Source organism: Enoplosus armatus, chromosome 16, assembly GCF_043641665.1.
Source record: "Enoplosus armatus isolate fEnoArm2 chromosome 16, fEnoArm2.hap1, whole genome shotgun sequence".
NCBI lineage: Eukaryota > Metazoa > Chordata > Actinopteri > Centrarchiformes > Enoplosidae > Enoplosus > Enoplosus armatus.
Genome location: NC_092195.1, coordinates 9,131,346 through 9,202,174, shown reverse-complemented (window position 1 = coordinate 9,202,174; position 70,829 = coordinate 9,131,346). Strand labels below are relative to the sequence as shown.

Below are 70,829 nucleotides of genomic sequence, written 5' to 3'. Positions count from 1 at the left end.
AAACTCAAAAGTACATAAGGGAAAACAGTAATCAATCTCCTGGTCCCATAAGAGTGTCCCTCTGCCTTTTCCTCAGACAATCGTGCCAAAAAAAGCAGCCCTCTGAGCTTTTCTCCAGTAGAAGCGCTCCTAGTAATAGTTGAAGGAAAAACTGTGAAAAGGCTTAAAACCACTCCAGAACGTATCAGCAAATAGGAGCTTAATTTAAAAAGTAAAACAACATTGCTTTAAATTTAAAAAGACACTGGCCATGTTACTGACCATACAGTGATACTGTCTGAGAGAAATGTAGTGTGTATTCACCTTATTCTATATTTTAGTACATTATTTTCCACCACATGGGTATGCACCTTTAGGAAACAAACGTCTGGTTTCCAACAAGGGTTATTTTTAGATTTGAAGAGGCTTACCTAAAAATAATCTGAACACTGGCTCTATTTTCTCCCTCTTTTCTCTCTTTTGCTTCCTTGTCAGTGATCTTTTAAGGCTCCTGAGTGGCTGGCTAGCCTGCCAGTATTGTGGGGCTCCATCCAATAGCAGGTCTGTCCTTAGTATGTCTCTGAATCTGAGTCATTCAGTTCATCGTCCCCAGTGACAGAGGACAGCGGGCGCTCCGGCCTGCAGTAGGAGGCATGGTCAGGCCTCAGAGGGGGTGGCGTGTCAAAGGCCACACCTTTAGAGATGTGGTTGGAGGTGGGGTGGTGGTTGATGACTGTCTGAGTGAGAGAAAGAGCAGGCAAAGCTGCTATGGTGACCATAGGGGAGGTGGGCATCATGGAGTTGAGGATGAGCGCCAGGCAGTCGGCCACGTCACGGCTGGGAGCGCAGGCCAGAGCCGGAGTGTAACCTAGGAGTAAGTTAAGAGAGTAAAAAAAGAGGCCACGCTTTGCTCTGGAAGTACATGTGAACAGTGAGGTGTGTGCTACAGCAGAAAAATGAAAGCTGACCGTTCTCGTCCACTGCTAACACACTGGCTCCTTTCCCCAGCAGCTCCTGGACCACCACTGTCAATCCCCTCCTGGCTGCTACGTGCAGGGGCCTGCAGGAAGGTGGAGGGAGATAACACTGTTAAAATGTGTCCAGTCTCAACTTAGATTACCCCGCTGCACAGCACCCTGGGAATGCTACGTACGTCTGGAGAGCAGCATTGGTGCAGTTGATGAGGTTCCTGTCGCTGATCTTCTCCAGAATCAACAAGGCACTCGTCTCAGTACCCTGAGAGGAAGAAAGAGCAACAAAGTGACGAACAATCACTTTAGTCAGACATCCAGACGTGTGTGGTGACATGTTAATTAATAATTCACCATTGCCAGTGAATAAAAAAGCACTTCCTGTCTCTGATGAATGGTTATTACCTTGCTGCAAGCCAGATGTAATGCTGTGTTCCTATTGGTATCCTGTTGTGACAAGTCTGCTTTAGCACTGCTCACCAACACCTCTGCAACACATGAATGGAGACGATTACATGTCAAAGGTTTAGAAATTGAAAGCCAAAGGTGTATCTATGTGTCAGTGGGTGTACTGACCCACGGTATTGGTCTGTCCGTTGAGAGCTGCCATCATCAGTGGTGTCCTGCACACGTGTGTGTCGACTACGTTTGCCTGAGCTCCGTGGCTCAGCAGAAGGGAAACACACTCCACGTGGTCGGAAAAAGCTGCAGCGTGGAGGGGGGTCCTGCGTCGACACACACAGTTAACAATAAACTAGCAGAGCTTTTGCTCACCCCAAACAACTTCCATAAAAAGGTGGTGTAATTCGAGTCTGTTTGCATCTCTCACCTGCCCTTGGAGTCAGTGCTGTTGATGATAGCTGTGCCCAGGGAGTCAATTAACATCTCAGCCACTCCCTCGTTATCGTTCATACTGAAACACACAACACACACAGTCACATACCCTCAAACCAGCGTCCATCTACATACATCTACGTTGGTACAAACAGATACATTGTCTTACACAGCGCAGTGCAGTGGACTGAAAGAGTTGCCCTTAATCTTCTTGAACACCTCTTGGTCTAACAACACCTCCACACAAGCATCATATCCTAAACAGAGAGAGGACAAAGGGAGGAACAGATGTGAATACTACTTTCATACAGAACAGACATGTTTCTCGAGTGTGTCCTGCTGTGTCCCCGTACCATTGTAGCAGGCCCAGTGCAGCGGCGTGTAGCCCTGGTTGTCAGTGAGGTGTGTGTGAGTGTGTGAGGTGGTGGTGGCCTGCAGCAGGGCACCCAGGACACCCACGCGGCCGCAAGCGGATGCCAGGTGAAGTGGGGAGCGGCCCCGGATGTCCCTGACACACACACTGGCCCCCCGCTGGAGGAGGGCCTCCACACACTCCTCCTGGCCTGTCACCGCCTGTGTGAAAAATTACAAAGTGCAAAATGATGAATATATTATAAATAAAATATTATAAATTCAGTTGTAATGTTAGTGGGTGTGTGTGAATGTCTCACCCCTCCATGTAGTGCCGTCCTACCCCAGCGGTCCTGATTCTCTACACTGGCTCCTTGACTGAGTAGAGAGAACACACACTCTGTGTGTCCATTCAGCACTGCCAACATCAGAGGAGTCCTGTAAACAGTGTGGAAATATGTTTTAACACAGTTATTGGATTTATTTTCTGGTGAAACTAGTTAAAGTAATCTCCTCAAACAAAAGAGTATCATAATAAGCTGAGTGAAAGCCTCCAGCCTAAGCCATTTTGTCTATGCACACACACTCACTGTCCATTGGTGTCTTGTGAGTCCACATTAATGTGTTGGTCGTTGTGGCTCATGAGCAGGCGCAGGCACTCTTGGTGGCCATTCATAGCTACGGCAGACAGACACACACACATGCTAGGGCATGAGTTATTTTTCTAAAGCAACATGTTTTCCATTTTAAAAGCCAGAAAATAAATAATTATCATTCAAGTGATGTGATAGTTGTATGTGTCTGTGTGTGTACCTGCAGCATGTATGGCTGTCTTTTTGTGTGTGTAGTCACGGGTCATGGGTGAGGAGCCATGGTGCAGCAGCAGGGAGACACACTCCTGATGACCCCTGGAGCAGGCCAGGCTGAGGGGGGTCCGGCCCTCTGGGCTGCAAACGTCCACTTCCAGAAGGGACGACAAGAGGACCTCTAAAGCTCCACAGTGTCCATGGTAAGCCTAAATCAGTGGAAGACACACACCAACAGACAGACTTCCTTTATGTCTAATACTAATAGACATGGAAGAGACTGTGAAATCTGAGAGACTGTGTGAGCGAGACACACTGACAAATCCCTTAACTCACCGCCAGGTGGAGTGGACTGACGGGGGCCTGGCACTCTGAGTCACTCAGCATGTCTGTTCCTGATGTGTCCATTAACTGAAATAAAGAGATGGTTCACATATTTCTCATTTCAGATCCACGTTTGTGCACACGGCAAGTCACTGCCTCATTAGAGTTGCACAGACATTTAAGCCAGTCACATTGCTCCATGTGCTCCAAATATATTCAAAGACAATAAGAAGCAGCTGCACAGGAGATTAAGAGTGCTCTGCAAAGGTGTGCGCCCCGAGGAGTTTTAGGTTAAAAAGTACAATGTTGACCTGCCAATTGTTATCAAACTAATAACAAGAGAGGTTTCACAGTAGCTTCATCTGCTCACCAGATGATCTAACCACCATGTTCCCCATCTGTCCAACAGAGGGAGCAACGTACAAAAGAATCATTGTAAGCGCATGTTTGAAAAGTCTTTCTTACCACATCAAGAGGTGTCTCACTTGCCATCTGAAAGAAACGCAGACAAAGGCTGTTTATGATACCATGACAAGTGAACTGTGCTGTTCGAAAACCTTTTAGCACACAGAAGACATTCAATTTACATGATTTTTCAGATTTTCTAACCTTCTATAGGACATACACAGGTAGCTGTACGCACCAGTTCCAAGCAGAGCGTGCGTCCATAGGCTGAGGCATAGTGCACTGCACTGTAACCCTGTTTGTCTCTCACTCCTGGATCAGCATCGTTCCTCAACAGGTACTCCACACACCTGACAAAGGCAAAAGAGATTAGACAAACACATTTTTTTGAGGATTCTTTGATACACTTTGATACTTCACTATAAACTGTAACAATTAAACACAGAGCAAAACTTACTTTCCATCAGTGTCCGCTGCAGCCGCGTAGTGCAGGGGGCTGCATCCTCTCTGGTCCAGCTCATTGACGCTTGCCCCGGAGCCCACCAAGGCAAACACACACTGGTAGTTACAGTTGGCTGATGCATAGTGTAGTGGGGTCCTGGGACGGCCGGAGAGTCAACATCAGCTATTATTTATCTCAGTGAGGACTTACTGTCCCTCTACTCCCCAAAATGTGATCAACAGTCTACCTCTGTCTTCAGACCTTATTTTGTTTCTATTCATAGCATCCTAAGAATTAAACTACATGCTTGGCTCACCTTCCAAAGTTGTCTTTCCTGTTAAAGTCCGCTCCTATGTTTAACAGCAGGTTCAGACACTCCAGGTTCCTGGTCAGAGAGACAGCTTTAACAGTGATGTTTTGTTGAAATATCAATCTACTGTAATCAAGTGCACGGATAACATTTCAGTGCACGTTTCAATAAGGAACAAGGAAAAGCGTAAAAAGAGGCTCAGAAATGAAACAATAGTAAGGCAGTAAGCAGGAATGATGACTCACCCTCCAGCAGCAGCAGCATGTAGACAGGTCCTTCCAAAGTCGTCAGGGGTGTCTATGTCAAACCCTACGCAAATATGCAATCGGCATCAATTAGGATGTCAACTAGGTGATTCTAGTGACAGGAATGGTGTCAGCATGAATGTACCTGAGGACAGCAGCTTCCTGCAGCAATCTGAGAAGCCGCTGAGAGCTGCCAGGTGCAGAGGGAACATCCCATGAATGCCTCTCCTGAGACGATTGAAGGCAGAGAAGGCAAGTCGTCACAGGACATGGAGGGTACGGTGTGGGAGCATGGGTGCATTTTTAATGACAGAAAAAAAAGAGGCTGAAAGAATGTTTGATCTTGAGTTTAACCATCTAGTCAAATTGTTCCCTTTTCATGTGTGCTTGTTATTACTGAAGCATAGATTATATTCAGTGGGAAGATATACAGATGGTTAAATGTCAGTTGTTACTAACTTGGCGGTGTTGGCTCCATGTTTGATGAGTGCTGTGATGATGAGCTCATGGCCATAGCGGGCAGCAATGTGAATGGCAGTGCTTCTGCTCTTGTCCTCACAATCAATCTCAGCTTCTACACACACACACACGAATAAAGGGTATATGTATGTACTTCCATTAAAACACAAAGCGGAGAAAAATATATGTGCCGCATATATACCACAATTACAATCACTACCAGGACATGCAAACTAATGTATAATAATAATAATAATAATTCAGGGATGAAGCAGACAGCAGACTGTACAGGCTTCTCACCATTTTGAATGAGCGCCTGAGAGCAGGAGAACCTTCCATGGGTCGCTGCCATGTGGAGGGGAGTCTTACCATCCTTACTCTGGACAGATGGAGGGAGAGACAAAGATGATTTATGAGTATTAAGTCTATACATCAGTGTTGCAGTGCATGCAGACTACATTGTGAGTCTAATACTGTCGTGTTAGAAAGCTTAGATTGAACAGAAGCTATCTTAGACCCCCTTGTGGATCACACGTGCACCCACACGCATATTCCCTGAGCAGCTTGCAGCCTCAGGGAGCCCCCCCCTCCCCCTCATCTTCCATATGGCCTTGCATCTTGAGGCTGTGGGGACCTAATATCAGTTTCCATCACTGCTACCAAAGTGTTAACAACACTGTCAATTCAATATTCACTAGATATTGGGCAGCATACACATTGCTAAGAGATGAGGACAAAGGCTCCTTTTCGTTATGTTAAAATGTGTTCTTTCGATAATATGTACAGGTGATGTATATACACTCACTTCAGCTGCATCAATATAAAACAAACATTGTTTCTCAGCTAAATGTGCGTGTTTCAGTATTTGTATGAACGTGTATCTGATCTGCATATGGACACACCCGCATGTTGATGTGAGCTCCGTGGGCCAACAGCAGCTCCTGGCACAGCGCCCCCTGGCGTGAAGATGAGGCAAAGTGCAGAGCAGAGAAACCCCTCTCGTTCACCTGAAGCGAAGTATCAAATAACACAATTAAAAAACACACACAATTACCACGCACATACCATCTTGCACAGAGAGACGCGCAAACACCTGGTTGACGTTGGCCCCTGCATCGATGAGCTCGCTGACCACCACATCCTGTCCATTGTAACAGGCCAAATGAAGTGGAGTGTTGCCATAGGCGTTCACCTCGTTCACCTATGCCAGTAGGGAAGAAATGTTATGAATGTATGGTTTTTCAGGAACACATTTTATTGACACAAGAATATTATTTTGATACCATTTAAAATAGCTTGTATATTTAAAGTTAAAGATTTAGCTAGGTCGAAGGGTCATGGCTCATTATATTCACATTGAGGACATTGCTGTTGCATGTATGTGTATGTGTTTGTACTAACGTGGACCCCCAGGCTCAGCAGGTAGTGCACTGTGCTGCTCATGCCACTGGAGGCGGCTGCATGGAGTGGGGTGTAGGCTTTCTTGTCCTTACAGTCGACCTCTGCTCCGCTGGCCACCAACAACTTCACCACCTCCAGGTGACCTGAAACAGAGGCGGTATGGGAAGAAATGACAGGAGTCCAAGACATGTTAATTTCACCATGTACAACAAGGGGATTTAGCCTTTACAGTAAGCAGTGTGCATGACTAGGGAGAGACAGAGGCCTCATCTAGTCTCATAAAAAGTGTGTTTGCATTTGAAGCGCACATTATAACAGTCTCACCCATGTAGGCTCCCCAGTGAATGGCTCTCCTGTCCTTCTTGTCAAATGCATTAATGTTGGCTCCTCTGGACAGCAGCAACTTCACCATCTATCACACAAAAGCAAATTAACTGTATGCTGGTATGTACGAGTGTCTCTGTGTGCGTCTAAAAGAGACTGACCTCTACATGTCCACTGAAGGCAGCGTGGTGCAGGGCGGTGCGTCCGGCCCGGTCAGACACGTTGACGTTGCTAAGCAGCGGGACCAAAGCCTCGGCGCAGCGTACAGCCTTGTTGCTAGCAGCAACATGGAGTGGCGTCTGCCAGTTCTTGTCCCGGGCATTAACATCTGCACTGTGCTTCAGCAACACTGCCACAGCATCCTGGATGGAGAGTGAGAATAGGTCAGAGTGCGCAGACAGAGGGTCTATTTTCTAACATGCCTCCGTGTAACAAACTACACGCCAGTGTGAGCAGGTGGCTGTGTGTGGGTGGTTATAAAAGTCTTTGCTATTCTTAGGGGGCTGACAATAGCACTGAGAAGGAGAATCAACGCAAGGGGCTGTGTTAGTGTGGGCATGTTTCCCAGGACCAAGCAGAATAGGTAAAGAGATTTTGAAGGTTTATGAAACACCAACACAGTGCACAGGCCAGATTTTTCAAGTCTGTAAACATTATCCCAGCAGCAATAATTTTCTCCATCTCATGCCAGTGAGCTAACTACAAGATATTCTATCTGGTATGTGTGTTGCTGCACTAACCTGTGTTTTCTGTCTCACTGCAATGCATTGCTATTGTCAGTGGGAAAGCCCCCCCGTAGTGGGGTTGAATTTGTCTTATCAAACAGGGAACTTCTCCAAGGTATGAAAAGCTGTAATAACGTCATTGTGAGACATGTGGACATGTCATTGCTTGTGACAAAGAAGAACATAGACACATGATTGCAGTGGAGTCACCACAGTATACACATTAGCATGTGTGTAATGTGTTACCTCACTACAAGAGGCGACAGCTCGGTGAAGAGGAGTCAACCACTTGTTATCTTTGGCATTAACTCTGGCTCCTTGGACGAGAGGGAGAGAGAGAGAGAGAGAGAGAGAGAGAGAGAGAGAGAGAGAGAAATGTCAACAATGACAGACACAGCAAAGGCAAATATGGTGGAAACCTGCAAAAATGTCTGAACATTGAAAGATACATTTAAAATCTACTTTCCCGTAAGTCATGTAAAATTTTTTACATGACTTATGGGCAGGGGGTGTTGTGAGCCAATAGTGCCTGGAAGATATAAAACTCCCATGATCCTCTTTGGCACAGCTTGAGGGTTAAAATAGCCCTGAAGCTGCACCTGTTGCTTGCTCTTCACATGATTGAGAAACAGTGAACACACGCACTTCCACACTACGCTTCTGTTTCTGCATTGGCCCTACCTCCTGACATGCTCAGCTGACTTCACAGAAAGTCAAGCCGACACCCTATCAGATGGTTGATAAATCACCGGTCACCAAGAGAGGGTGACAGTCACAGGGCAGTGGGCAGACACACAGAAACTACAGACGGAACGGGAAGCAACATGTGAGGATGAGAGAGATGACAAACAGGCATTGGCAGGATGGAAAGAGGGCGGGCTAAACTGATGGTAAACAAAGTAGTGTGAAGGTCAACATGAATTTTCATGTCAAAATCTTCATGTCATTTTTTATAATTTACTGTTTAGTTTATGTGAATTAATAATACATGTTTACAAATTTAGGAGAGCTAATGGTAGTGGTTGCACAGATGAAAAACAGCACCAGATGGATGCATACAGAGATGTCTGCTAACAGCCAGTGTGGATGGATTAGTAAACTTTCAAGTAGAATTGATACTAGAGGTGGACGGATATTAGGTGGAAATTAAATGGAATGGATGTCCCAATAGATTGACAGATTGTAGCAAAGATGGGCTGTAGTGTTTACCTGAGAGGATGAGCAGTTCAATTATCTCAGCGTCTCCCAGATAGGCTGCAGCATGCAGAGGCGTCCGCTTCTCGTTGTCCTGACAGGAGATCCCAAAACACAGAAAATGAATACATTTAAGCACGTGTATTATTCCTCTTTTTTATACAAACACACATCATGACGGGCTGACATGCCCAAAATCAAATCAATAGACCTCACACTGTTGCAGACCACAAGTAACATGAGACTAGAGCCACCGGGAGAAAAATGTCCATCATGTGTTCACTTGTATTCTTCACTCCGCTCCATCACTTCAACACACCCTGCTACCGCCCCCCCACCTCTCTCTCTTTCAGTATAGAGGCGAGCAATCAACAGAGTGGGGCTATAAACAAATGTCATGTGACTGCAATAGGCCTGGGCCAATGTTGCTGACTCCAGAAGACTCAGTGTGATGACCCCAGCATTATACACAGCACAGAGAGAAAAACAAAGAATAGGAAAACAGAACGTGGTGTAAACTGAGGAAATATATTTAAAAAGACAACGGACAGAGAGCGCTATCAAGTGAAGGTTATGAACTTAAATCATCGGCGAAGGGAGTGTTATGTACAGTTCATGTGTCCTGCCCTGGCTGACAGCTATATAAGACAGGGAAGCTGCCAGAAGGCACTCTCAGTCAGTCAGTCAGTCGATCGATAGGAACCCAGATCAATTGTAGCCTGCTGGCTGACTGCTGCTCTCCCTGGTGTTTTATATATGCCATGGTGTGTGTGTGTGAATCTACAGTGTCAAAGACTAATACACAAGGGTGCGATCAGAACACCAACATGTATTGGGAGAAAATCAGGGGAAAATAGCAAGAAGAGTGACTTACCTGAATGTTGACATCCTCTTTCTTGAATATGAGGGCGCGAACTTCATCTGGGTCCACGTTGAAGATGGCTCTTAACAGAGACGGCTACAAAAGACAGAAGAGACAAAAGAAGAAAAAAAAGATGTTGAAATGCTGATATACACTGCTACATACTCGATTTGTAAGGCAGTCATTTTCTATGCTGACAACTGTGTTATCATTGAGAGTTATGAGAGTTACTAATGGAAGAGTCTCTCACACAGACACTATAATCCTGAGCTGGGAGAGAGCCAAAGGTCACAAATGGCTGTATATCATCAATTTGTTTATGACAGTAGCAGCTGCAGTATACATCTCATAAATACACGCGTGCATGCACGTTATGTAAATGTTTGAGTCTGTGAGGGGTTAATGCTGTGCTCTTTTGCCACGTGGTGCGAGGCCAGCTGATAAGAATGTAAATAGCGATGTAAAAGATAAGTGGAAAGGGATGAAAAAATGACTAGTTTATCCACAAATACTAAAGCGTCTCAACTATTTATTAGGACAATTTAAACAAGTTATTCAAGGCATGCATGTTCTTAAGATGAGATGACAAATTTCCCCAGAAGGAAGAAGCTGCAAATGAACGGCAGATACAAAAACACACTGGGCACACCTCTATGATATTATCTCTCACTTTCGTTTCATTTATGTACGTCTATGTGCGTGAATGTAAACAGCTGGCATGAGCATGAGAGCATGGTGCCTGATACTGAGTGGGATTTGTGAACAGTGAGTCCATTCATATTAAATGTTAAGGGAAGTAACACTAATTTAAGCACACAATTCAATTCTGGATACTGGGTTCAAAATACATTTATGGTTCTTTTATGGTCTTTGTGACTTCAATTTTACGTTGGATAACAAATACAACCTTGATGTTAGAAATCAAAGTGAAACTAATTAGGCTAATGTAAGTATGTAAACATTTGTTACACAGCTGATACTTGGTATCACAATACATTCCTGAACAATAAACCGCACAGCCATGATACAAAAGTATGTTAAGTCTGTGGGAGTACTGTGGGTCTCATTGATAATATTCTGTCACATGCACCCCTCACGTTCCCCCCAGCAAGGGCTGCCAAGTTAAACCATTCACTGCTACATAAGTACTATGATGTGGGTCTCTCTGTTTTCCCCATCCCTCTCTCATTTCGTCCCAACTAAAAATAAGTGGGGCTGTCAGGCATGTCGGCATCTGTCTCATGGCTTTTACACTGATGGCCACTGCAACTATGTCAGAGATCGGAAAAGGTAGACACGGAATAAGAGCACAAACCCTGTCATCAGAGCCGGCACATCTTCTCCGGCTTTCCCCTCCTCTGTGTACACTTCAAAGAGCAGCTTTCATAGGATGAAAAGGCTTACCACCAAGTTTCAGTGGTAGGCTTGCCCTTTATACAGCCAGCTCTGGAGACTACAAAGGCCCAGACTTTACTGATAATCTATACAAACCAGCAGTCATCTCATATAGCAGGGTTATATTGGTGAGTATATTTAGCACTGGATGACGAGCGTTGGCAGTGCATTGTATTTTCATGCAATGGGACGTGTAACTATGTACTTCAGCAAGGGTTTAAACTTCAGGCCAGGTATAAGAAATGCATTTCTCTGTTTAAAACCCCAGTGAATGCAGTCATTCACACAAAATACTGTATATAAACCCTAAAGGTGGCAAAACCTCAGCAAATTCTAATCCATTAATGAAAAACCAAACAGAAGGACCCAATCTCACCTTGTCCTCCTGAGTGGCAGCCCTTCGAGAGGAACGATGGGATCTGCGGTCTGGGGACGATTTGGGCTGAGGAGGTGGGGGTGAAGAGGAGGGCTCATCCTCCTCCACCTCCTCCAGCACCACGATACACACACGGCTAGCCCGCTCTGACCGCATCAGGAACAAACACTCACACACACCAACACAATCACTCACACACCCTCTCTCACACACACACACATAAATACACAGTGTTCCCTCTTACATACGTGCGCAATTCATTCCCACAAACAGCGTGATTTCCTTGTAAGCAAACACTGCACATCTTCATGTAAAATCCAATGTGAAATCCAGCGCTGTCCTCTATCTGTCAGTGTTGCTTTGCTGCATGTCCCCTCTCCTCCGCTCTCCTCTCCCTAACCCAAACTCGCACTCTCTGTGAGCAGCAGCAGCAGAGACAGCAGGGAATTCCTCTGCGTAATGGTGGCGGTAAGCGGCATGCGGCAGAATGAGCTTGGGCTGCCTAGCAGCACACAGGAAGCTACATATCCTCGCTACTGTGCTGCAGCCAGGAACACACACATACACACACGTCAGATGAAAACACACACAGAGACCTTGTGATTAGCGTGGACGGGGGCAGTAGCAGCCAATGTATGTGTGGGCATGCGTCGCTCGTTTCAGGCATACTGCTGAAGCCAGCTCTTTCAAAAGGAGACAGAGAGAGGGAGAGGAGGGGGAGGGGGAGAGGCAGGCAGACAGAGAGAGAGAGAGAGAGAGAGAGAGAGAGAGAGAGAGAGAGAGAGAGAGAGAGAGAGAGAGAGAAAGTGAAAGGAAAGGGGAGGGGAGTCAGGATAGAAGGGAAGAGAGAGGGAGAATAATTGTAGGCAGGTATCTAATGTAGAGCACTACAAAACACAAAGAAACTTGAAGATGAATGGAGCAAAGGACAAAGAGGGGCTCAGGAGAGCAAAGGGTGCAAACGGGTTACAGAAAGTTAACTGAGAAACAAAATGACTTAAAAAACAGAATGTAAACAACCAGAGATAAAGAGGGAGCAATGATTCAAATGAAGGCAAGGGAAGCGAGAAACACTGGACTGAAGGACACTTAAGGTCCTATTTTAATGCTTGATCATTATCAAGTCACAAGTGACAACAAACGTGTAAGTGGGATGATGATGTTACAGAATGATGGTACAGCACTATTGATTGTTTACTGAAAGCCCTGCTATCTTCAGCAACCAATGCCATGTTGTTTGTCCAGCGCTTCAACACTGTCAGGATATCTGAATGTTTACAACGGTATTGTGATTTTCTGATCCTTGTTCAATGGATTCCGTGTTAATCCACTCGACAAAGTTCTGATCTTTGGTATTGTACAATAAAGTAATGGTGTGAAGCGCTGAAGGTCTCCTCATATTCTATTATATGGCTAAAAAAATTTTAAAAACCTGTAGCCCGCACAGCATGTTAAAAACAAAACCATATGCACTACACACACTACAAGGTTGTGTTGTTTTTAGAGTTTGCTAAATAAGATTTTAGTGGTCTGCATCCTCAAATATAGAAGTGGCCTTCCTTCTAAATGTGAGAATAAAAGAAAATGGATACCAGATTGGTGTGTGTACGTGTGTATATTCCAGTATCCTCTTTGGTGTATCGGTGGCATAGCTTCAAAAGTCCCCATCTCCTCATTATAAAACTGGAACAAACTGGCTTTGCCAGAGAATGTGAGGGTAGCTAACAAGACCAGTCTGTGCGTGCATGTCTGTGTGTGTGTGCCTCAGTCTCCTTCATATTCAACACAGATCCTAAAAAGAGCAATCTTGCCAAGCCACACAACCCCATTAACTCGGAGGGAGGGACTGAGCGAGGGAGGGCAAATGAGAGGGAGAGATTCAGTTGGATGGAGTCTTTCTGCAGGCCTAGATTTTGAGTGTAATGGACTTACCATTTATAAACTTAATATGAAACACAATCTTTCTGCTCCTACAGCAACTGCGTTCACATTACAAATTTGCCTCAAAAGTTACAAATAAAGAATGATGTTTGGGAAGCAAAGTATATAAACAAACAACCAGTGTTTTGTCTATCCCACTTGCTAGCACTGGGGATGCTCTCAGGAACGTAGCCCAAAGATGTTTACAGAGCAGACTCGAGTCTTTCTGTGAACTGTATGTGTATTCATGCGTGTTTAAAGATGCAATCAGGACTCAGGAAGTATAGTCGAGCAAGGCAAGCATGTGGAATAGGCAGGGAAACTTTTCATTCAGTACAGAGTGATCAACAGCAAAAGATGAGCATTCCTAAACACAAGCAACATGACAGTCTGACTGAAAATGTATTTTGTGATGAGTTGGACATGTACTGGGGCAGGCAGAGCTCAAATGTCTGCTCCGTTAATGCTGAGCTGGTGCTCCTACTGCAATGGGACACGAGGAAAACATAGAGGTGAACCTAATTTCACGGCAACAAGAAGAGGATGCAGGCCACAATATCTTCACAAATAAAATACAACATTCAAGCTTTACTTCATGAGAGAGACCCAACGTGACACTGTGCATGTGTAAGTGAAAGTATGCAGCTTGCACTGACCTCTGCTGTGACCCTGCCACAGGATGCAATATGCGTAATGTAATCCCAGTCCAGAAACACAAAGGCCAGCGTGTGGGGGTGTGTGTGGGGGTGTGTCCCAGCACACACACACACACAAACAGCAGCAATGAAGATGCTAACATCTAGATATTTCAGAGATCAAGAGAGGGTGATCTGGAACAAATCTTTGCTGTCCTGAGATTACACATACATGTCGACATGCTAGCCATTAAATGCTCTAGCTTAATGGCAAACTGAGGATGAGTTCTTAACATTACATGGATCTGAACTGATAAAAGTAAAGTTTTAATGCACCAAAATACACCCTGATATGAAATCAACATTGATATTCATGCCAGACTGTGATGAAACAGCTTCATCTTCATGTAGACTCTTTTGTGGAAGTTGCTACTTCCATTACATATTACATTGTAGTCTATTTATTTACTTCTTACCTTTAATTTACATTTTAAATTGATTTTGGTGATGTCTGATGACCAAGTGTTGGCTTGGCGGTGTGTATCAATGGCCGGGAACTCACTGACTCTGTCTACTAGCAGAGCCGCAGTCATGATGATTCATTTAATGGATAAGCCTGACAGTATGAGGGGAAATGGGGACCTAAAGCAATTGTTCTGGATGTGTACTGTACACATTTCACTAGTGAACAAACAAGCTGTTTCATAGAGGCTCTTTGGCTACTAGCCATTAACAGCATATTGCTGATGTATGCATCATGGACACATCTGAAAAGGCAAGTAAACACATCCAAAACTACAATATGCTCTCTTGTATGCTTGACCTTCTGTTTTCATTGAGTGTGTTCTCTTAAATGCCTCTACCACCTCTCTCTTCAGGCAGGACCTTAGCCTGGTTAGGACACTCTGCCTGCTCCAAAGCTACAGGATGCCCTCTAGAGGACAAATAGAAGCTTTTGCCAAAAGTGACACTCATTCCTGTCTCCAGTTCTGTCCTCTTAGTGTGACTATTTTTGTCTCTTTGTCCAGCTCTCAGTCAGCAAGCACTACAGAGAACAATGGAGAATAGAGAGGGGGATCTAATCACACACACTCTTCCGTTTGTAGCGTTCCTGCTGACTGCCCGGAAGACTGGTCAGACCAGGACAGGCCACGGAGCGGCACAATCATTGACCCACTTTGACTGAAGTTCAAATTTTTACCAAACTCCACAGAGTTACAAAATGACATCGTACTATAATCATTTACCCCCAAACACATATTAGGATGTCTATTTCTAAGCACTTGTCTACCATAATTACTTGAATGAAAATAATTGTTATTATATTGTTATTATTATATTTATCAGCAGCTTTAAATTGTTAAGTTTTTTCTGACTAACACTCATAAAACATCTGCATTCAATTTACAATGATATGAAAAGGAGAGGAGAAAGCAAAGTATCATGCTTAAAAAGCTGTATTCAAGAAACATTTGGTATTTTCATACTGATTATGATTAAGCTTTCTGTTGATTGATACATTGAAGCAAACTGAAATGTTTTCCTAATCCATTACTTCCCTCTGCCTGTCAAGCACATACTGTGACGAACAAACAAACTATCTGGACTGAAATATTTTGTGCATTTTCTTTAATTTGTCAGGCAACATATAAACACATCTTAATGTGATTGGCTATACTTAACAAATGGTGGAATTAAAAAAAAAAAACAAGTGACTAAAACAACATGTTTAAATCCACTACTTATTACGCATGTGTCTAATACCCACTACACTGCCATTAGTTCGCATAAGTATTCATATCAACTGATTTAACCTTGTGGAAAGTGTCCAATTCATGACCACAGCTGGAGACTTTGGAGCCAGCACCACCTGCTATTTTAGTCTGACAGCCTTTCTTATCTCCAGCAACAGGTGACTGCCCACAGCTACCCCGGAGAAAATGTGCAGGGAGCTGAACCAGACAACTGACAAAGCAAACTCCCTGAGTAAATTATCGGCCTGCAGTCAGTTCATTCAGAAATATGCAATCCAATTCAGGATAATACGTTTCACTAACTTTACGTTAATAACCTTACAGTGGGGTGGCATAATACGTGTCCTGCATGAGTTTGAGTAGCTAACTAACATTAGCAGAGCGAGGGAGTTAGCCACCATGTTAACCTCGCAGCTATCCAGCTGTGTTCACCAGTCCATCAGCAGCAGAAGAAGCAATAAACAGCAACAGTCAAAAACACCGAAGAAAACGGACAAACGACCGTGTTACCGTTGATTTGACATGAAACCGACCGTTTTAACTGAACCAAGTTAACGTAAGGCAACAGGTGACGTGACGTTGGCAAGGTTCTTACGTTAACTGTTTTGTTAACTGGTTACCGCTAGCTAGTTAGCTAACATGTCAGTTGACTTAACGGTAAGAACGATGGCAAACCAAAGCAACATTAATTTAGCCATTAGACCGTTAATTTTAAAATGTCATTCACCAGCCTGGATTAGCTAAGGCACCATAAATAAACCTAGCCGTTTAATGTTAGTAAAGTTAAGCTATCACTAACATAAACAATCAATGTGTCACGGTGTTGACCAACGTTACATAGAAACACTATTAGCAAACTAGCGTTAATCAGTTTTTCAAAAAGTGACACCAATGACTTAACTTTAGGTTAAATAAAAGCTAACGCTAGATAGCTAGATAACATTACCTGGTCTTGTATCTTCAACACAGCCATATTCCCCGTGTAAAACCTAAAGGAGGCAGTAACTCGCCCGGGAGTTACTGTAAAATAACCGGGGGAAACTGAATGAGGACAGACTCTCCGGAGCGAAGTCAAACGGTGCAACTTCCCCCCTCTTCCTTCCTGCCATGGACAAACTCACCGCATCATGGGACAGACATGACAAACGGGAGAGTTAAAGAGTTAATGCAGTCAACAAACAGCACACAAGCATAATCCCAGAAAGCATTATCGACAATTCACACCCACTGATTGGCTGGAGGGACAGTCCATTCAATAGCAATAATATGTCCCCAACAGTTTCATTGACATTTAGCCATTATGCCTGTAATACTCTTATGTGGACTTAAAATGTATGTTGTACTTAACTGTAACTTCATTTTATTTCCCATAGCCCACAGTACAACTGTCCTTTACATATTCCACAGAAATAAACAGTGAGACATATTTCAGCTCCATGACTGATATGTCCACTGTAATTATTCACATTTTTGTGGCATTTGTAGAGTTTCCAGTACATGTTTATTATGTTATGGATAGGGAAACGTGCAGTGCAAAAACAGGCACATCTCTAGTGTGACATTTACTTTTATATTGTCATAATGATAAAGGTTTGTCATATAAGCCCAAGAACACTTAGGATACCTGGATTTGATAATCACAGTGTGATCTATTTGATGTTGTTGTGACTGTATCCACCTAAAATCCTCTCTCTTCCAAACTGATGATTTATGAAAAAATATACACAGGAAATGAATCTGATTAAGGTCTTTTTATTGGAAGTCTACAAAGTTTAATTGAATACAATGATATACAATAAACATCAACATGCTGCCCAGATGTTATTCCTCCCATAAATACACCAGTGGACTGTTATTTCCCACTTAGTAGATTTAACTGTAGTGGATCAGAATCCAATAATCAAAGCAGTTTTTGATGCATTTATGACATCTGTAGGATTTCGCCCATCTGTGGTTTGTAAGCTGATAACATGATATTTAGACCCTTTGGTCTGTGAAATCTCCTATGTTGTTTCAGACGGGAACTATTGGAAAACTGTTTGCCACATATACTACATTTGTTTCTCTTTGTGTGGCTTTGAATGTGCTGCACCAAACTCTCTGTGGACTCTAAATGTTTCCCACAAATTCCACAAATATGGATTTTATCCACAGTGTGTGTTTGCGCGTGTGTCCTCAGTGTGTACATGTAATGGAAAGTCTTTCCACATGCTTTACAACAATGAGGACCTGTGGGACTCCGACTGACAGATAATTGTGCTGATTTCAAACGCAAGGGGGGTAAAGATCTTTTCACATACTTTGCCCTCTTTGAATTGAATGCCTTTAAACTAAAACAAGGTGTATGGTTCTTCTTCTGCTCCTCAATCTTGCTGCTGCCTCCATTCTCTGCAACAGCACTGTCTTTAGTGATGTGCTGCGATTCCCCATCTGGCTGCCATATTTCACCAACCATGCTATCAGGTGGAGTTTGCGGATGTTGAGTTGAAGATATAAGAAGAGGATTCCCCTTGCCGCTTTTCACACTGTTGATTTCGCTGGGATGTTGAATATAAACGATGTTGAATGTAGAGTCTTGGGCATGATCTGCCTCCAGACCGATTTTCTCGCATTTGATCCGCACTTGCTCTGAGTTCTGCAACTCAGGACGACTCCTTGGCGTCCACATTTCTTCTTCCTCTTCTTTCATTTGAAGCAGCAGTGAGGCCTGTTTGTCCTCCTGTTCAACACTGCCGAGCTCTTGCTGACCCCAGGGTTCGGGACTCAGGGGAACCTCCTCCTCAAAGGCAGCAACAGAGGGCTGATCAATCTCTAAAGGGGGAGGACAGAGCAATGTATTTTATTATATTTATAGACTACCAAATATCTGCTAATTTGCAGCCAATACTCAAAAATACATCCTTGTGGCAAGGACAGCTCAGAATATGCTTTCAGTAACAATAAGTAAAGAGAAAAAGGGAAGAAAACGCTTATTATATGATTATTCTATGTCCCAGAGTTCCTAAGAGTAAGTAGAAAAATGATTAGTCAAGTCTTTTTTATATTCAAAATAAACAAGGAAATGTCCAAATTAAAAAACAGCCCAATCTTGTAGTCGAAAGGGATGCATCATTCTGACTCTCCAGTAACACTGATTGTACCATTGTCAGCCATGTATTTCAAATCAGAGAAGATGCTACTGCTGCAGTATTGTGTAGAAGATAAATGCATAGTTAAGCATTTGTTTTTTTGTATTTGTGCAATGAATATTAACAGTTACAGTGTTCACAGCATCATTCTAAAATTGGAAAGGCTAATAATTCGTCATTTGTGAACAACTGAGAGGCATCAGACATGTTGTGAACTAACCTGCATCTTGGCTTTGCTGCAGTATTGCATAACCTGTAAAGTAAAAAGACACAGTAGTCAACTTTTATTGGCACTATCACACAGCAATTCTCTAAAGCAGAACTGAAAATGTGCTTTTAAAACAAAACAAAGGAATGGTACATACCATGTTGTTTAGATATGTGCCCCTCAAAGTTACATTTCCGATAAATGATCTTTCTGCAATATGGACAGTGCCAATGACTTCTGCCCTGGATCCTGTCTTTGCACGTACATGGTACAACAAATTTTTCTGAAAAGAGAAAAGATAACCTAATAACTACTAACAAACACCTACTACAGAGTCGACTACAAGAACATTGTTTTAGCTCACTTCCATGCTATGAAAATGAGCTAGGATTGCTATGGTAATCCATATCAATGAATAAAGCATATTTTGATTTCGATGTTGATAAAACTTACCAGTGCCGTCCTCAGTAAAATGGACAGCAAATAGATAATGCTTCCTCATCAAATGTGCCTCAGTGGCTTGAATTCTCTTCAAGCAGTAGGGACAGCTGCCATTGGATGCAGACTTTAGAAAGTCGGTGCGTGAGGTGAAGACACACTGCAAGTCTGGAAAATAAATGAAAATCTAAATTAGTTAGTTTATTAAATATCATACCATTTCGTAGAGTAACTAGAGATATGAGACACTTCAACACAGGCCTCGTAAAGAGTGACAAATAACATTTTACTGAACTTCAGAGAGGAGCTTAATGAACTGATTTTACTGAAGACGAGATTATATTGTTAGATTAAGTCCTACCACTGGAATGGCAGGGGGCCTTGCGGGCAGGACTTGAATCTGATGCACCTGGGCCAGCGGCAGCAGGGGTGTCCTGTTTTTTGGTGGCATGACCATCTGCAGAGAAAAGAGAAGAACAAAACAGGTTGGAACGAAGGGCTGAGAGTGTGAATGTGTTGAGAGAAATAACAAAAAATAAAATGAACATGGTTACATTATATTTAAAACCGTTGCCATTTTCTGTTGGCATTGCCATCATTCAAAATGATTGCCATTTTTCCTCATGATAAACAATGAGAATGATGATGGTGTTACAGAAAACGGGAACAATGGCCAATGTTTGGGAATACCAACGTTGGTTCTGACACTGGAGCACTAATGAACAGCGTGACCATGATATAAAGCCATGGTCCTGGCAGTCAATTTGTTATTGTAATTGTCTTCTGGAAAAAGGGCCAATTAACGTTGAAGTGAGACGTTTTACTCAGTGACATATGTCAAACGTGTCATCATTAAATCTGGCAGGAGGGACATTTATTTTATTTTAGTTTTACATAGCCCAAATGGCAGGAGGCATCATACTGATATGACATTTACAACTACGCTATTAGTCTAGAATGATTTTCCATTGACACATTTAAAAGGTGGACAGAATGACAAACACTAATGGCAGTAAGCAGCGTCTTAATACCCTGAATTAAATCAACTGCAACAGATCCCACCTGTCCCCAGTTTGTCCATTACTATTTTGTAAATACCACACTATGTAGTAAGCATAACTTTAACATTATCATTTCTGTTAACTGGGCTTCTTTTTTCTTCTTTCAGCACAGAAAAAATATAACGTTAGATATACATGTCCTAGTATCTTCAGTGTTGTGAGGAAGTAATGTTATGGAATGTTATGAAGCACCGGCGTTTGAAAAAGCTAACAGCTAGCTAGCTAAGTTGCACTTGAAACAGACAACCTGGAGTTAGTGCCACATTGTTTGAACGTTAACGACTCCAGAGACATAATTAGAAGACGTGATATTATTTAGCTGTGATATTTCTCACTAGCGGGGTGAAAGAAGACGACTACATCCGTGTCGTTCAGATGGACCAACCTTCTGTCTGTGGTAACGTTAACTTGGTTTTGAGAATAATGTCCAACAGAGAACGATGGCGGTCGTTTTCTTCCTTCAAACGGGAAACCTGCTCCTCGTAATCCGTTATCGTTTTTTCAATAGCACCTAATATTTCAGAGGCAGTAGCGTGTAGCCTCTCGGAAACAAACACTTTCAGTTCTTCGATTTGACTCATCTTTCCACCATTTGTACACATCTCCTCCACCCGGAACGATAGACATGGGGACCATGGAAGTGAGCTAGTCGGAATGAAAAAGGAATTTCCGCTTATTCCTTTCAAAGTAAACGCCCTTTGATGAACATTACAGATTACTTTTTTATTATAATTATATCACATTCTGGGAAGCCCTGGTGAGTGGTCTATCACCCGGTAACACATTGCGTTCAGAAAACAAAATAGATTCACTCACATTTTCATATTTTTTATTTAAAAATGTTTGTAAGTGTCCAAGTTTCATTAGAAAACACCATGAGATGATTTGAGGTTGACATAGAAAAACCCGTCAGATTAAACATTCTCAACATACCTACTACTACACCACTTCAATGGCTACAACCTTTTGCAGGGATTATTGCTAAACTGGTTACTGAAAATGAATGTTGACATCCCATCCCTTGTGAGAACCAATACAATATACAGTACCATTCATCTAAAACAGAAAATCTTTTGAGGTTGTAAACTCTGTAAACTGTCATCTAGATCTGATCCCAAATCTGGCCAGTTTAGGTTGGTTTTCTCTATTGAGGCTATGATGCATTGTTAGATTTTAACTGAAATATGTAGGCTACCAAAATAATAATAAAAATTTAAAAAAGTAGTCACAGTGCACACATGTCCTTAATCTGTTTTGGCACGTTCCTGTTTTCCTGAGGGGATCTGAGAGTACCATCTTCTGCATGACAAGGCGGTGGGGTCACAGGTATATCCGTACTGACAGCAGTGCCGACCATCTGCACAACAATTGCCCTGAAATGTAACAAGTCTGATGTTAGAAGAAAGACAGTATTGACTAGTAAATTACTGCAATAAAGGTGATAAGCAGGTTAATGTCTAGGTTTACGGTCAGAACAAGGACATTCAATCCTATGTCAGGTACATTAGATTATGGTGTTTAGAATGTGGACAGACACATTTTCAAAATTATGTAATTTAATTGTTCTGTGCATTAAACCCTCTATCCTCTTTATCCAAGCACATTTACGAAATTGTTTTCCGTCAGATCACTGCACCATTAATATATGATGGCTTTAATACTTGATGCACAGTCCATACCAGTGGGTAGGGACAGCAGCTCCACTGGCCTGTGGATCCTTTGCAGCAAGTTGAGCCTTGTGAGCAGTAAAACTTGTCATCACAGCGAATGACTCCAGCCTCACTGATGCCGCCACTGGCTTCTGTTAGAGCTGTCATTGGTGGCTGCAAAAGGTAAACACAAACTCACCATTATACCCTGGCTATTATGATTATTATCTAATCATAAATTCTTATTAATTCATATATTAGGTAACTAGTGCTCTATGTTTTTTTTTAATAATAGATCTTTAAAGCCCCTAAAAACCTGATTTCTAATGATAAGTTTTCTTTATAACATTAAATATTCATAACAAACTAAGCGACAAAAACTGATTTTTTTTGGCCACTTGGGGGCAGCAGAAACACCAACCCACAAAACTGACACATCACACATCAGATTTGATTGACAGTTGCCTGCCAACATAAGCAAACAAAGCCACTGTCATCACATTTTGATTCAGATGATGCTAAAATCCTGATTGGTGCACAGAAGGATGTGACATCATCTTTTTCCAACTGGGCCCCACCCACAAACCAGTGAAAAAAAACAAAATGCAGAAAACTCTCATGAGAAATGACAAAATGTGTTCTAACTTTGTCAGAAAATTGTGCCTTCATGTCGGATCCGATCACTTACAACAAGTAGCTAATTGAGAAAATTTATTTTCAGAGCCTTTAAAACTTCAATGGTCATTCAGATAACTAATCCCAGAATTTATACACCTCGTATAGAAAGGCACATTTACTGTCATATGTCCTACCTCTTGCAAGCTGCTTTTGTCTTCTGAAGTTGAAATGAGCGAGGCAGGGACTGAAGACAGAGCTTGTTTGGGGGTGAAGGGATATCTCAGGCCTTGCCTCACACAGTGCGTATAAGTGAGGTCACAGTCGTAGCCATATGGACAACAGTGGTAGCCATCCAGACAACACTTGCCCTATGACGCACACATTGTATGTAACAATCAATTCAAAATCGCGGCAAAACTTTTAGATTATAGATTAAAACATTGAATTGCGAGTGCATAATGATAAAAGAGAAGTCTGTTTTTAAATTGAAACGCTTTGATGACAATTCAAATTGATTTGATTTGATTTAATCGCAATAGCAGGTAAAAGGAATTTAATCACAGTCATGTGTCTTATTGCACAAGAGTATCTAGGTCAACTCACAGGAGAGTACGGGCAACAGAACCAGGCGCCTTTTGGGTGTCTGCAGCAGGTAGTGCCATCGGGACAGGTGTAATAGTTGTCACAATAGACAACTGAACTCTTTTTTTGGTCTGGCAGAATGTTGTTTTCGAGCTCCTGGAGGGGAGATACAGGTAGAACAGGTGTGCTTGGTTCCTCTGCAGCCTCCTTCTTCACCATGGGTATGTTCATCCACGGCTGGTTTTCTCTCTCACACATCTGGGTAACCTGGTCACAACGAAATCCTGAAGGGCAGCAGTGGGCCAAGTCAGAGCAACACACTGCCTAAAGACACATGAATACAGACACACAGAGGTTAAGGAAGACATATTCACACCAGTTTTCCAGACCAAAATATTAGTCTTAATAACCACAGGTCAAGTTATGTTGAGTGTTGACACATGTGACTTACTTTTGGATATGGACAGCAGCTATATCCATGCTTAGTCATACAGCAAGTGGCGAAATCAGAGCAGACATTACCGTCAGGGCATGTGATGGAGCAGGACGCAAACCCCCACACAAACAACCACAGAGTTATCCTCAACATCTGCACCAGAGAGGATGAAAGAAGGAAGGAAGTTTGTTTGAATTGGTTAAATGTTATACATTACACATAAAGGTGCGGACTTTCAGTTCGCAAGTCAGGTTTGTGACTTAAATGTGAAACGTTTACTGTAACTTTGTTCTTGCTGTTGCTGTAAATTTTAGTTTAATTTTAGCTTGTACGAAGATCCTCCTTTGACTCATAACAACCTCCCTGAACAGTAATATTAAATAGCAGTTACACCAAGAAATTATTTGATACAGGTTCATATTTCTTTTTTTTATAACTTACCTTCTTCAAGTGAAGCTTGAACAACTTCCTGTAATAAGTCTCACCCTTCCTCCGAACTGAAGCACAGATGGTCTTTATATGGCAGGTCAGACCCTCCCACTGAACAGAATCTGGAAGCTGAACTGTCTATCACACCGCTGTGTCCTGTGACTGTCAGATTAGGACTGTAAGTGTTTCTGGAACTAGTTCACACTTGTTGGCCATTCTTGGCTATAAAAGGAGGGTTTGGCTAATCATTGTATGGAGGCTGCAAACACACACACCTCAAAGATTAAACAAGACTTTACACGCTCACATGAACCTTTGATACCATTGTTTCAATCACAAGATCTGCCTGTAAAACCTCATTCAAAAATACTGATGCTACATGGAGGGGATTTTCTTCTTCAAAGTAAGAAGTGAGCAGGATGTTTCAAACTTTATTCTAATGTGACTTTTAAAGCAGGCAAGTTTTTAAGAACTGAACTACTGTTTTAAGTTTAATAGACACAGAGGTGGAATGGAACTAAGTAAATTTACTCAAGTACTGTACTTAATTCAATTTAGAGGTATGTGTACTTTCCTTGATTAATTCCATTTTCTGCTACTTTCTACTTCAATACATTTTAGAGGGAAATACTGTGCATTTTACTTTGCAGATGAAAGATTTTACAAGTAGCTGAAACTGGCTCCGTCTCAATCAGCTACAACATTAAAACGCTGCTTACGTTTATGCATAAGAAATTATAATACTTGGGCCATTCTACCTGAGCGCCTTTACTTTTTGATACTTTTAAGTACATTTTGATGATGGCAACTCAAGATTTGAATACAAGCCTTCAATTTGCAAGTATCTTTGTATTGCAGTATTACTAAGTAAAGTGATACAAGTTCTTTGTCCACCAATTAACATTTTTCCTTTTTTTTTTGGAAACCATTGGCAATAGTAGTTCACTCTCAAGTCAGAAATACTTTAACCTTAACAGTTAAGAGGGAAAGACTATGGGACATGTCATATCATGTAAGTAGGGCAGTTACTGATTGATCACCATGAGACAAAGCAACTGGGTCTGTAGCCCTCACCCACTGATGAAACTATACAAACTTCTTGCACATTTTATTATCGTTTGTTCCTGTAAACGAGTACAACACGCTGCTTCGTAAGGGCAGAATGTACGGTGTGAACCTATGAAAACAAACTGCAAAAGCTGAAGTGGTGCTGAGGTTTCCGTCATACCTGCGTTTTGTTACAGTACAGCTTACCTCAGTTTGAGTTTTAAGGAAGCAAGACAGTGCAGAACTAGTTTTATAACGGTAATAAAAAGTGGACCGAGTAACAATAAAAAAACGATAGACCATATGAATGTCTGAATTAAACACACACACACACCAAAAACAAACACGAGTCTCACAATAAAAGGTTGTTACTAAGTAACAGCAATAAAGGCTAAAACAATACTTTATTAATGAATTCCCATTGTTTATAAATTTACACTGCAGTGTAACAATTCATCTGACAGAACGATTATCCCTTGTATAAATGTTGACTGTGCAGCTTACATTTCTTATCATAAGTCCAACTTCAATATGAGGCTGGCGAGACATCAGGTCTACATGCACGACGCAGGCACTAGCGTAACAGCCTCATCTAGCAGCTAGAAATGCAAGATGTCAGGTATGAACTCCAAGAGGGCCAGCACACTGACGGTGAAAGTAAGTACCAGTCACACTGAAATCTCCAAGATGAGGTGGGGGGGAAAAAAAATGTGGGATTCACTTCAGTCCTGTTGTTGAGTGTAACTCAAAGAACAATCATCTACTAAAAAATCATAGTGATAAAATCCAACCAAAGATATGTACCAGTAGTTGCCACTTAGAGGGACAGGTGCCTCCCTCAATTTCACTTCACTCACAGAAACCCAGCGTTTCAAGTCTGTAGGTCTCTTCTTCAAGCGTGATGACCGAAGCTGGATGGGAGACATTTTTTAGAAGTCAAAAGGCAAAAATAACACTACTAGTGAGCTGTCAGGAGGGTGAATGAACCGTACAGCTACGGTTGTTAGTCGAGCTCCGAGTCTGACTGAGATGCTGCCTTCTTTTTCTTTTTTCTGCCGTGTTTCTTGTGCTTCTTTTTCCTCTTCTTCTTGGATTTGTCCTGTGAAGGTAAAACATTTGACGTTTGGCACTGCAAGTCTTTTCTCTTCAATTAAGCATTAATCCCACAGCTGGATTACAATATGGATTTGTTTGAGGGTGTAGCTATACAGATAAGGTTTATATACAAGTGAATTTCTGGCAGACATATGGCTGCTCCCCCAATATATCTGTGCATATGTTGCATTGGGATCTGTATTTTTATCATGTACTTCAACTATATGAAAGATATTTTAACTCGCAATTCAACCATACCAATGTAAAGTTCTTACATTCCTGATATTATTCTTTGCTTTAGTCATCCGACAAAAATCTGCCTCCCTAGCTGCACGAGATCAAGCCAAAGTCTTTGTGAACTGTAACTAAAAGGAAAGTAAATTGCTCACTGTGATTTTCTCCTTTTCCTCGCTACTTCTCTTTTTCTTCTTGGCTTCAGCCTATTGGAGGGAAAAGTTGAAATGAGACCATGGAAAGAGGAAAGTCTTGAGCTCCACCCAATTCTAAAAAGCCCTTTTCATGCAACAATCTTGTTTCACAATTGTGGAGTTTCTACGAGTATCTGCAATAACCCGAACCAAACTGAATTAATAAGGTCATCTGTTTCTAGATCAAATTGTTTTCTTCTAAACTGTTGAGGAAAACTGGTTAGCATGCCCAATTTATGAAGAGTTGCTGTGGCAACCTTTCTCATTTCACTTAAGGTTTTGCCGGGTTTTTTTCCTCAGACTGAAGTGGTTATTATACTCCTCATAAGCAATCTTTTTCCAAGAAGACATTGACGAGACAAAAGTGATATTAACAAAACCTTCGTATCATACAGGGAAGAAAAAAAAAGGACATTAAAACCAAATTTGAAATCTCCAGATTATTGTTGATGAAAAAAGACACATAAAAAGAGAGGCCCATGTGATGACAACCAACTGACATACATGACAATTCTTATACAATCATTTTCATCCTTGCCTCATTGCTGGATACTCCATTCATCTCTTCCCTGTAGCTGTGGTAACAGCGCAGGAACTACGCAACAGTGTACATTTTCAGTGCTCAGCTAATGTGACAGGACAGCATGCATGCAGTCCGCCTCGAATAACGTTTAGAGCGGCATGACTTGCAACCTTCCATCTCTTCAGGACCTGTACTCCTCCAGGACCCTGAGGAGAGCAGGGAAGATCGCTGCCGACCCCTCCCACCCCGGACACCATCTGTTCGACCCCCTCCCCTCTGGCAGGAGGCTGCGGTCCATCAGGACCAAAACCTCCCGCCACAAAAACAGTTTCTTCCCCTCTGCAGTCAACCTGACAAACTCTCACTGACCCCCCCCCAGAACACAAACACAAGCTATACGTTATATTAACGTACATCACCCCTGTCCCCACTGCGTTACATTAACGCACCCACCCCCTACTGGACACTTTATCTGGACACTTTACTTTATTCTGGTCACTGCACTGTTGTTATTTATCTTATCTAATTTTTTTTTTTTTATTTTTTTTTTTATTCTTATTCTTATTTTAGCTTTTATATTCTACTTATTTGTTATCAAAACAATAGCACCTTCAGACCACAGCAAATTCCTTGTAATGTATGTTACTTGGCAATAAACAGTTTCTGATTCTGATTCTGATTCTGATTTGCAGTAGCTGTTCATCAGAATGGGCCAACCTGGGGTCACGACCCTCCTCTGATTTAGGTTGAATGGAGGTCAAACACTGCCAGGTAAACAGGAGTTTTTCCTTCGAGACAGACTTAAATTGTATTGTCTTTTAAATATAATTTATCAGACTCCCCATAAAAAGTGACAGACAGGAAGCTTGCACATCTGGATGAGTGAGTGTAAGCGAGCGTACGGGGAGAAGTGAAACTTCACTTTAATTGGCAATTGTGTAATGTAACTGTGCTTAAGTCGATGGTTTAGCAGTTAAGTTTACGGGAGTCTCGTGATGAATCTGTGACCACAGTCTCACATGAATGAGTCCAGCTCAGGTGGAATTTGCATCCAGTAGACCCAAGTGACTTCTGTCTTCTCACTGTGCTGAACCTGCTGTTTTTCTGGGCAGAAAGGGGAATTTACCATTGATGCATGTTTTATTCTGGTCCTGATGTTTTCATTTTGGGTATGGATCCTGATACACCAAGCCAACCTCAAAGAACCAAATAAGTGCCAAATAAGTGTTTTAAACATATTAGAATAATACTTACTACCTCCTCCACCACCTCAGAGTCCACAGAGGACTCTGAAGATGTGTCTTTATAACTTCGCTCTGCCTTCCTTTTTCTTTTGCGGCTCTTGTCATCCTGTCAGACACAAGATTTACGTCACAATTTATGACTTTACAACACCTGGACTCAAAGACTCAACTTGATTGGCAAAAACAAGAGACAAGACATGCAATAACTTTATATTTCAAAGCATCACACATCTGTGGAAAAACACACAAGGTCAGCAAAATGAACACCATCAAAGAGTGAGTTACTGAATAAGAGTAAATTACCTTATCTTTGTCCCCTTCTTCCTTGATTCTTTTCTTTTTCTTCTTGGGAAGAAGAAGAAGATTTAGATTAAACGCTGACACTTTGAAGTGACTGTAGGACAAGTGTTTGACTGCGCATTTTCAACACCAGAACCTGATTCTATTAAAGTGTGCTGAAACAAGGCAAGCCAACCGTGATATTAAAAAAAGAAAAACCTTGCTTTCAACATCAGATTCTTCCTCTGAGCTGTCTGATGCTCTCTTGGCCGACAACTTCTTTCTCTTCCGCTTTTTCTTCACACTCTTCTTTTCATCCTGTACACACAAATAGATATGCAATCAAGCGGCGTAGTGCTGCGTTATCTGTAAAACAATTTTATGGATTTGCAGGGGAACAGATTTAAGTTACTCAGTTTGAGATATAAAGTCCAATTTATTTCTGATCAGTTATCAACTGTCAACCAATTCACTCCAGACTATCATTAACAATCCACCGCTCTTTATCAAAACACTGGAACCTATTCCTAGGATGAACCTATAACATCACAAGCAAACAGTAGCCAGCAGTTATAATCAATCAATCAATCAATCAATCAAACAATGTTGTGCGTCATCAAGCAGAGCAGCTTTGGCTCTTAATAAAAAGGTTTGTCTGTATTTCAGGAGGACTTCTGAATTGCAGTGTTTGATTTAAGGGTCACAAAATAAACTTTTCTCATCTTTGGTGGATGGCAATATCTCGTATCACACATCTGTCTGTAATGACGTACCTCGTCTTCAGATTCTGAGGAGGAGCTGCTGGAGGAATCAGAACTCGATGAGGAGGAGGAAGATGAAGAATGCTTGACCAAAACACAATGAAAGCAGGGTTCATTAGACTTGAGGTTATTCGCTTGTTTGGAAATTGGAACACGTGGTAAAAGGATTCAATAAGAGACCATCTCAGAGGACACAGTGTGTGTGTGTGTGTGTGTGTGTGTGTGTGTGTGTGTGTGTGTGTGTGTGTGAGTACTGTGGTGCAGCTGGCCAATAAAATGCTGGAGGTCTCTCCTCACCCTGTTGGATTTCTTCTTCTCTTTCTTCTTTTTCTAAAACACAAATGAAAAGCTAAAGTGAGTAAAGATTAGTTTTAAGGGTGACATTCAAATGTCTAATAAAAGGAGCGACACCATACCTCTTTTTTCTCTTTCTTCTCCTCTTTTTCTTTCTCTGTTGTCTTTTTGTCTTTGTCTTTGTCACTTCCACCTAACAACTTCTCTCGGTTTTTGGCCAATTCTTTCCTCCATTTCTGAAAACATCAAATATCAGAAAAAAGTATTTGTCTACTATGTTGCTAATGGCTATCCATGTGCAGCTACACCTTCATGCAAATAGAAATTGTTTTGTAGTCCAGTTAAAAGACTGCCATAACTGTGCACATGACTTTTGACACTCATAGCTGGGACTGAAAACAATTTGAAAAAACAGGTGGTCAAAATGTCTACATAATACACACATACATCGTTCATTTTGTCCTCAAAGTCAGCCAGGGCTCGAGAGCCCTTCTTCTTCTTCTCCAGCTGCTCCTTTAATTCCTCCCTGATGAAGAGAGAGTAAATCAGGTGTAATACAAGTTATAATGTAAAGCTTGTCAGCAGACATTTTAGAGGATTACATCTACCCAAACTGAAGACAGCGCCTGTCACCTGTAGCTCTTCATCTCACCACTTCACTGGATGCTACTTCTTTTAACATAATTCCCATGTAATGTTTAAACTGATCCTCCACTTTTCATTGACATTAATTTATTTCCAGTATTTGTTTGATGAATCAAGATTCTTCTTTTCGTTTCTGTTATAATAAACCATCATTCATTGAAGCCCCTTAACTAATATTGTGGTGCCAGATTTACTTTAAGTCCCCTTCACTTTTTAATATTGCAATTTAAAACACATTGCTCTTTGCATAATGCAAGGGGACCTTTCATACTGGCAGTGGAGTGTAGCCAATAATGAATTAAAGATGCCTCCTTGTGGCTAAAATTGGACTTCAAGTGATACTCTCCAATTATCGGTATTTTATCATAAATGAGATGATGTAAAATGTAGTGGGGGAAGAAAGTCAGAAAGGTACAAAAAAAATTATATATATAATAATAATAATAATAATTTAAAAAGTATTTTTTCTTGGAAGTTTTAAATGTTTCATGAGAGGACCAATGACGGTAAATACACAAGTAAAACGGTTAGATGATGAGGTTGACAGTTGAATCTACATAATCTATAATCGATGCACTGGGCCAATGAATTAATAGACCCCTAGTTCACACACAGCTATCACATTCCAGAGGACCTCCCTCTCTGCTCTCAAGCTTCTTTGGCAGCTCTGTTGTGGGACCACCCTGTCCTGGAGTAATGCTGATGTTGCAACTATACCAACTCAAATCCATTAGGTAAAAAACTACTAAAAAGAGTGAAAGCTGTCACGTTTTGCTGCTGTGACATTAAATTTAAAAAAGCTCACTCAAATTCTCTATTTAGGAAAAACCTACGGATGCATTAAGAACCAAGAACTGTCGATTATGCTGAGCTGATAAGGAACAAATGTTAACTCATATCTGAAAATCCTCATTTTAAGTCAAACAATATGAAATAATTTCTGTCCGTGTTGCACAAATCAGACATTGATGTGGGGTCAGAATGCTAAAAACCATTTTGTCTGACTTAAAAAAAGGATCCTCTGCCCTGAGAGCAACCCCAGTTCTAAATAGCATCGAACGCTATAGTACAGGCTTTTGCACTCAACAAGGACGGCACAATGCTCCCTTATTTTGCACAAAGTTTCCTCAACGCAGTCTTAATCCTAGACTTGTAAACATAACTAAATATTTTAACAGTTTCTTTACCAATCTTAGCCCTAAAGACAAGTGCTGGTACTGGATGTCTGTAGGGAGAACCATGGATTAGAAAACTACACATCCTCCCAGCACCAGCTTCTTAAAAGGTCTACAATTATCTGTGACATTGAACAGCATGGATGCAACATAACACAGAAAGACGTTTGTCTCTTTTTGTTATCAAGGAGCAAATATATATGTCAGGGTGATGAGGCCCCTCACCATGTTGGTCGAGGCCTGCTTAAATAATCTTGTATGGTTGGTCCGGAGTTCTGTGCCGGTCCTCTGGCTCGTGCAGCAGCAATGGGGTTAATGTAAGCCTGGAACACCAAACAGAGGAAAGCATTTTACACACTTCTAATGGAGGTTATTGAAATACACCCAGATGCCAGATTATTAGGCACTGAGATGAAACAGTATACTGCAATAGAGTACATACATCCCCAAAATAACCATAATCAATAGAATCAACACATCTCTAAAGCAGTTTAAACATCATTGTACGTTATCATTGTAACCTCGCTGATGATAGGATTTACTGCAGGCCCGAAGAAAATGATATTAGACCACAGCAGTTTTAGTTGGATGTAATGTCACAGAAGTGTACCGAACCGTAATATCTCCTAGCAGTCCTATTCGGCTTGATCTTAACAGAATATATATAGAGAGCCAACACATGCAAAGTTAGCAAGAGAAAATATCTGCATCATTAATAAAATGATTAACTTCGCATTAGCAAACCGCAAACGTTAACCAAAACACTGGATTAACGGTAAACTACACTTGCTATTTAGTTTAATAGGTCCCTGCTAGTGTTTCTGGGCTGTATATAGACTCCAGAAGCAACGAAAGACACTGCGCAACACCCCCACGTCAAAACACTGTCCCAAATGTGATGAGCTAATGTTAGCTATTTGCAGCTTTGAGAAGCTCCACTAGTGCTGGTGGAGCCTGAGACTAGCCTCATGATACAACACGATGCATCAAGCAATTCAAACCTAGAAAATGAAAAACGCTGTGCTGTATTTTAAGAAGGAGATATGTTAACGAGTGGTTTAAGTGAACACTGTGTAGGCCTCGCATTAAATACCTGGCCGAGGCATACATTAGCTAGCCAATGCTAGTTGCTACGCTAACGCTAGGCTCTGCTTGTGTTTAGCCTAGCTAGATTACCAAATGTAACCGTGTGTCGACAGTTTCTCAGTTTTGCATACATTGTGTAAGATAACTCACCACTCGATTGTCTCTCTTGCCCATGTCGAGTTAGTAATAGGGAAACATATCCAACAGAGAGAACAACCATTAGTGTTACCTTGTTAGCATTGACCTAGCCTCACCAGACTTTGTTAATGGAAGCTGACGGCTCTTCCTCTTCTTGATGTTTTTTTGGTTGTTGGCAAACAACGAAATGGTGCATTACCGCCGCCAGCAGGTATGGAGTGGATTGAGAGGCTAAAATTAAGACGGTAACATTGAATAGAATAAAAAATAAAATACAGTGAAAAATAACCAAGAACACAAAACTGCAATATCCTCTGAATCAGATTTGTTCTCCTCAGATAATGAAACAAAAAAACAGAGAACATTAATCTCCTGAATTTATTCGCAAAATATCCCATTAATCAAAGTTTAATTTGATCTCTCTGAGGCTCGGAATCAGCTCTCTTCTCTCAGCCACCTGAGAGTTAACTGTTATATCAATTATCCACAATTTGTTGTTTTTTGCAAATTTATCTGCCAAATAATTTCGAATTTGTGCTGGTATTCATAGAAATGTCACACTCAGTCCCATCATTTGAATTCTGTGATGTCAAATGTCACTTGATGATATCTGCTTGTTGAATGGCTGTATCTTAAACTATTAATAATACCATTAATATTACCATACCATTAATATTTTGTGCACACCCCTAATCCAACCTCTACGCCTTCTACTACACTACAGTAAATGTTCAAGTTTTGAAATTGAAACTTATTTATAGTGAAACAGACTGACACAAATTCAATGATACAAAAAATATTAATTTATTTTTAGAAAATGTGTTCTTGTGCTGGTATGAAATAGAAGCATATTGTTGAGAAAAGACCGTGGCAGAATGCAAGTATCATAACAAATCACAACAGCAATTGTGTTGCATCCAATGTTCCCTAATTCCAACACTACACATTCACTAGAACAATTCATTAATTTGTCAGTCACACTTACAAATGAGTCCCAAACATCATTCACAAAAAGCTGCTTTTTATTCAACTGGTGCAACACAATAATAAGACACCAATGCCAGCATTCATACATAAGTATAATGCCATGATTGTGTTTCTCCTAGTCGCCATTTCCATATGCTAAAAACAAATGTGACACAGGAACATATGTGTGATTTGAGTTACATGATGGATCAAGCTACGTTGGTTTCAAAAGCGTGAACCTTCTAAAAGCTCAACAGTGGAGTTCAGTTTTATGTTACGAGATTGAAATGTATTACAAACTGGTTAACTCATGACAAAAGCGTACAGTGATTGTATCAAGTGTAATTAGCCTAAAGCAGTCATTATTTTAATTGTAAACCTCTATGTCTAAAGTACTTGGAGCTTTCATTGCATTGTATGCACCACTGACACCAGATATGAGTCGTTATCAAAATTCACACAGTGCTTAGTCAAGCAGACAATTATACATGGATCTACATTGTCATCGCCATCTAAAGATGCTGGCAAAAACAGTTCATACAGGCAGTTATCTTCAGACAGTAATGACTACAGTAACATAAATTTGATAAATAGGATTGACAGTAGACTGATGATCAATGACATGATCATGGGACAGCTTGAAAGAAAACCTGAAGGAGTTGTGATGTGGTCAGTTAGTAGCCCAGGGATGTGCAAACTGTGCCCGAAAGGTTCGGACATCCATAACAAGAACCTGAGAAAGTCAGAGAATGTGTCTGTGTGTGTGCTAGCAGCACTACCTGTTAAGAAAACGTAAACCAGTGTTAAAAATATGTTACTGTTCTGCAAGAACTACTACATACAAAAATACAACTCTGCATAACTTGCTTTTTCCTTGCTGGTAAACCTGGATTTGAACACAACGGGGTATGACAGTAAAATAAAGCAAAAACTGTACACAAAATATTTGTGCATTATTTCATTATCAAAAACCACTGTAAAATTCAAAATGAAATTCAACAAGCACCCACAGAGCCCACCCAACATTTCCAATAGACAAAATACTCTTGCCATAGAACATTCCACTGACCCTCGCTACTCTACATCTATCCATTTTTACGACATATCTAAGGGCTGACGATGCACGTATCAAAAGTTTTCTATCATTACAGCTTGTACTTAGCACTCTATACTGTACAGTACCAATGCCTATCCTTTATACATTCCTTACATTGTCAAACTATTCTTACACAAATTCTATGATCATCTAAAGAGTTGGTGTAATTGGTGTAAGAATATTGTATGCCCCAGCATCTTTAAAAAAAAAAAAAAATCAAGTAACAACTTGATGAAAACAAGCATATGACTTGTCAATAAAATTAAAATTAAATACATTATATTGGCGACACTATTCTGTGCCAAATGTATTCATGTTGAATAGTGCTGGTGGGACTTTCTCCACCTATTGCAAGCCTGTGCATTACTGTATCATTCGGATAGTAAATCATAATTGTATTTTATAATGATAAAAGCCCATGATGGCAGACTAGAAGCAAGTCATAAACACCAAGTGAGTGGCAGGAACATTTCTATAAAGGTTCTTTCATCATTGTCTCAGCACTGATATCAGCCCATTATGATGAATTCCTTGAAGAGTGCAAAAACCATTAGAATCCCGCTACTGGTCTGCAGTTACTAAGGACGTCCTCAAGGTGGCAGTAATATAATACATTTAGAACTGGAATGATAAGACGCGACATGGCAGTGAGTGGCTTGTGATGCCTAATAATGTTTCAATAAGTAGGTGTGTGACATGAGCGTGCTAAAGTCAGTGGTAGTGCACACACTAAATGTTGTGTACGTGTCTGTGAGCGTGCTTGTACTGTATATCTGCTCGCTGCACGCATCCACAGTGAGCGTAAAAGGCAGGTGAGGTCCATGCTGTCCACCCAGGCTCCTGTATGGTCCGGCCCCCCCTGCAATCCAGAGGGCTCTTGCAAGGCTAAAACACTGGTCATAAAGAGGACTCTGCTTCATGGCCTCTACAGTCCGCCTGCCCAGTCCTACCAGTCAATCTGAGATGCAAGTCTCTTTGCATTGTTAAACAGTCAATCATCAACATTTACCAACCTAAAAGCAGCAATTACAATCCATCAGTTCATGGAAGGAGGATAGCTTTTGTGCATTGTTCATGGGACCAGAGGGTTGGTGTCATCTTTCTAGACACCATCTTTACCCTCTCTTTAGGAGTACTTTCCTAGAGCTTTGTACATTGACTATAAAAAGTATTTGCCCCCTTGGTAAATTTCATGTTTTGTTTTTATGTACAACGCGGAATCACAGTTGATTAAGCTTTTTTGTTGACACTGAAAATACCTCTTTAAAAGTCAAAGAGAAAACAAATCTCTACAAATGGATCTAAATGTGAAATTAAATAAATCTCTCTTAACTCTGACACATTTATCACTGGTGCAGCCAACTGCCAGCTACAACAAATGAATGCTATGCAAAGTCTGGTGTCGGTAGCATCATGTTGTAGTAATGTGTCTTTGCAGGGTAAAATAAATGCAGCAAAATACAGAAGAATCCTGGAGGAAAAAAACGAATGCTGCCATGTTGGGAGAAGACTTGTTTTCAAGCAGGACAACAACCTGCGAACTTCACCCTAAAGCTGCACAGGACTGTCTTCAAAAGGACAAATCACAAACCAGACCTCAATCCAATCAAGAATTTGTAGCAGAACTTGAAACCTGCTGTTCCGTCAAGCTCACCGTGCAACTTCACAAGAGTTTGAAGTCTTTTGCAAAGAAGAATGAAAACTGAGAGAAAACTGCAGTATCCAAACGCGCAAAGCTGATGATTCAGCCTTGAGACAAAACTGAGTCTCAAGGGGACTCGCTACTGAATACTTCTGTATCACTCACTTTGTGTTCTATATTCGTACTTAAATTACATCAGTTTCTAAAGATCTATTTTCACTTTCATCAGTGCCAAAAAAGCTTAATTAACACACTTTGATTTAACGCTGTAAAAACCATAAAACATGAATAACACCAAGGTGGGGTACGCAGAATACTTTTTATAAACACTGTATGGGATGATGAAGGGTGAAGGAGGACGGTCAGGCAGTCCTCTCCTCCATAGTGGGCTTGTTGCTGGGGATGGGCTGGGCCGCGTACACACTTCTACTGTGGCTGTCCACACTTTGAAAGTAGGGGTGGCTCAGCGCAGCAAAGGCCGATATCCTCCTGGAGGGGTTGAAGGCGAGGAATTGCTGCAAAGGAGGGAGGAGAAAAAGAAGAGGATGAGACAGACTAATAAATAAAGTACATAGGAATATTAGTCAGTTAATTTATAACCGCAACATTATGATATAAAGAATGTATGGTTAGATTTCTTGGTTTTGAGAAAATGGTAAATCACAAGTACTGTGTGATGAATTTGGATTGGTTTGGACAGAGGACTCGTACTACCCACCATTAAGAGGGCCCGTCCTTGCTCGTCCATGTCTGGAACCAAGTCCTCTATTGGCTTAGGGGGCCGGGGGGTGAAGGCACTCTGTGGTAGGGCCACTTCCTGGGGCCAGTCTTCTACTGAAGGTACCCCAACAACACTGTGGGATGATAATTCACTCATTCATCCTTCACCATCAGCAATCACAGCCTCTCTGCCAGTTTATATATTTGTTAAAGTCATCCCAGGACAGTTTTCCTGCGTGTCTGTTAGAGAGCACTGGAGGGATGGTGCTAATGATATTCACTCAAGCAGAGCAGTATAACCTAATCTGGGAGGTTCTTCGGCCATATGCAGGATAACAGGTTAAATGACGGAAACATGGAAGGTATCTGCACACTGGATTTAAGTTTCCAAAATTTTATTTTACTGACTTAGACTGATTTCGACTGACAGCCAAACAAAGTTTTGACAGCTTTAATCCAGTGTCCTGGATACTCTCCATTTTCCCAGGATGCACATTCATTCTCAAGAAAATATAACATATAGGACCTCAGAAGCTGTAACAGGAAACAGCCAATAATACTCACTCAAAAATCTTTCCCAGCTGATCAACATCTGAGTTTCCCCGAAATAGCGGTCTGGGAAAGAGAAAATAAACACTGTTTAGTTTGACTGCGGCTGCTTAAACATTTACGTGAGTCAAACTAATTCACATATTGTGCTGCACAGAAAGCACGTAGATATAGGAAAAGGTTAAAAGTGTAAAGCATTAATAATGTTCTTATTGACCTACTTTAGAGCCCTGGTGCTCTCTATGCCACAGTAAACTGCAGACGAACAGCCCTAAGATATAAGCTATTGGCTCAAGGCATAGAGGAATGTGTGACTCTGATGCGAGCGTTTGAAGTAGCCACACACTCGCTCCATCTCATGTAGTCAGGATTGTGAAGCAGTGTTGGTAGTACCACTGAGGAGGGGAGGGAGGGAGGGATGAAAGGAGGGAGGAGAGCGGCAGCAGGGCTGCTGGTGGTTCCTGTGGCTTTGGGCCGTCTTTGGATGCCCGTGGGCGGCCATGCCTGCTCTGGCACCCGCACAAATTCCAGTAGTCATCATCAGCACAAGCCCGCCGGCCGCCGCACAGGACAGAAAAAGCCTATTTATCCCTTGTGTGTGTGTGTGTGTGTGCTTTTGCTCTCTCTCTCTCTCTCTCTCTCTCTCTCTCTCTCTCTGTGTGTGAATGTGTGTAGGAAAGTGGGAGGGAGAGGCGTGTGAAAGCAAAGTTGGATTATTCTAACAGAGAAAGAGGTATGGGAACTAGACCTTCCTGCTGAAGTTCCTCTGAAAGGAAATGAGGAGGTGTTGCTGTCAAAGAGAGGACTTTCTTCTAACAACGGCATGACTTTTCGAATAAATAAGATTACTTTTGTAAATGTTCTCCTTCCAACATTACTGTATGAAATGCACTGGGGTCAGCGAGGTTGAAAGCTTTTTTTGTTATATTCTACTTGTTTAAGATGATCAGTCACCAGCAGATGTCAACGTAATGCAGGATATTGTCACATAGGTGTGCTTGTATGCATGTGTGTATGCATTCTGTATCCAGGCCTCAACACAGTTCAAGTGCACCCCACTTAGCTGAAGTCAACAGACTGGCTAGCCACCATGTGCTCCCTGCGTTTTCCCACTTGCAGGAAGCTTTGCATAGCTCAACACCCACACTTTCCTACAGACTCAGACACTGGGAAATTAGTCACACAGGGGTATTTTGCACATTTTTACAGTGACAGCAAACTTTGTCACATGCTTTGGTTCGGAAGTGGAATTGAGATTGAGTTTGTTTCAATTATTCACAACTGGCATCCTTAACTAATGGATGTCCCAGTGTTTTACTCTTGAACCTCTGCTTTAAACATCTGACTTCGAAAGAGGATCACACCACATGTACAGGTCTTTCGGGGTAAAGCACTGCGCTGAGGTTTGAAAGCCATTTAAGATCAGACCAAACCAGTTCTGACTGTTGCAAAAGAAGAAGAAGAAAAAAATCACCTACAGCAAAGTCATCGTGCCAAAACAAGTAGGGCTGATAATTCCAAGAGGTCCATTTTTAAACCTGGAGTGGTTTGTTGGTTTGTTAGAGTGGGATAACTGGATTCACATAGAGCCGGCCACTGGCATGCACACACAGTCAACAGTCGATTTTGCACACACTCAAGCAAGCACACACATAAGGGTGTAGAAATGCACACATGCGCGCGCAAAAGGGATTGTTCCCCACTTTGAGATTAGCATGTGCACATACATATGCACACACACAAACGGGTGACAGTGAAAGGAGGACTGAGACTGGGTTGGGACAGGCAGCTGAGTCACGCTTCCTTTAGTGCCAACACGGCTCTGTCCCTCATTCCACTGAGACAACCTCTGGAATGTGTGTGTGCATGTTTGCACGTGAGAGCGTCAATCTGTCTGGGTGGGAAACGGAGAGAGAAAAATGGAGTGTGTGCTTGAGAGCGGCTTCTTCATGTGTTACAGCTGGTGTCAGAGTGAACTCAGCACAAGTCCGTGCTGAGTTTGGACGCACTGTATGTCAGAGTGTGTGTTTGTGTAACGCACAAACACCCGTGCATATAAGGCTGCGTGTTTGAGGATTTATCAATCGAGTTCCAAACTGTGAGAAAGTCAACACGGATGTGGGGCCTCTCCCGGACCATTAACACAACGCGTTCAACCTTTTCGATTGGAGGAATGTCAACAAGCAGGCGCTCTCTCCCCCATTCACTTGAACCATGACTCACACCGACACTATCCCAGCCATGCAGATGCAGACTTGCATGATATTTGTTCAAATTCCTTTGATAACAAGTTCCCAACTATTTTAGCTACAGTGGATGGTCATTAAAAAAATCTTTTACAATGGCATGTTTGATGATGAAAGTGGAGAGAGGAGAGGAAGGTGCCTGGGGGGAAAAACCTTTGAAGTTTCATGAGTCATAAAAAAAAAATGTTTTGAAGGTTGGATTTGCACTTTTCTGACTTGCAGCATAAGGTGACAGGGTGAATTGGGGTTGTTGTTGCTGCTCAGTGGGGCTCTGACACGGGGAACACAATTTTCCAAGGTAATGCTTGTTTTGCCCAACAAATAGTCCAAAATCAAGATAAATTCAATTTACAAGAACAAAAAAAACAAATGAAAGCAGGAAGTCCTCTCATTTGAGAAGAAGGAACCAGCAAATAAATGACATTTTTGCAAGATTAATTAAACTAATCAATCGACTAATTGTGCAGACCAGATTTCTAAGCTCATGTAGTCAATCATTCCCAGAAAAGGGCATTCAGTCTAGGTACCAACTATTCTCAAAGGCAATTAATCCACCAGTGGGGATGTCTGGTTCATTCTACCTGAGCTGTCAACGATTATAATCTCCAATTCAACAACACTGCAAACCAATAAACTGTGCTTTCTCATCTTCTCTTGTTCTGCACTTTCCTTCAATCACGCTTTCTCTTGCCTTCTTTCACTGCTTCTCCCAGGTGCCCTTTAATCTCTAACAGGTGGCCTTTTAAAAAGCCATCTTAATCACCTGCAGAGAGCGAGAGAGGGACACAGAGAGAGACAGAGCGAGAGAGAGAGAGAGTGTATGTTCTGTTCATGGCCATCAAAGGGCTCTGCCTTGCCTTCCGCCTTAAGGCAAAGTTGGATAGGTGCCAGATTGTGAAAACACACACATATACACACCAAAGCTTTTTACAGCTTATTGTGTCAGGGTGAGAGAAGAAGTACCTTAACCTAGACAACACACACACACACAGCTCACTGTTATCAGACAAGGACTGCCAAACTCAGACTGTGCCTGCTTTTAAAAGGAACACTACATGGAACAAGGACAGACCTCTTTTGCACACAATACACACATGTTACTGTTATTTTGTTGATTCTTGGTTATTTGGCAGTATGATGCTCACTTACGCATGCAAATACAAATGCTTTGGTGCAGGTTTAAACATTAGAAAAGTTATGCAGACATGAAATGCACTTCAACTTCATGCTGTTCACGATGTGTTAACACATGTTGAGAATGGCAGAAAGAACATCCAATTGCAATTCACCTCAATGAGTAAAAGGCTTGACTGAGGTGCAAACGTGATTGTGAATACATTAACTCTTTAACCAGCAGCCTATCCTCCATCCAAACTTTACCCAACAGCGAAATGCCTCACACATGCGAGGGCTATAATCTCAACTGCAAATCTGAATGATTTCCAGTTCATAATACTAATCAGATACGTTTTCATACCTGGCTTCTTAAACATCCACGTCAAACTTCAGGACCACAACATTTCCACGGAGTCTGAAAACTGAAATCTTATCCTGGCGTATTTCAGATGTTGCTGTCACATCCAAGTAGGGCTGCAACTAATGATTGTTTTCATTATGGATTCATCTGCTGATTGTTTTCTTCATTCATTGATTTATTGTTTGGTCTAAAAAAATGTCAGGAGGTAGACAAAGAAAAGCAGCAAATTTTCACAACTGAGAGGAAAGTTTTGAAAAGTAATTGACTGATTAATTGACTAAGGTTTTCAGCTCTAATCCAAAGATGAATACAGAAAAAAAAAGTCAACAAAGTCGTCGAAAGAAATGGTGGGCAACAAAGACAGCTCACTGAGCACCTGAGAAGACTGTATCAGTAAGAGTAGTACTGATGTTTTCACTCAGACAGAAAGAAATGTCAGAAATGATTGTCCTTCACCCTCCCCTCTGTTAGCCCGTCCTAATGTATGTGAAAACATCTAAAGTATATGCCGTCTGGCACGATGAAAAACAGTCCCGTCACCGTTTTTATAGCAGGATACCAAATGAAGAAACATGCACAAGATGCACTAACACTGTTTAAAAAGGACAGTTTGGAGTGGGGACAGACGGAAGAAAAATGGATAACTATCTAGCAGCTCGTGGCATCATTTTTATAAAAGATAATTCCTCATGTGGTGTTTTGCTGATGGTTGTCTCTCATAGGTGTCAGAGGCCATAGCATTTGATCTGCAAAGTTGTTACACTCATCAAACTATTCAGTGACCCCCTACGACCCTGTATGGCAGCATCTTCCTTCATTATGTTTCTCCACTCACACTTTCTACACCCTGTGCCACCCTTTGCCACTAGAGCCTATATATTCCACGTGCAGAGCGTGGGTCGTTGTGTGTGGCTGTGCATGTTGGGGTGTAAGGACGGTTGGGGAAGGAAGCATAAATTACAGGCAGTGCTGCTCCTCCTGGCACAGTGCCCTACCTCAGAAAGACTGTTCTTATCTACTCCGAAGCACACCACTACAGGCTGGCTAGACCCCAGTTCACTGTTGGTGACAAGACACAGCTCTATACCTTCTATGGCACATAAATATTAATGTTAGATCGGTGCTATGATGATAAAATATGACTTGTGCCCTGGAAAGGTCTTTTTTCCTTCCATGGGCAGGCAGTTGGACCTTTTTTTTATAGAAATGGTCCGTTATTAGCTTGGCTCTCTAGTGTGTGAAGTTCGTTAGACCACAAACTGACGAATACCTATACCAAGAAGCCGAATCTTGACTTGCATGCTGCAACCACAGCAGACAGCCTGTCATTACTGTAATGGTTTGATAAGCTAACTGAAATGTGATTGCTGACTGCTCACAACGCATCTGACAGGTGTCATTTAAGAAAAAGATGACAAGTAACACCCAAATAACTGATTCTCTAACGATGGTGGCTGATTTTTCTGTGGGAACTGAGTGAAATTAAACAGGTAATGCAGAGAAATATAAAATTATCTTCTCTGAGGAATTCTTTTAGTATCAACCAACATTCAAGTGATCATCAGCCATAGATATGGGGCATCTCTTCACACTGTTCTCACGCAAACCGTAAAAACACTTCATAGGAAAGAAGAGACGACTTTTAGTGATACTAGCTCCATATGGAGACCTAGTCACAAGCATGTGAGCATGTGAATGTGTTTATACGCAGTATGTGAACATCCCTGTAGGTCACAGATCATAATCTGTTGTTTTAACAGTAAATGTGGTAAACTCATCAGTACATGGGGCCGTTTTCCACTGAATGCCCTCCAATGGCTCCTATAATGCATATAATAACCTGACCAGTGACACCAGTGAGTAACACATGATTAAACCCAACCATCAGATGATTGAACTAACTAGTGGTTCTAAACTGACTTCAGTTTAAAACCTTCCCTTAGCTTAGCTTGCATGTAGCAAAGATATTGTGCTGATGCAGGTCAGCGAGTGTGTGACCGTTTCTGTGCAAACATTTCAACACAGTCAAGTTGTCAGTCGCTGAGGTGCCAAGTGTTTAATGTGATTTTAATGTGAAAGCAGCACAGTGAAGGAAGAGGACACAACAGTGCATGAATGGGGGAATAATGTGAATAATGAAATAATGAGGAGTGAATAGTGGTAGCCTTCCAGACCTAATTGCTGCCCACATTTCTATTGTTTTCACTAATTCAAACAGGTCTGGTGTCATTGAGGGATGTTTCACTTTTAACAAGTGAGCCAATCAGATCTTTCTAGGAGTGATTAAGAATGAACGTTGTCGTACTGCACCAGAGCCAGAAAAGCGGCAAAATTGACAGAAAAATGCAACAAGCATAAATAAGATTGACTTAGCTGTACAGGTTGTTGCAAGTCGACCTACAGAAATAACTTAAAATCTGCATATTTCTTCAATCGACATGAAAAATGTTACCTGCTCTTAGCAATTGCTACTGCAGTCTCTTTTATTCATTATGCTAGAGTAGTGGTGTTTTATTATCCCACTACGTACTTACACAGTATGAAGGGTTTCAGACAACAGATCTTTAGTGGGTTCTGTGTTCTCTGCAGCTCTCACCTTCTCCTGAACATCTCAGCGAAGATGCAGCCGACGCTCCACAGGTCGACTGGCGTGGCGTAACTGGACTGGAGCAGCACCTCTGGAGCTCGGTACCACAATGTCACCACCTACACACACACACGCAGAAAATAAGGTCAAAAAAACAAAGACACACAGTCACAAATCATGTAGTTTTACCTGCCAGCCTCACTGAGTAAATGTCACCATCTTGGAGGGGGGGGGGGGGGGGGTGTCATGCTCACACTTTCTCTCACACACACACACACAGGGTTAATACTGCTCTGCCTCATCTTAGGCTTACGTAAGACATGAAATCATATCTGGCAGGACACGTCTCCCTGCTCCCGTTTTGGTGTACCCACATCACACAGTCTTTCCACAGCAATCCACCAGGGACACACAATACTGTACATACATGTGTGTATATATGTGCAGTAGTAGCCATTTCAATCATAAACAATACAATATTTCACTGTATTAAACCTGGCACATGTCTTGTGTATATGGAGTGATAATGGGCTGACTATCACTGATATTAACCACCACACCCAACCCCCTTCCCTCCTGCCGAAATAGAGGAAAAAAAAAACTCACTTCCTGTCTTGCATCAAGCAACCCTGCACCCACCTGAGGTATAACGGCAGCCATTTTGTACCACTTCACACTAAGCATGGTTTCCAAATTTGTCCCTGTAACTCTATTGGGATCTCTGAGTGTGTGTGTGTGTGTGTGTGTGTGTGTGTGTGTGTGTGTGTGTGTGTGTGTGTGTGTGTGTGTGTGTGTGTCCGTAGCCTGCAGGAAAGCAGCAGCATTGTTAACAGCTACAGTAGGGAAAGCCTCCAGACAAAACTCAGTGACCCCTAGTAAGAGAGTGGACTGGTTCCAGGTGCTTTCCTAAACTCCAGATTTTTCCAACAGCTTTTGGCTGCTGTTCCCCCCTCAGGCACTGCAGAGTGCTTATCGGGATCTTAGAGTCTGAGGCGAATGTTTGTAAGCAAAAAGAGTGCGGTGTCACCTAGATATCTTTATTAGCTGGCTTGGACTCTCTGCGGGAGTACTTGGAAACGATACCGAGCTTTTAGATGTTGCCCACGTGCCTGTATGTGTAATAAGAGAGCAATGATCTTCGAAGGATGTAGATAGCCAAATATGAACTATTAAAAAGTGAATCAGGTCCTTGCTAATAATGTGCTCAAGTGCCCCCTGAAGAAGAAAGAAGAAATGAAGAAGAAATGTTGTCCAAAAGTCTATAAACCACATTTCTTTCACTCCCTGTACTTCAGTGAGCGCTCTTGTTCGTCCTTGGCTAATTTAACTTGTTTTTTAGCCATGCTAGCGATGTGGATCAATGGATGTCGATCTGTCGGTCCACCACTTTGTACCAGACTAAAATAAATAAAATAAAATATTAGCTAATGATTGGATGGATTGCTATAAAATTTGATACAGGCATTCATGTTACCCAGACAATCCCACAGCCTTTGACTACCCCCCCCCCACCCCAACTTTTCCTCTTGCACCACCAAGACGTTCACATTTGTAGTTCATAAATATCATAACAACTATTGTGTGAATTGCTGTGAGTTCTGTTACAGGTATTTGTCACTCTCAGAGGATAAATTCAGTTGATTTTGGCGATCCCTTAACTTTCCCTCTGGGGCCGTCATCAGGTCAAAATGTCCTTTAGTCTAATACTTATACCCAATACCTGCAAAACTGATGACATTCACATTAGCAAATGTTAGCACGCTAACAAACTAAGATGATGCACCTGGTAAACATTACCTGCTAAACATCAGCATGTTGGTGCTCTCACTGTGTGCATATTAGCATGCTGATGTTAGCATTTAGCTCAAAGCACCACTGTGTCCAAGTGCAGCCTCACAGAGCATGGCTGTCTTTTAAGTATATAAAAACAGTGAGTTTCAGTCATTTTCCTATTGTAGTATAGTTTGCAACTGGCTGCCTTAACAGTTATCCAGTAAACAAATTATATTTTTTAGTAATGTGTAAGAATTTGATATGCCACTGGTGACAAAGAAAACATTTTCCTGCAGAATATCCTTGTCTATTACAACCACGTCCTGTAATGTGACAATGGTTTAAGTTCCATTCAGAAAGGTCATTTTAGTTACAAAGCTGCAGGGCAATATTTCAATACCTACCTGCCCCTGCCCATAATAAGAATTGCATTTGAAAGGGGCATTATTCATTGTAGCATGAGAGGAAGTCTTGGATATCCTAGACAAACTCACAAAGTGACCAAACATTACCCTGAGCTGGAATTCTTAAGCAAGGCAGTCAACAGAGACTGATAAGAGGAATAAAAAGTTCAGTCACATTTTTCTTCTAAACTGAATGACACTATTAATAGAGCCGGGGGCTGTATTTTGCAGATGTGTGATACTTTCTCATCTCCTGCTTGCTACTTCAGTGGAAATAGGGAGGAAGTTGAGGCTAGTTGGCTGAGATGTGTCGGCTGAGCCACGTGACCAAAAACGAGACATATACTGAGAATGAACAGACTGACTGGAAGGGTCATTAAGGTTTTTAGAACAGTGAAACCTCAAAGAAAAACATGAATGGAAGTTGCTAAGCTGCTCATGTAATCAGACAACAAAATGCCATTGATGTTTTTTCAACATAGGAAAATTCATGACTGCATTGCTTTCATTTGTGTCAGAATTATTTCTAACTTTCTTTGATTTTAACTTTAAAGTTTTCTGCAAGTGTTCAGCCTTATATCTAGTTAGATCATGTCACATCTCCATGTCCCTCCTACCAACCTACCAAGACACGGCATTACTAAAGCCATCAGACACCCAAACACAGGTTGTTGTTTTAAAATGTGGATGGATGCACAAGTGACAAATGGCCCTATCAATATCTTCCTGTAACTCTTGCAGCTGCAGGCTCAAATGCATGTGACTTCAGACTACTGCATGGAGCTTGTAGCCCTGCAGAGTCAAACGTCAGGGCCTGTAAGAACACATACACACACACATAGAGCCTTCTAGGAAGAACCACAGACCTAGAGCTTGGCGTATATCCGCCTCAGTGCAATACAGAGTTATTCGAAAACCTGGCCACAACAGCAGATTAAGGCATATACATAACACATGCACGCACTCACAGATACACCGGATGATAGGTGCTTTAAGGCTTATTGCAATCTGAAATCACACCCTGACTACTTGCACTGTAGGAAGCCGTTTTCATAGCCATGTATCTGTGACAAGGTGGTCTGTCTTTGCATTAAAGGATATGACTGCCAGTTTTCTATATTTTTCTGTCTAGTCAATAAAAAACAACAATGCATTAGTCCGTCTCGCAATACTTTTACCACTTCCCTACTCTGTCTGTGACACCCAACCCCAAGCCAGTTTGTTCCTACTCTGGACAATTTATTTTTTAATTATGGTCACAAATATATACTTTCATTTTTTTTAAAAGGCAAAGTAATTGCCTAATCCAGCTGGGTACAGCAGGTTACATTGAGCACTTGTTGGGGACTATTTTTTTGCTTTAGATTAATACACATTTGTTGTGCTAGTATTTATAGCTCCAGGACTACAATGGCCATCGTAATAAAAGGAACATTTCATCCAGTGCAACTATATCAGGCTGCAGCTACACAGGCAATATTTTTATTATGATCAATTCATCCTTGGTTGACAAAACATAGAATATCACCAGACTTAAAATACCCTAGTGGTTTACACAGTCATTTTCTGCACCCATCCTCTCACACCAGTTAAGCATTTATGAACAAAGCCTTTTTTTGATGTAGTATACTGCCATTGTGTATTGTGCCTAATGCCTGTTACTCTCAAATGATTGACTCTCTGCCCCGCAAAATGGTTCATCTCAAACCTCAGATTCAGAGTTTCAGGGTGCTCATTTTCATTTCCAAACAAACAGTCCACTGTCTGCACTGCTTTCCACTCAGCAATCCTCCTCACCCTTTCTCACTACCTCCTCCCTCTCTCCTTGTTCCTTTCTCCATGAAATGCCTCTCTTTCTCTGTCTCTTTCTGTAAGCCTATGAGTCTGTAAAACACATGTCTGAGGTGCAGTAAAGTCTACATACGACAGTTGGAGAGCCTGTAATATCCTTGAATGCATTTTGATCACACACTGTTTCACGCTCTGCAAGAAATACTCAAATGTCTCTGTATTAAGTCTCAAATCTGTTATGCTAAATATATCAAAACTATTGCTCTGACAAAGGAACTTCTGAGTCATGGCCTAAACACACAACTTAATAACCGTTTTCATGGAGATGATTATAACAACACATACTGTTGTAAAAAGAAAAAAGGACATTCCCCGATTCTGAGCTTTTTTTTTTGTCCTTTCCCTTCCTCTTCTTCCGACCACGTTTGCATTCCTTCTTCCGTAGTCTCTTTCTCACCCTTCTCATTCTCTGTTCTGCTTCACATATCCCTTCATTACCTCCTGCTCCAAGTCCTCTGTGCAGGCTGCATGAAAGCAGAGATACAGACGCATACAGTATGTAGGACAATCAGACAGAGAAAGTGAGTCAGCCCTTAACTGTGCAATACAGTGTTTCGCTCTTAGGTCAGCTGCTTTGCATTTTCAATCTGTCTCTCTGCCTATCTGACACCCGTCTTCCCTTCCGCATGGTAACAGAAAAGCCAGAGGAGGTCAGATAAAGCAGAGGGAGAAAAAAAGAGAGAGAGTGAGAGACAGAGTGAGTGTGTGAGCCTGACTCCAGATTAAAGGACAACATTCTGGAAATTCCTCTCTGCTGAGAGCATCCTCCTCCTCCCCCTCACCACCACCACCACCACCACTATCCTCCTCAGGCCTCACTGCTGCTCTCTGCTCCCCGCTCCGCTTCAAGGAGGAAATGGCTTCTCCTGCCCCCGAGGACCTCCAGACCTCCTGGGCTGGACCTCCAAGCCTGTCTGACTTGCAACATCCGAACCTGTGCCACCAGCACACTGTGCATACGCAGCGGAGGGATATGACAATAGGGTGCATGCATGTGAGTGCGGGGGTGTTTGGTTTGTGTTATGTGTGAGTACTTGCACGTGACTAAGTGAGCACCTGCTTTTGTCTGGATTCACGTGCTTCAGCGCCAAGTGCTTTTGTGTGTGTCTGCAAACGTATGCAAGTTATCTTCAGCATGTGTTCGATGTTTAAAGGATAATTCCGGTTTATTACGACTTGGGTCTTTTCATAGAGTTGGCCATCATCCCTTTGGGTAACAAAACACTGTACTAACCAAGGTAAAAGGTACCATGTGGAGATTTTGACTGCTAGCAATGCTATGGAGCGATGGTTTTATGAGTGGGCACCCATTTTGTTTTGATTGGACACAAAAATAAGGACACACACAAGCAAGCATGAGGGTGACAATACACTTTGCTGCTGCCAGTTTCATATTATTCCACTGATCCACAGTTGCCGGCGGTAATATGAGAAGAAATAGGTAGGTGGACAGGTTAGTTGTTTCCTGCTGCTTCCAGTCTTTGTGCTAGGCTAAGCTAATCGCCTGCTGGCAGTAGCTTCATATTCAAAGGACAGACATGTGAGTGGTATCAATTTTCTTATCCAAGTCTTTGTAAGAAAGTGTATTTCCTAAAACTGCTGTCTTGTTTGATAGTCTGACCACTTGTGCCCTATCTGATTTGGCTGTAGTAAGGCTGTGTTGCCAGATCTCAGTAATGACTTCAATGACCACAAAAGTATAATGATCCAAAGAAATGATGGATCAAAGTACAAAAATAATACCCAATAATATCCCATCATTTATCCTTTACATGATGGGCAAATTATGATGAGTTGTTGAAAACCACATTCTTCATCCCTCCTCTCTATCCTACTCAACTCCCACCTCTGCTACCATGATGCAAACGTTTTCCTGTCACTCTCCATGTGGACTTCCGAGGGGGGACCTTCACAGTGACCTGATGCCATGAGGATGACTGAGGCTGGGGCTTAAGGCTGCAGCGCCGGAGGCACTGGGGCTGATGGAGCTTGGCCGGGGGCCCGTGTTTACATTCCCTCTCACTGAGGAAGCCCAGGATGAAAGAGCACCACTGCACACAGACACATACCATCTGCGCGCACACACACACATGCACACTCACACTCACAGACAAGTACTTTGGATGCACCAGAGGCCAAATAACTGTTGTAATTGAATCAATAAGAGCATGATTGCAGGTTTTAACTTTCAGCAATTACTGAATAAAATGGAATAAGCATTCAGAGCAGTCAATGCCACCATGGCAATGAATTTAACATGTATTTTATACAATCAATAGAATTGACACAACATTCTCTAACTATAACTAATAATACAGTAACTATAGAGTCATCCCTTTCGTATCCAAGGTCAATGACCAAAAAAAGTTATTAAGAAATTATCAAATTCAAGGCAAAAGGTATTTATAATTTGGAAACTTGTTTCATTAAAAAATACAGCTCTATATTGATGAGACCTGTGATTCATCTAATCAATTAGGACCAGCCAATTCCAAAATAACTGGAAAAAGGCAGTCGTGATCTGAAATGCAACTATCGCCCTATTTCTATTCTTCTTGTCCTGTCAAAGCTGCTTGAGAGAGTTGTGGCAACACAGCTAGTTGACCACCTAAAGACCAATCAACTCTTTAAAATACCACATCATAGATCTAACTTTGGACAATTAGCTGAACTCTGGAACACATTACCAACTGAAATCAAATTAATTCCAGATATAAAATCTTTTACAACAAAGTGCTGGCTAAATCAAACCAGAATTGTACCCATTTTTTAGCTAATTGTATGCTAAATTACTAAGGTGTATTGGTGGTATGTGTATTTTATTGTATTTCCATATATGTTAGTGTATTGTGGTTATATGAAACTGAATTCTTTTAATTACACTGCACATGTTAAAACCCAACCAGGGACAAGAAAATTGAAGAATTAATGGAAACTTAGCAATAGTTAAACTCTCTGTGCAGCAGTTTCTTGCTCTGTATTGGAACTATGTTAAATTGCATTGTCCCTGTCAAATCAAATTAATAAATGAAATATATAAATTAAGTAAACAGCTTGACCGTTTCATGCTTCAAGTCTTAAGCTAGACTTTGATTACATTCCTGAAAGCAATCTACCACAAATTAGCCTTCCTACATGAATCTAAGGAAGGAAAACGGATAAAGGCTTCAGAGGGTATAGGCAGGCCACATATGGGAGAAGCAGAGCGGATGTTATAATAATAATAATATGAGCAAAACTATGCACTCTGAGAGTACAGTGGAGCTGAGGCTGTAATGTTGTGTCTCCAGAGAGGCCCCATTCGAAGCTCTAGCAGTCAGCCATGTTGTAAACACCATTATTTCACTCCTCCCTCACTTTCCCTCTTTCTCTCTCTTGTTCTGCAAAAAGGACACTTTACAGTCCCAACAATACAGCTGCACCAGGCCAAGAAAGGAAATAAGGCAGGAGAGAGAGATGAGGGGGAAAGGTAGAGGCTGAGGGAGGGAGAGACAGAGCTACAGGGCTAGAGAGAAAAGTGCAAGAGCAGCACACAAACTGTATACAGTAAAACAGAAAAAACGGGCACTACAACTGTTGCCAAAGTATGCACAGTGTACAGGAATGCAGCATGGGGCCCTCAGCGAGCGAAACAAAGACAGCACAGTCAGTGGCTCTCTCTCCCCAGTGCTACCACATCCGCACATCATTAGCTGGAAAATTCCTGATATATGCTGTAATTTTTTCTCTTTTTTTCCTCCTCTTCCTCTTGCCGTTGCTGGTACAGACAAGGCTTTAATATCCAGATGCCGGTGCGTGCACATACACCATACACACACCGATCAGTACCCCCTTTTCCCTACCTGGAGCGTTGCCAAGAGACCATCAACAATTAATACAGTAAAGTGCAGAGGAGTGTGTGAGTGTGTGTGTGTGTGTGTGTGTGTGTGTGTGTGTGTGTGTGTGTGTGTGTGTGTGTGTGTGTGTGTGTGTGTGTGTGTGTGTGTCGGGGGTTCAACCTCTGCTCTTTCCGACACACTGAATAGGGGGTACACACAGGAAAAATCAAATAAGACCTAACTGCATGTGAGGGCGTGTGTGCACACATTAATAACTATGAGATTGTCTGCGTTTCAATGTGTGTATGTACAGTATATCCCTGTTCATATATGTGTGTGTGAACTGTGTGTTTGCTTATGTCAAATTGGGGCCAGCCCCTTTGCTCCAGCCGGCTGCAGTCAAAGCATAGAGGATGGCTTTTCCTTTTTTTTTTTTTTACCCATGCGGAGCCGTTTGAGGAGATATCTAAACATTCCCAGAGTGCGCTGCACGTGCTCTCCTGCGTGCAGTGCAAGGGTTTTTCCCTCCTCCCTCTCCCTGCCGCTGCCTGCCTGCCTGCCTGCCTTTCTTTCTGTCTGTCCAGAGTAGAAACACATTGTCTGGCAAAAGAAGACATTCACAGACACAACTGTCCAGTTCATCCTTGGTCACCACTGAGAAATTTTAGTTTTGTCAGTCTCTGTTCTTGAAATCTGTTGTGTGCTACCGATGCCTGCATGCATGGTATATTTGGAAGATTATGGGAGTCATCAGGAAGCATGTGGTTTGCCAACTTAAAGCCAACTTATCTACATTATCATCACTATCTTGTAAGATTATTATAGTGTGCCACAAGTGAGAACACACCAATCTACACTTTCCCCGAACCCACACCCACAGATTGTAACTCTCATTCATACAGTCAAACAATGGCCCAAAAAATGAAATGGGAATCACTTTCATAATGAAAATACAAATCCAATGAATAGACTCTGACTGCTCTTGAAAGCTTTGTATTGTAAAAGCATGTCTGCTGTTTGAGCGCGGGCAGGAAATCTGGTTTCAATTTGTTTAATGTCGTCAGAGATATGGGTGTCTTATTCTGGTAAGCGTAGTGGGAGGGCTATAAGCAGAGGGAACTAAGGGGAAGAATTGGGAAAATACCTTCGATCAGGTAACAATTTCACTCCTCTGCAGGTCACAAGCAACAGAGTTTACAGGAAACTGTGGCGGTGACTGTACAGACTGTGTTAGAAGATAATATTTTTTAAAAACCAATACTTGGTTAATTTGATCATATAAAAAGGAAATTTAGAAGCCATTTATTCACTGAAAAAGACTTGAAAGCACCAGACTTGAGAGTCATAAAATTTGCTTTGGCTGTCATGTAACTCAATAACAGACTCACTTAAGATAAGCTCAGAGGCAAGACAAAAAACATTTTCGCCACTAATAAGCTCATCTTGTCATCTCCTGTAAATTATGGCACCCCTCAGTTTATTTTGGTTTCAAGCTAGAAAAACACAAGTTCGAGTTCAACAACAAGTGCTAACATAAAGGTCTGGTGGCATTCCCCTTGAGTTTTCCAAATCCAATTTGACAGGCAACGACATGCGCATGACATGCATGAGAGAGGAAGCTGATGGGTTTCATGGGATCATCCTGTCGTGCTATAATGGTTGCCAATGTGTGGAAAGACCACCATGGTCAGGTTTACTGGAGGTTACACCTGACCTAACCTCCTCTGTCACTTCAAGAGAAGGAGACGTATTCACTAGGAGTCGTAAACAGAACAAAATGTTCCTAGCTAAGTTAGTTCCTTCTTAAGAGTATTTACCAAGCTTTTACTTTTACTACAGAACTGAGAAAACTCACGCGCTAATGGTCAGAGTGGATGACATTATGTTTCATGAGTTACTTCCATTGTCGACAGTGACTGAATGACAGGTGACCGATCTGCGTCAGTGAATGTGAAATAAAATATTAACCGATACACAGGAGCAGAGGATTTAACTAGATTTTGGTGTGACAAGTGCGTTTTGGTTTGATGAATAATTCTGACAGACAGCAGAGATATTTCTATTTTTTTTTATTTCTAGTCTGTAGGTAGTGCAGAGTTATGTAAAACATCAGTATTATTGGTCTGTTTGAATCTGTTGGTGAACTGATCCTGGAACTGGATCCACATTAACTCACCTGTCTTCAAAATATCCTTTTAAAAGTTCATTATCATTGTATTTTTCTGATTGTGAGCAGATCTTATGAGTCCTCTGGGCTCCCATTCCTTCTCTCAGACTTTTTATTCTCAAACCAAAAGCCTGAGAGTCCTAAAGTTTGGACTGGGCCAGTTAGGGACTATTTTTAGCCTTGTATGTTTTAGGAATATGTCCAATGACTTTGGATGGATGGGTTCAAGTCAGATGTTGAAAGGTTTCCTTCTAACTTGCTAGAAATACAGATTTATACCAGTATTTGGATGTTAATATGTAATGTTTTAACTGCATCATACAAAGGCTCTTGGGTTGTATTTTGCTGTAGCATTTATTTGAAATTCAAACATCAAAAGAAGTGTTTTTTCCTAAAGTGCTTTGGCAGAAATGGGATCTCAATGAGATGAACAGAAAAAAAACCCTCTCCACTCTTTTCTGGTATGTCAGATTAACCCATCAGCTTTCCCCATCTGCCTGTCACTCAAGGCAGTACAATGAGCCTGTAGCCAGACTGGGGTCATTAAAAAACCATCAACAAAGCAACGGACCTCCAGGGACTGCCAGCGGCAGCCTAATCTGGACCCCAGTACCAACCCAATGGGTGGTCTCCCTCTCTTTCGGGGAGGGTGAAATATGTGCAACATGGTAGGTGGGTGATGCCGATGGGGCCATCAGTCACACGCAACCATGCATGTGCAAATGCATCCACACTCAATCACACACAGAGACCACATTTTTTTGTCAATGACATATTAACAATCCTGCCTGTTGCTAGGTGAGAAAGCAAATTCATCGCAAAAAGAGAAGTTTGAGCAATGCTGGTAAATCATCAGCAAAAAGTACCAGAGTGCTACTTTCAGTTAGTGACACGAACAAAAACAGAGGAGCAAGGGACTCTTTCTGATAACTTTATGCAAATGCTCACTTCAACCATCTTGTCATTCTAGAAGTGCTAAATGAATCACTTTGAAAGTGAGAGAGAAGTTCCTTGTTCGCTTAAGCAACAGCAGTTCTCCAAAGCCCATCTGTCTGCCAGTAACGGTGGCATTAGGTGACTAAATAAGCAACTGCTGGTCTGTTGGGTAAAGGGGAAGATCCTCTTAAATGCTGTGTGTATTTGTGTATATGTGTGCTGCACACAGTGTAGATTATCTGCTTTTATTAGCAAGAGGAAACACTGAACGGCTGAATGGAGATTGTGTGTGTGTGTGTGTGTGTGTGTGTGTCTGTCTGTCTTGGACTGATAGGGGGATTCCAGACACAGGCACATTAATTGAGAACCGAAGATCCCATGCTCACGTTGCAGCACTCGGCTCCGGCGCATGCACGCACTGAAACACGCACACACTCACATGCACCACCTCCATCTCATTTTCGAGGCCCAATCTGTATAACCAAGAAAGGAAATGAGAGTGTGTGTGTGTGAACAGATTCACATTCAGTCGTGTTGTGTGCCTCTGTGCATGCATGAGTACTTGGGGACTTGATATCTGCGACTCATATGTAAAAGGTGAATTCCCGGGTAAGTATTCTACCCTCGACAAAAGGTCTCCCCATCTACTCATAAACGTAGTACAACATCTACTCAAAGACAAAACCTCCTGTGAAACCACACACACACTGATTATTGTGTAACACTGTAATATCTATGGCTAGGTGCGTCACACTCTGAGAGTTAGCCGTGTATTACCACCAATCAGAGTGATAAATTATGGAAATTAAATAATACTGACTAGTTTTATCTGAATCATGAAAAATTACTCTTGATAATAATACTGGGCAATTACAGTTCATGGCCTGGACTACAATCACTCATTAGTCAAACCCAAGCTTAAAATTTGAAACTCATGTAGTCACAACCGACAACCATCTGTCCTGACCTTTCTAAGACACATTTATCATTACTTCTTTATAACTGATTCTTAATAATGAAAGCACCTGTTAACTTGTTGTGATAAACACTTCACCAATTACCCCATCATTACATTTCAATTATCAAAAATCTAAATCAATTCCAATGAATTCATCACTCATACTCTTCTGACAATATTCTACTTTAGAGTCTAAATAAACTTCCTGTGATGTGTTGTTTGGCTTTCTGAGATCTACACGACTGATTTGCGGTTCATATAATGAGTGTAAAATATTAAGCATAACATAGGTATAATGAAAATCTAATCAAATAAATATATTTTTTAAATAGCCTTGGTGTGCCAAGAAACACAAATCTACTAAAAGACTGAACTAATGCGATAAAAAGCTTAAAACTCAAATGAGGGCCTGCCTTTCAGGAGAGAGAGGAGAACCTAAAACCAGCTACACTGAAGCTGTATAACAAAATTTTACTTGTTATAAATATTTCAATGAAGAAATCCCCCTCATAACCTGACTTCTCCTGGTTTCATTATAAAGGGTTTTGAACCTCGACTTACAGTGAACCATCATGTCTTTGCTTTATGCTACGGTTTTAGGTTATGCGTTTACTGTCCCTGAAGAAATTGGTCACAGAGCACGAGTCCTGATTACGTAAGACATACAGTATCATGACATGAAGGGAGGAGCACCTGCTTGTGTCCACTAGCCCGGCTGCTCATCTCTTGTTGCGCAGTGACAATGGCCCAGACGTGTGTGCCAGCTTGATGCTGAGAGCAGAATAAAAGTTTGCATTCTTCCCAGAGGACGTTTATGTTTACTTTAGATGGGCAGATGCTGCACTACTGGATGTACTGGACGAGCCTGACCTAAGTTCCCATGAGCTTTGCTAACTTGGCATAATGAGTTGCATGGCCTTCACCTGCAGCCCTCATCCTGCCTCCAATCATTCTGATGCCTCAGCAGCAGATTGGGTGAGTAACATTTTGTTGTCTGTCCGTTGTAACAGCAAGTTAGCCGTTAGGCAACTATTTACACTTTTGTTTAAATCTCCTTCTGAACGTGAAACAAACACAACTCAAGCGTTAGATTTTTAGATTGACTGAAAGGCCTGTGCTAAAATCCAGTTTAAAAAAACATCTCTTGGTAAATAAAGGCTTATAACAAGGTACTGAGCTGCTGTTGCTGGCTACCTTAATCTTAAAAGTCTCATCTCTCCCTATTTCAAGCTCTTCCAAAGACTCCTTTCAGCCTCTCTCTCTATTTTATCTGGTCATCAGAGCCCAGAGCTCAACAGTTGGACATCAAAGTACCGACAGCGGGAAGGGAGGGGTGTCTGTCTCTCCTCGTCTGTCCCATCCCTGTCTGCAACAGCCACTGAGGGATTCCTGAGACGGACCACAGGGGCCCTTGGCTCTCACTTTACACAGAGAAACTCTATCATTTGGCCCAGTGCTGCAGAGCTAACCACTGATGCCCTGTAAGTGCCCGCTACATCACATTAGACGCTTTTCATCTAATTCTCTGGAGATGGGACGGTAGTTCAAGGCGGCGTGTCTGTGTATGTCAAAAAGCTGAGTTTGACTAGTGCAATAATATAAATTTGCTATGATAAAAAATATGCAACACGCAGAGACAGATATTTACGCATACGTTGACTCTACAGACTTTTCACAAAAGATCCTACAACTGACATTTCCTTGATACAGCACACATGTGGAAAAAGTATACTTTTGTAAAAAGAAGAAGCAATTACTGGATAATGGAGTTAAAAATCAAAGTGTGAGGTTTCAAGAGAAAAGGAGGACACAAGTGTGACAAGGATATAAAAAGTACCTCAATGAGGGGTGGCTACTTTCTTGTTGTTATTCTCTCACTTGTTTTTGCTGATGTTTTCTTTGTGTATAGGTTTTTTTTGTTACGTCTCTTTCTGGTTATGTGTATATTCACTTTAAAAGAAAAAGAGGGTTGCTAATTCAAAAAATCAGATGTAAACTTAATCTAAATTTGCTTTATTCTCAATAAAAATGTCTCAGCTAGCTCATAAATACAAAAACATTCAGACTTCAATTTCAGCAACATGAATGAAGTGCCTTTTCAGCAAGAGGTACAGTGTGGAGATTTTGAACATGAGATTAATGATGCTGATGTATACAGGTGCAATAGTCTGTCCTCCATATGACATCATTAACTAATATACTAGATCATGTAATATTCCCTTATCCAAGTCTATTTCTGTCCATGACCCAGTTAAAACATCCTGCGACCCACTTTTGGGCCTCTATTCATCAGTTGGGCTCACAGTGTTTGGGAGTGTTTGTTTTGAGTCGCTCTGCTGTGAGAAACTATTGGATGAGTCCCACGGAGTTCAGAACTATGAGCAACATAACTCACCACAGAGGTGAGCGCCATCTGGAAGCTGTAGATGCGGGCTAGCCCGAAGTCGGCCAGTTTGATCTGTCCTCCGCTGGTGACCAGGATGTTCTGTGGCTTCAGGTCACGGTGGACCACGCGGTGTGAGTGCAGGAAGTCCAGCCCCTGGAGCAACTGGTACATCATATCCTGTAGGACAACAAAACAGAAAGAGAGAAAATAAGAGAGAAATGAGGATGAAGGAAGGTTTTTACACTGATGAGTGTGAGATCGAGCAGACCAGATGTTTGAAGTTTGATTACATTTTTCATATGTGGCTCTGAACGATTTAATCTGACCTGATGAATTTGATTTCAAACATAGTTAAGCCTTGATTGTCCTTGCAAAATGTCAAAGACAGATGGCTTCAGGACCCCACACCTCTACATCAACATTTGAATTCATTCCTCTGTCAAAGCAGGCAACAAAAGGCCTGAATGACAAGACCCTGCAGTGAGACATTCAAGTATAAAGGCTGAGACATTGTGGCACGGGGGGAGTTAACTAGAGGAGGCCTTCGTCTTTTCTTGTCAACTGTAGCAGATGTTTGATAACTGACACACACACACACACACACACACGATAGAGGCCCCGCTCTGTACAAGCATGGATCCGTTTCTCAGCAGCTGTCCTGCTTGAGTTAATTGGCACTCGTTCTCTTTGTATGCCGAAAAGCTGACCTCAGAAATGGCCATAGGCGCTGCATCCATGACACACTAGCAAAAGTAAATAAACTGGTGTGATGGCACTGAACTATGCCGAAACCAGCTTAGACTTGTTCTTTTCTAACCGAAAGACTCACAAACAGGTCCTGCACCTGTAAACAAATAACAAGTTATTACAAGGGATCGTGGCCAGGTGGTTTTGGCAGAGTTGTGGTTTGGATTGTTTGATAAAATAAAGTCTAGGGAAAAATATGTCAGGTTACAGCCTAATAACAGATCCAAATCAATAAATATGGAGTTTATGAAGGAAAAAATGTAATTCTCCACAATCATTTAGTCTGTAACAAAACCAAATGCGGTAAAGGAGACAACGTGTAGATTGGAAGACAAGAGACATTTTTAAGTGAAATGCTGTGATGGTGGTGGTGTGTTGCATCCTAGCCTGTACACCCCCCCCCCCCAAAAAAACACACACACTCCCTCCTATACACACACCCCCCCCCCAAAAAAAACCTCCGCCAAGACCTCACAAGTGACATGGACTTGAGCCCGCAGCTCTATTCACTGGCCGGCCAGCTGGTGAGTGAGTCAAAGGGGTCTGCACACTCAAGCAGAAAACATTAGCAAACGGCGCGGGGCTGGCTGCTGTGCTGGCCATAGAGGAGGAGACAGGGTGCCCCACACAATACTGTGGAGATGGGGAGTGATGTGTGTGTGTTTGTATACACACAAGCTGAGTGTCCCTCTGGATCTGTGTTAGCGTAATGTGTGTGTATCTACATTTCCTCAGACTGTGTAAGGGTGCATCACTGCGTGTGTGTGTGTGTGTGTGCAAGCATGCACATGTGTGTGTGCCCTCTGACCAAGAGCAGGCAGGATGCATAAACAGACCTTCCTTTCTACATCTCCATCCAGCCATGACCCCTGCGAGGAGGGCAGCAGACAGACAGGGCCATAGGAGAGAGGCAGGCAGTTGGATATTTTGTGTGTGTGTGTCTGTGTGTGTCTGTGTGTGTGGAGGGGGGCTGACACAATAGCATGCCCCCCCCCACCAGTTCCTCTCCGCTTTAAATAGCCATTTCACCGTGCTTCCTTTCAGCAACATTTCCTCGTAAACACTAATTATCTCGGAAGTGTGACTCTTGGACAAACACACAAACAATCGTGGCTCCCTTGGCCTGAGTGCTATCTTCTCTGCTGTATCAATTACTCTCACGACTGAGTAATGACACACATCTCAACTATGTTCAACAGCATAACTTGCTGCATTGCCAATAGGGAAACACCACGTTTAGAAATGAAAATGAAAATCACGAAATGAATACAGCCCCAAAGTTTAAGACCACATGTGGCACAGAGTGCAACTGTGAGCCATCTCTTCGTCTCACACAGAGTTGATTTCAGCAGCAATAACACTCACAAGAGTTGCTCAACACATAACTGTCTTCAACTGGCAGCACTTCGACCTTCAAAAACCCCACACACAACTTGGTCAAGAGGAAACAAAATCACACAAAAAAGGCAACAGATCTGACCCTGAAAAAAAGCAGGAGAACCAGGAAAAAAGTAGTCAGCCCTCTGCAAGATGCAGTCAAAACATGGCTTTCTGAGTGCGCCTCCTTTTCTAATGCAAATGTACCAGAGGCAGCCATATTGTTTATTGTAGCTGGGCACAATATGGGACATCTGCCGGTTAGCGTTAGTGTAATTCCCTCCCCATGCTTCATTAACCTCCCCCTTTATGGGCCCAGAGAATGGAGTTGTGGAAGCTTGGACGGTGGCGGCGGAGGAGGGTGGGTGAGACCCAAGCGCTGGCCCGGGTGAGGAGCACTGAGGCTGGGGCAGCCCGACTGCTTGATGTCCTTCCAGCTCATTTGATTCCTGGAGGAGGACCCCTTTCATCAATAACCATGTGGTGGGTCTTGAGTCTGAGGAAGGCTGAGTGGGTGGTGGAGGGTGGGGGGGCTGAAGTGGACAGGCTGGGCCGGGGTGGGGTGTCTGCTGATGGGGGTGGATTGCTTTTGAGGAAAATGATGCCTGTTCTTTTTGGTTTAGGGTCTTTGGCTGAGGATGAATGTTTTTCCATGGTTTAGGCTGTTCAAGGGTGACGCTTTTGAATAGGTAAGCATTTAATCAGAACAGGTGTGCTAAATTTGGGACTGCTGGTCTGAGATCCACTATCTGGTGTCATCTGGTATAGCCTAGGGCAAAGTTGTTGGGTAGGGGGGCAATAGGGGGGTTACTGTGCAGTGTCCACTGTCCTAGAAATAACAGGGGATGGTGCCAGTGTCATCTTGTCACTCCATCATTGTCCTTTTGTCCCCTCAAGGCTCCAGCTGTATGGATGTTAGGAGAAAGCTAAAGAAGGAGGGGTGCCTCAGTATGCTTCAAACGAAGTGCTCGTCGGATCGTTGAACAGCGTCGGAAACCTCCTCCTTTTCTGAGAACTGACAATCCGACAAACAAGCCACTTCACACAACGACTGGCCGACTGTGCGGAGTTAAGAAAGTGCGCAGGATTTGATCCCAAGCTGTATTTTTTGCCTTCTTCACACAACTACTTCCTTCACTTTTCATGTGTATAATTGAGCGGCATCATTAGTAGCTTTCACTGCTTTCTTTGACGGCACTTCACATTACTCGATTAGTTGCAGACTTATTTTCTGTCGATCAATCAACTGACTAATTGTTTCAGCTCTAAAAACTACAAATAACTATAAAATGGTTGTATATAAATGTCTAATAATCAAAATGCAAATAATGAATTATCATTTTCATTTGCAGTTACAGGTTTTCAAATGGGTGCTTTAGTGTTGCAGTAGAAGTACAATATTTGGAGCCTAACAACATGATCAACACAATTATCACTGCACCAAGATATTCACAGAAACTACAGTACCACACACTGTATCAGCTTCAGCAAAAACCCTGGGAAAGCCTCAGGTGTGATCTGCCTGACTCGTCTACGCTTGCACAGCATCCCACCAGCATTACAGCTCGACACAAAACTTTCGCACATAAACCCGGCCCTGGGGTGAAAACCAATGGTTACTCTAGCTTCCAGAACTTCTCCGTTTCAAAAATGACACTTTAAACTCTGCGGCCCCTCTGTCCAAAAATAGAGACGTACCTCTCCAATATTGCACGCGATACATTTACAGACCTTGGGGTGAAACACGATAAAGGGATTTTCAAAAAAGGTATGAGTGTGGGAAAGATTAAAATAAAAAGAGAGTTACAGAGGAAAGGAGTTGGCGACACATCCATTTCCGACCTTTTGGCAAAGTGTAAACGGACACTCAGTGGATTTATGTAATGAACTGGAGACTGATAGTGGTGCTGAGTTTGAATGTAAGAGATCGAACTACCGTGAAGTACAAATTAGCATCAAATTAGTACTCTTAGTTTTTAAACACAAAGGGAAGATTTAAGTCAAGTTTCTCTCTCTCACACACACTTTTTCTCTGTCTCCATCTGTAATACAGTGTAAACTTGGAGAGAGAGGGCAGAGTGAAAATAGAGAGGGCGAGGAGCCTCTAATTTGGAGCCCATCTGCCACATGTGCTGCCCTTCAAAACGCTCCGGTACCTCTGATGTTGGAGGGAACTGCACTCTGTCCTCTGTGTCTCTGGCCAAGAAACTCACTCAGTACCATACCGACATGGCTGTGGTTCAAGCCACAGAGGATTAGCAAATAGCTTCATTTAAATAAAAACTGGAAGTAATATTTCAAATGAAGTTCTTATGTTTTGAAATATGTCTGGGAATATATATTCTGCGCTGATGTTTTAGCGAGTCAAACAAATGTCACTCTCACGGACCATTAAGGACTCAAACTGCATTCATCTTCCCCCGAGTACTTCTAGATAACGATGGTTACCTTGATGGTCTCAGGAGGTACTCCAGGGTCAGGGGCCTTCTCCAGGTAGGTGGTCAGGTCCTGATCCACGTGCTCAAAGACCAGCGTGAGTTTGGTTTCTCGGTCAGTCCGAGAGACTGTACACACATCAAACAACCTAGAACAAGAGGAACAGGTGGAGGAGATCAATACAATTGATTTAATGGGGTCCACTCTGCACAGCCTAAAACCAATACGACGGAATCACTTCTAAATGGTATAATGGCTGCATTTATGTAGCAGATAATCTCTAATAATATGTCTGCATTGTTTGCGTGTCCGTTTCTTACAAGGGCTACTATCAACTGCATTAAGTTACTTATTTTACTTCAAAAATGGCCTATGTCTGAATTAATTCCCTCATTCACAATTTCCTTCATAATTAACACTCTGTAGTGAGTAATTTGAGATTTCTATCACGGACAGGTGCAGGGTTGAATGACAGTAACCTACACATCTAGCAAAGCATTGCCTTGGCTTTTAAGTAAAAAGTAGTACACTTTTATGGAAACAATAACTTGGTTCCACGGTGCAGAGCTTTTAAATGCTCCATGTTGCATCCATTTTACACTTATATTACACTCAAATATAATGTGGGAAAGTAAACATAAAGCAAATAGGGAGTGATTTCAGACACAGCAATCGGCACGTCAACCACAGATGTAACTAATGACGTTAATAATGACTGCTTTGACTTACTGGAACACCTTGATGTAATGTAGCCCTCTTTAATGTTATCAGTGTTTCCTGCTATGACAAGTCGAAATGTCTGCTCAGAAAATGGTCTGTTGATGCAGCAAAAATAAGACGCCATCTTAGATTTTTCTTCCATAAAGATCTAAATTCAGTTATGCAAAAGGTAAATCATCCAATAAATCCTCAACATCTGAGAGTTGAAAATATCTGCTTTGTGGATGGTCAGGAAAGCATCATCCATTCTAGGACATTTAATAATAAATGTTAGAACAACAACCTGAGTCTGGACTCTCGGCTCCTGGGAGACCACAACTATCAAGTTCTGCAGGTTACCCTGATAGTGTTGTGTCAGGTTATCCTGAAAAACTTCTTCTATGCAAAGCGTTTAAAGATTCAAGTCCATCAAGCCCCAAACACCAGCGTTTATGGTTGTGTTTCACTAGGCAACACACTAAGGCCAAGAATCCAGATTATGTCGGCAGACCTGCCAAGGCAGGCTTTGGTGAAAAGCTGAAAAAAGCTATCCAGTATGTCCTCTTCAAAGAACTGTGGACCACAAGCAGCATTCCTCCACCGGCACTATGACAACTCCTGATGCTCTATGGGAAGTCGAGTGGACCCTGCCTGTAGCTGCTGCAGAGGCAGCATCTTTCATCACAACAACACAGGAGACAAAGGGAGCCATGAAGGATCTCCCATCACACACGTTGTGTTGGCTGTACAGTTACAAAGTAATGGGTTACTGTAAATCACATTACCTTTAAAGTATAAAATTATTGTCTTTAAGTGCATGTGAATGAGCCAATGAAGTGGTAAATATGATCTCTAAAGTCAGTTTAAATATGTTGGCTACAAAACATAAAAAGGGACGATTTTATCTCCCATTTCTTAAGAGTTCGGCTTAACCTACATCTGAAATATATTTATTGACCGAATGAGACGATAAACCCAATATGGGATTCCTACAAAGCTTCCAAGTCGTGATTGGGGGTACCACTGGGTGTCAGCTTTAACTTCCAACCTCAAAAAGCAAGAGATGGATGGAATTAGAGTAAATGACACTTAAGAGACTACATCTATGACTATTACTGCATATATTCATCCTAGTGAACGTCACATCAATATTTGAAACAGCTTTCAACACGTGCTGCTATAATTCAAACTAGCTAATCTACATAAGCCGTTTAAAATCGAAGCATGGAAAGAAATGACTAAATCTCTCCGGAAACTCTTTCATTCCTTTCCAACAAGGCATCGTGCGCCCGTGCCAACACCCTTGTAATCAGTGGACTTGGAAACGCTGGAGACAGTGCGGTGAGTGAGAGGAGATTCACTCAAGGTATTAGTACTGTGCATGATGTCACAGAATAGACGGCGCCCTCCTCTTGAAGCGCTGGGGTTAAACGCCCCTCACAGCTCGATTGTTGGGCTACAATGGGGGCTCTCAGCAGACACTGAACATATGGAATGAATAATGGGCCTCATTACAAACATCCAGGGGTTGCCTGGAGTCACACAGAAGGCCCACAATGCACCCTTCCTGCCCTGTGCTGCTTGGCTATGCTGGTTGGCTGAACTGGAGGATACTGAAGTTACTCTGATCATTCAAAGAGCTGATGATTTGCACTCTTGAACCAATTTATTGCAACAAACGCTATTGCATATTATCTAAACTTGTGCTTTCATGGTCGTGCACAAAGTGTGTTCAACCACTAAATAGAAATTACATAACAAAACTTTAATGCCGACTGACGTATTTGTCTTCCAGTGAGAACAAAACCCATTGTGATCCCATTAAGAGAAAACCATTATCCTCTATTATTCATTAATACATTGGGGAATTATTGTTAGAGCCACAAGGGCACTAGCCGAGCTTCTGAAACATCCATTTAGAGCTTCCCTTTAATCCCAAAGCACCCAATATTCCATAATATATCAAGTACCAAGGACAGACCTTGTGCAGTGCCAGCATATGACGCAGTATCTGACGACTGACCTCCGAGTGAACAATTCATTACAAAACTGAAAGAAAAAGGCCTCCATGTGCAGAGCAGAGCACGGGACAACTAAAACTATAAAACCTCACTCTATGCCTAACTTTACAATGGTTATGTTCAGTAAATCCAGCCTGGCTTACAGTAACTGAGCTGGGAGAGTGTCAGCGTCTTGCTCAAGGGCACTTTGAAAGCACAGGTGAGTATTGATGGGAATATATGAAACTATCGAACCTGTGAGGTGCTTTTTAATTGGTTGTATAGTCATTTTAGAAACCAGTTACATACTGTACAGCCCATAGTGAATTTAAAATATATATATTGGTTATATATAAGGTGGTTATCTTTGGTGAGCACAGTTACTTTGAATACTTAAGCACAGAGACTCATTACTGATCTTGGGAACTCATTTGTGGTCAAATATTCTAAACTCGGCACTCACTCCAGAGCCGATATGATTTGTCAATTTATCAATTAGTTCATCAACAGAATATTAATTGTCAACAATTTTATATCGATTAATTATATAAATTGTTTCCAAGCTTTTTAAATGTGAATATTTGCCATTTTATTTTAGTCTTTTCTGATAGCAAACTGAATACATTTGGGGTTTTGACTGTTTGTCAGACAAAACTTGGGCTTTAGGAAATTGTGAGAGCCCCCTTTTGATATTTTTAACTGTTATTTGCAGCTCTAGCTAGGAAGTGAACTTTGAGTTTAGAATACTTAATTAGGTACATGGAATATATTACCAGATACATAATAATCGAATTGAAACTAATGTAGACCTTGCAGAATGGGGAAGGCCTAATCATTTGAAAGGCCAGCTTTGATGCATTCAAAGCTGATGTGTGTTCATCAATACTCATCTGTCCTCTCAAGGTGCTCCGACTACCTAAAACTCTACTCTACTCGATCAAATTTAGATTTCTTTAAGTTGATCCTTTATTTAAACATAATCTTATTGAGATCCTGAGCTCTTTTTCGAGCATTTATACACTAAAAAGTATGCATTTAAAAAGGTGCATCCACGTTGTTCTGCCGGCCAGTAACCTTTGTTGGGGGCGAGGAGGTGAAAAGCCCCCAGCTTGTAAGGATGTCGTGTCCTCGTGTCTTTTAGGCTGAAGTGATCTTTAAAGTCACACAATATAAAGGAATGTGCATGAGGTGGATCAATGTGATTGGAGCCGACCAATACTGATGAATAAGAGGCGGGCTTTCAAACTACACAGGAAACTAACAGTGAAAATGGAGAAAGTTATGATCTGACAGGTGTGCACCTACTGCCTGCGAACAGTGGCAGCAACCAGCTCGTTGTCATGCAACTCACATTTTCATAATGTCAGCAGAAAGCTGTTAAAGAAGAGGACTTCTGCTACAAGAACAGTGGACAAGCATGTGAGCAGGCCTAGCCTAAAGGTCATATGAGGCAGTAAGGTTGCCACCACAGACCATCAAAAAGGAAGTGTGTGCGTTTCTGTCTTGTACACAACATTTCTCTCACACTCTGCCCCCTCTCTCTCTCTCAAACACACACACACACATACACAAGGCTACCCACCTCTCCCCCTCACTTACCTGACAACATTGGGGTGCTCAAAGGCCTCAAGCTGCCTCAGTACCGCCACCTCCCGGATGGTGGAGAGAGGCATCCCCTCTTCCTCCGTCTGGACACGAACTCTTTTCAGGGCTACAAAGCGTCCCCCGTTCTTCAAATCTCTCGCCTTGTATACTTTCCCATAAGCGCCTTCTCCAATCTCGGCCACGGGCTCATATTGAGTACCAGTACTTTCTTTGTCCATTTTTGCAGCTCTCTCTCTTTTTCTCTCTCGTCTCTTGTTGAAAATATTGCGGGGAATCCCGGCGAGGGTGAGGAGCCAGAGAGTTTCTCACAAAGGCATGTTCACAGAAAAAAGTTGGCACATGCAATGCCTAGACGACAGGGAGACACAGATGGGGGAAGACACTATCTTTGTCAGATTTGGTCAAACTGTGCTCCAGGTAGGCAATAACAGGACTGTCATCATGTTTTATTCCGACTATCAACACAAGAGCCCCGTTGCGTCCCGACTTCCACTCCTCCTCCTATTACGCACAGCAACTCATGTCCTCCTACCACTAACACAAAGTAATGTGAAAAATAATTCAAATTAACCACATTTAGCTTCTTTGTTTTTGCTGGGGTTTTTTGCTACGTTTGCATTAAACGAAGTGTCTCGCGCATTTAAAACAATTCCCCCCACATGCAGTGTTGCTGGGGTTGTGTTCAATGTGGGCTGTCTTACTGTGTGAAAGGAAATTAAATAAGACAATTTAAAGAGAACACAGCGAACAGAGAGCACAAACCTTACCGGGCTGTTTCAAGTCAGCACAAATAACCAGCTAGCTGCTCCCCCATGTCCTGCTTTATCAAAGTGCGTGTTTGAGTAGACAAACTTGGCGAGCACGTGGCTGTCTACTGATTGCATTGTCTGAACTTCCTACAGCAACAAGTCCATTTAAAGTACTGTAAAAGTCGCCTTTCGCACCCGAAACCGCAGTAAATATGTGAAACAATGCAGTTTCAAAGAGTTTTAAAGATGTTTTCACTGGCTTAGTTAGCTTCCTCGATTTTTTTCTAATTTAATTGCGCGTGGACTCAAATAGGCTAATTAAAATATATTCTAGCAAGTCGGAGGACTTCTCATTGCAGTTTTCTTTTAAATGCGATCATATATAAAGCAACATTGACAGCCTCATAAAGACATTATCGGCACAACATTCTGCATAGGCTAAATATCCACACTTTCGCTGTTTACCTTGGTTTATGTTGTCAATAAAATGTCGTAACGTCGGCATGTCCGAAAAAATGCTGAAGAGGCATTCGTGTCTCGGATAAAATGTCCGGCTTCAAACGCATCCCTGTCCACTGTCCTCCATGCGGGGGCCACACAGGTAGTTGGACGGTGCAGGCTCTAACCCCCCATCCCTCAGACTGCACCAGCCCAGCAGAGACACTCAAACATGGGAGGAGGAGGAGGTGGTGGTGGTGGTGGGGGGGGAGCTGTACGAAAACTCACACACACACACTCTCACTGCAACTGTGTGGGTGGGGGGTGTGCAGGGGAATGGGGTGTAGGATGGGGGGGGATCATAGGACAAAGGCAAACGCGTGATACAGCCCTCCGAAACCACGCTCTTCTTTGGATTTTCTCCTTTCTTTCTTCTTTTTTTTCTTCCATATATCCCCGGATAGGCATATGCAACTGCAGCCCCGCTCGCCTGTGTGAGCTCCGTCTCTGCCTGGCTTTCCCACGCCGGCTGAATGTGGCCTGACCCCCTTCAGAGAGGTTTGACACGGAGCGGGGACATTTCCGCATTCCTCCCCGACTACAAAGGCACACCGCCTCCTTTTTGCTCTCCCTCGGCCTCCTCGGTGCTTTACCATTCATAGTCCTCTCCGCGGGTTTTGTCTCCTGTGTCAAAACCGGGAGCACCGCGGGGATCGGAGGGGTAGAGAGGAGGCTTATTGGATGGACGGCCACACTATCTATCTCTCTCAAGCCATTGAGGAGCTCCTGTGGCAACAATGCGCCTGCGGGGATGCAATGTGACAAGCTCGCCCTAGATGGTCCTGAGGGGTCAGGTTCAAGGCCCGGAGGCTTGATCTGTGGCAGGGGGGACTCTTCTGCTCGGGTGGTCGTTTGCAAGTCTCCATGCCCCACAACAGGCTTGATGGCCATGTGGGCTACTAGATGGCTTTTTTTTATTTTGAAAATATGGGACCTTCTGCAGAACATCATCATCATCTCGGGGTATACCTTTGATTAATTTCACAGCAAGAGAAACTCAAGCAAGTCAATTTACAACATGTAATAATGATCATAATTATGTTGTTATATTTATACATTTAAATGTTAAAACAAAATGACTGAAACAGAAATGTAAATTGTTCAATTAAAATGTAAATAAACATACATATACGAGTTATTATGTTAAGGGATTTCACTTCTTAGAATTTAAAACATTACAATCAAGAAGCTTCTAACCCACAGAAATACAATTTTACACATAATTTAATTCTAGGCTTTTATCAATTTAATTAATACATTTTTTTGCATGTTTAATTTTTGCTTTATTGTACTAGTTTAGTTTTATTTTAATAGACCCGCTTATGCTTAAAATTCTAAAATTGTAAAACTATTACATATTATATCAGATGTAGACATTTAAAACAATATGTTCTGTCTGAAAAGTTCTCAAACTCTGACATAAAGTTTGTATTTCACCCCCCCCCCCCCCCCTCTTTAATGCTGGACACGGTTTAGACATGACAAGACTTGATGTCAGATTATTCCAATGAATAGCCAGTTACAGGCGTGTAACCAAGCTCCATTATCAAAACTGCATTGGGAGGCGTGTATTAGAGATGCACAGGAGATCAGAGGAAGGACATTCCCCCCGGTGCTGTGATTTACATGCAGACTTGTCCTGCATGCTTGCTTGCTTGTAGAATCCACTGATTTCCATTGAGAAGGTTAAGTTGGGGGAGATAATGACATGGAAGTATGTATGGCAATCTCTCCTGCCCAACTTTATAGGCAACCCCAAATTTAAACTATTTGCATCACAAAACACACAATGCAGACAATGTATCCCAGACCAATTACTGTAAATGTGGGCATTTACATTTTTTCATCATCATTGTTCATGTGAAATCAGCTCTGAGAGCCATCGCCCAGATTGAATACATTAGCATGCATACTTCTTATTTGGCTGGAGAACTAACCAATTAGATCCGTTGTGTGCGGTATAGAGATGAGAGAGAGACACACACCTCAAAACTCACACAGTCATTGATTAGTCAATATCTGACACATGAACTTTAAGTTTGTTTACCTTGATGGGGCTCATGCTGGGAAATCAGTTTTGAAAAGATCCAATTACGAACATCCTGTTCTGGGAACATCATGGTCAGAATATAATTTAATGTTTAATCTTCTTGAGTTCTTGAAGTT

General features: G+C 42.0%; 4 protein-coding genes across 10 annotated transcripts in view; all 4 read right to left on the bottom strand.

Annotated features, from left to right (window-relative positions):
• The window catches only part of LOC139299039 (serine/threonine-protein phosphatase 6 regulatory ankyrin repeat subunit A), a 17,155-nt gene extending 470 nt beyond the window's left edge, over positions 1-16,685 (bottom strand). Inside the window, exons 1-29 of one of the 3 annotated variants that reach the window (XM_070921912.1) lie at positions 16,659-16,685; positions 9,645-9,728; positions 8,786-8,864; positions 7,823-7,893; positions 7,013-7,213; positions 6,852-6,939; positions 6,528-6,670; positions 6,220-6,327; positions 6,029-6,133; positions 5,427-5,505; positions 5,127-5,241; positions 4,813-4,895; positions 4,668-4,731; positions 4,429-4,497; positions 4,128-4,268; positions 3,909-4,020; positions 3,731-3,757; positions 3,278-3,352; positions 2,949-3,150; positions 2,726-2,813; positions 2,456-2,573; positions 2,138-2,357; positions 1,954-2,041; positions 1,780-1,863; positions 1,527-1,675; positions 1,356-1,438; positions 1,133-1,215; positions 948-1,039; positions 1-847 (exon numbers count right to left, since the gene is read on the bottom strand). The exon at positions 1-847 is cut by the window's left edge and continues 470 nt beyond it. In XM_070921912.1, coding sequence (XP_070778013.1) covers positions 549-847; positions 948-1,039; positions 1,133-1,215; positions 1,356-1,438; positions 1,527-1,675; positions 1,780-1,863; positions 1,954-2,041; positions 2,138-2,357; positions 2,456-2,573; positions 2,726-2,813; positions 2,949-3,150; positions 3,278-3,352; positions 3,731-3,757; positions 3,909-4,020; positions 4,128-4,268; positions 4,429-4,497; positions 4,668-4,731; positions 4,813-4,895; positions 5,127-5,241; positions 5,427-5,505; positions 6,029-6,133; positions 6,220-6,327; positions 6,528-6,670; positions 6,852-6,939; positions 7,013-7,213; positions 7,823-7,893; positions 8,786-8,864; positions 9,645-9,728; positions 16,659-16,685 — 3,177 coding nt within the window. In that variant the 3' untranslated portion in view covers positions 1-548. Of the gene's footprint in view, positions 848-947; positions 1,040-1,132; positions 1,216-1,355; positions 1,439-1,526; positions 1,676-1,779; positions 1,864-1,953; positions 2,042-2,137; positions 2,358-2,455; positions 2,574-2,725; positions 2,814-2,948; positions 3,151-3,277; positions 3,353-3,730; positions 3,758-3,908; positions 4,090-4,127; positions 4,269-4,428; positions 4,498-4,667; positions 4,732-4,812; positions 4,896-5,126; positions 5,242-5,426; positions 5,506-6,028; positions 6,134-6,219; positions 6,328-6,527; positions 6,671-6,851; positions 6,940-7,012; positions 7,214-7,822; positions 7,894-8,785; positions 8,865-9,644; positions 9,729-11,403; positions 11,560-16,658 lie in introns of those variants that run through there. The other 2 variants (XM_070921913.1, XM_070921911.1) reach the window with 2 other exon arrangements.
• A 4,674-nt stretch (positions 16,686-21,359) lies between these two features.
• Positions 21,360-24,305, bottom strand: LOC139299111 (progranulin-like). Its single transcript, XM_070922009.1, has 6 exons — positions 24,274-24,305; positions 23,848-23,985; positions 23,418-23,720; positions 23,009-23,182; positions 22,227-22,370; positions 21,360-21,920 (listed from the first exon to the last, which is right to left on the bottom strand). The coding sequence occupies exons 2-6, from the start codon at positions 23,983-23,985 to the stop codon at positions 21,792-21,794; spliced, it is 888 nt and encodes a 295-aa protein (XP_070778110.1). The 5' UTR covers positions 24,274-24,305; the 3' UTR covers positions 21,360-21,791.
• A 1,082-nt stretch (positions 24,306-25,387) lies between these two features.
• Positions 25,388-33,125, bottom strand: fam133b (family with sequence similarity 133 member B). 5 transcript variants are annotated; one of them, XM_070921663.1, is made up of 11 exons: positions 32,989-33,125; positions 31,978-32,075; positions 30,380-30,458; positions 30,055-30,168; positions 29,936-29,968; positions 29,651-29,722; positions 29,097-29,195; positions 28,902-28,943; positions 28,609-28,704; positions 26,793-26,843; positions 25,388-26,407 (listed from the first exon to the last, which is right to left on the bottom strand). In XM_070921663.1, the coding sequence occupies exons 1-11, from the start codon at positions 33,010-33,012 to the stop codon at positions 26,312-26,314; spliced, it is 804 nt and encodes a 267-aa protein (XP_070777764.1). In that variant the 5' UTR covers positions 33,013-33,125; the 3' UTR covers positions 25,388-26,311. The 5 variants fall into 5 exon arrangements, with proteins under 5 accessions (XP_070777764.1, XP_070777766.1, XP_070777765.1 ...); XM_070921665.1 differs by having other exon boundaries at positions 28,612-28,704; XM_070921664.1 differs by having other exon boundaries at positions 28,902-28,940.
• Positions 33,126-36,449: 3,324 nt separating this feature from the next.
• Positions 36,450-68,780, bottom strand: cdk6 (cyclin dependent kinase 6). Its single transcript, XM_070921266.1, has 8 exons — positions 68,631-68,780; positions 67,411-67,764; positions 63,125-63,260; positions 58,562-58,729; positions 44,269-44,378; positions 37,965-38,015; positions 37,399-37,534; positions 36,450-37,195 (listed from the first exon to the last, which is right to left on the bottom strand). Exons 2-8 carry the CDS (start codon positions 67,632-67,634, stop codon positions 37,043-37,045), a joined length of 978 nt encoding a protein of 325 aa, XP_070777367.1. The 5' UTR covers positions 67,635-67,764; positions 68,631-68,780; the 3' UTR covers positions 36,450-37,042.
• Positions 68,781-70,829: the final 2,049 nt, after the last annotated feature.

Excerpts from the sequence above, each read along its gene's own strand:
- fam133b (XM_070921663.1), bottom strand. The coding sequence starts at position 33,012 with ATGGGCAAGAGAGACAATCGAGTG. Across the intron at positions 32,076-32,988 it reads GCAAGAGAGACAATCGAGTG|GCTTACATTAACCCCATTGC; the intron begins GTGAGTTATCTT and ends TTGGTGTTCCAG. Across the intron at positions 26,408-26,792 it reads AGGAAAAGGAGAAAATCACA|GACAAATCCAAGAAGAAGAG; the intron begins GTGAGCAATTTA and ends TTACCTTCACAG.
- LOC139299111 (XM_070922009.1), bottom strand. The coding sequence starts at position 23,985 with ATGTTGAGGATAACTCTGTGGTTGTTTGTGTGGGGGTTTGCGTCCTGC. Across the intron at positions 23,183-23,417 it reads TCTGTTGCCCGTACTCTCCT|GGCAAGTGTTGTCTGGATGG; the intron begins GTGAGTTGACCT and ends TGTGCGTCATAG. Across the intron at positions 21,921-22,226 it reads GCTGCTGTCCCTACCCACTG|GGCAATTGTTGTGCAGATGG; the intron begins GTATGGACTGTG and ends GTTACATTTCAG.
- cdk6 (XM_070921266.1), bottom strand. The coding sequence starts at position 67,634 with ATGGACAAAGAAAGTACTGGTACTCAATATGAGCCCGTGGCCGAGATT. Across the intron at positions 63,261-67,410 it reads GAGCACCCCAATGTTGTCAG|GTTGTTTGATGTGTGTACAG; the intron begins GTAAGTGAGGGG and ends CTCTTGTTCTAG. Across the intron at positions 58,730-63,124 it reads TACCTCCTGAGACCATCAAG|GATATGATGTACCAGTTGCT; the intron begins GTAACCATCGTT and ends GTTGTCCTACAG.